This window comes from Benincasa hispida, chromosome 9, assembly GCF_027475165.1.
Source record: "Benincasa hispida cultivar pf3 chromosome 9, pf3_genome.v1.1, whole genome shotgun sequence".
NCBI lineage: Eukaryota > Viridiplantae > Streptophyta > Magnoliopsida > Cucurbitales > Cucurbitaceae > Benincasa > Benincasa hispida.
Window position 1 is genome coordinate 90272739 of NC_143486.1, and position 71849 is coordinate 90344587.

Here is a 71849-nt window from a genome sequence, read left to right on the forward strand (position 1 = left end):
AATTAATCGATTAAAAATATAATATTTTAAAATCCAGAAATCAAATAGAAATTAAATTAAAAATATAGAGATAAAATTATATTTTATAATAAAAAAAACATTTGACAATCTCAATACTAAAAAAAATAGTTTAAAAGGAAAAAATGAAATAGAGATAACAAAAAAAATGTAAATAGATAGAAAGATAAATAATAATAATAATAATAATAATAATAAAAATGGGGCGTCTAAAACAACACCATCTTCCTAATTTATTTCTAAACAACCCTCTTTCCCTTTTTTTTTTAAAAAAATTACCCCTCTCATCAAATTAACCTTATAATTACACATTTAAACTTTTAGTTATAAAAATTGAGTCTCTAAACTTCTACGAGTTATATGATTTTCTATCAATTGACATGAAATTAAAATTGGGTGTAACTTAGACTACATCTAACCTTATTTCTTTTTTTACCCACAAAGAAAAATTAAAAACAATTCATTTTTTTAAAAAATTCACATATGGCAAATTCTCATTCGACAATTGATAAGATAGGTCTAGACCATATATCCAAATTATTATATTTTTTAACTACAAAAATCTATAGTTGTCTCAACCTTGTCCAAAGTTCACTTGAATATAAGACATTGGACAAGACTAATAGGATTCTCTTACTAAATTGAGCAAATATTGATTTTTTTTCATAAATATTATTCCAAAAATTCAAAACATCTAAAACTCATTATACAAGGATGACTGCATTTTTTTTCATGCTTTTAAAAATAAAAACAAAGTATACACAATATCTATAGTTTAATTAGAAAAAGAAAAAGAATGATTCAAGATATTTAGATACATAACATCACACACATATATAATATCTTTAAGTTTAAGCAACATAAAATAGGAAAAATAGAAAAGAAAGCAATTAGAGATAGATAGGGTTTTTGACAATTTGAGCGGTGCAAATTAATAAACAATTCGATTAATTTTATTATTATTTATGTTTCTTTTTTTGAAAATCATATGATGAATAATCATAATCATACTTGATCTAGAAAAATCATCATTCATATTAAAAGCATTTTTTTTAACAAAAAAAATAAAAAGCATAAAATCTTTAAAAGGGTTCCTTCAGTTATAATGATAATAATAATAACATATGCTTAGTGTAACATTGGGTTTGCTTGTGAAGCGAGTTGCTTTTAGACTTTTTATTTATTTATTTTTACTTTGACTCAAATATTACTTTTACAAATGATTAAGACACACGATTGGGGAAGCAAAGGAATGCCATTGAAGAAATGCGGGTTAATTAATTAATAATCAATATATGGTTAACTTAGCAAATTAGTCATATTTAGCATTAATGCTAAACCAAACATTCCACCTTTTCATAAAAGCAATCAACCCGCTTCCCTTTGAGTTTTACAAACTCAATTAAAAATCTCCTCAAAAGTTTTAGGTTCCGGTCATAATTTCTTTGAAAATTAAACATATTCCCTCTTATTTTTTTTTATTATTTGTATATCTTTTTTATAAACATATTCCCTCTTCGTTTTTTATAATTCTTAACCAAATTCCAAAAATAAAAACAAACTTTTTGAAAACTACTTTTTTTAGTTTTTAAATTTTGGCTTAGTTTTTTAAATCATTGGTGAAACGGTAAGTAACAAACAAGAATGTGAAAAAAACCAAAAAAGAAAAAAAAATCCAAATTGATCCATTGGTTTGATTTGCTTTATAGTACAAAATTAGATATCTTAGTTTGTATTTGGAGAAAAACTAAAAAAATTTGGTTCAGATTGATTTTATATTGAAAAAATCAATAAAAAACTGAACCAAACCGATGGTATGTGTATATCTTTAAAAATAAACACTAACGTTAGATATCTTTTAGTATTTTAATTCTTATGGTGTTTATATATTTGTTGTTTAGGAAAAAGACCAGTTACCATGGAGAGAAAAGTGCCAAGAAAAAAACAAAAACGTACAATTTCAATCTATAGAAAAACAATAGACTTAACTTTAATTTAAAGGGAATTTTCAAAAATAGAAAAATAAGAGAAGTAATTTACACAAAATAACAAAATTTTAATCTTCTTTGATAGAGACCGATAGAAGTTGATAGAAGTCTATCAATATTTATCCGTGTTTTTTTTTTGCTATTTATGTAAATAGTTTGATACTTTTTCTATATGTGAAAATTTTCCAAAACTTAAAATTAACAAAAATGACCAATTCAAAACAAAAGTGGAAATAAAAATAAAAAATTAGAAGAAAAAAGAAAATGACAAAAATCGAAAACCAAATCGATTATAAATCGAACCAAATAAAAATTGATCCTTTGATTTTGTTCGTTATTGGATATTGGTTTGGATCATTTTTTTGTAAAACCGATTGGTTCAATTTGGTTCTTGATTGGCTCCAAAACCAATAAAATCAAACTAACTATCACCTCTAATAACAAAGGAAGAAATTTGGAAAGTGAATGAGTGTTTATAGACTTAATATTCAAAAAAAAAAAAAAAAATTCAAATGGTTAATGAACCTTAATATTCCATATGAATCATAATTTAAATTAACCCATTTGTTATATTTTCTCTCATAGTTCTACAACTTATTCTGAATTTCAAAATTTTGTCAAACAATTTCTCTAATACCTAACTCAAAAAATTTTGGACAAATGAATTGGAGATTGTGACAAAACTTTAAATAATAAAATGTATGTAGTATGCTTGTCACACTTGTAATAAATTAATCAAAGCCCTTATTGAATAATTAAATCATTGGTTGCAACATGTGATAAATTGATGAGGTATAAGATTTGATTAATTGTGTCTTACCTTCCTTGAATGGCTTCTTCTTGCAACATCCATAATCATGAAGGTTTGCTTAATTGTGAGAGAACTGTTGGTGGTTAATGTGATTATTAATGAGAAAATCCATTACTAACTAACTTATTAAAATGGAAGGGGAGAAGGGATTGTTTCAATATATCATGAAAGCTAAAGGTGTGAATGCTTAAAGCTAGGGAAACTTATAAGTTACAATTACTAAAGATGATGAAAGATTATGAATCTCAATGGATTGAATATGTGGTCTCTTTCAATTATTTATTTATTTATTATTATTTTTTTTTTTTAAAAAAAAGACTTTTGTTTCCTTTAGAAGATGTGAATTTCTTAGTGTAAATAAAATATAGAAAAAAAAAACCTTTTTAACCTTTAGATTTTGGATCTAGTTTCTATTTAGTCCTTACGTTTCAAAAGATTACACATTTAGTATTTAAGTTTTGAGTTTGGTTTCAATTTAGTCTCTAGGTTTCAAAATGTCATACTTTTATCATTAACATTTGAGTTTTGTTTCAATTTGATCCCTATATTTCAAGATTTTACATTCCTAACCTCGATTTTTTACTAAATACCTACTTTTTGTCTTTAGAGTTAGGCCATGTCAATAAATTGAAAATCATTAAAAGAATTTTAAATAATTAAGTTTCACTACTTTTATTACTTTTAAAATTAAATTTACAATTTCACTTCGTAATTATTTTTAATTAATTAATAGAAATTGACGTCAATGATTGAAAGTAAGTATTTAATGAAAAATTGGAGCTAAAAATATAAAATCTTGAAACTGAAGAACAAAATTGAAACAAAACTCAAATATCAAAAGTAAAATTGCAACATCTTAAAACCTAGACACTAAAATGAAACAAAATTCAAAACTTAAGAACTAAATGTGTAACATTTTAAAACCTGGAACTAAATAGAAACTAGAACCAAAACATAGGGACAAAAATATATTATTCCCTAAAATATATCATCGATATACCATATTCGTGATAAAGCATCAATAATATCATTAACATATCACTCATTGATGTATCATTTTTGCATCATTGGTAAAATATATATCACTAATATATGAATTAGAAAGTATATTACTAATACACAATTTTTGTCTCATTGATAAAAAGATATCGGTCATTATTTAAGATTATATATTATGATCGCAAAAAGCCTCTATTAATATATTCTTATGGGGAAAAAAGATCGTAAATTGAGGATGATGAACATGTGTGCATGTTTAAGCCAAGAAGGACCACTTTCAAAAGGTTTGAGCTTTCCTTCTTAGTTCTTACGACACTCAATTTCTAAAGCCCCGAAAAAAGGACAAGTTTCTTCCTTTTCTTTTCTTTGTAAAATTTATGCACTGCATACTACAAATTCCTTTTTCCCCATAATCCCATGTTCTTAGTCAATTTGAGTTACTATAAGATTTATAATTTTATGTAAATTGTTTAAAATAAGATCACAATTATTATCTTATAAACAAATGTTTATGACAGTTTAAATACCATACACCTCTAAAATTAAGCTAATCCATCGGCTATTATAAAGTAAAGTTTGACAAGTACAATACTATAGTCCAAATTTGACCACTGCAAAGCAACAATGGTTGAGTTGGGTCCCTTACTTCTTCGCTTTATTTAATTTCCATTTTATTTCACAATCATAATTTCTGACAAGACTACAATAAATATTAAATTTCAAAAATCATTATTTTTGAACTGGGACATTAGATTTTCATAAAAAACACCATCTAACTTTAGTCCATTGATTTTCAACGGTATTACCAGCGAAGAATAAAGTGGCATTTAAAACATTAGGGTGTGATTCATTTAATATGAAAAAGGGTTTATCTTTCTAGAAATGGTACTATGAACAGAATTAAGTACAAAACCCAGTTAAATAAAGGGAATAATGATTTGTTTAAATATGAAGGAGGAAGTTGGTTCCTTTCTTGATGACTTGATTAAATTATATAATCTCTAAAAGGTACTTAAAAATCATGTTCCAAGTACAGAAGCTTCATTAGTGTTTATTTGTAATGGTAGTTTAAATAGAAGCAGCCACCACATTCTCTGCATAAAGGTGGAGGGCCAACAGCAACAGCTCAGTTTGGTAATGGTGTGTTTTAAGCCAAAGTAGAAAAAGCATCCCTTTTTTTGTGATGCTGTCCCAAATTTCTTGCCTCTTCCTGCCCCTTCTTTCTTTCCCTTGCTTTCTTCTTTACACCTTTTTCTTTCTCTAAGACATGGGTCCTATTTTTTTCTATAATCACTCCAACTCAACTTGAGAGCACGTTTTGATGTTAATTTCTTAAATCATTGATTGATCTAAAAACATAAGTCCATAGACGAAGATAAGTTATTTCTCAATTGCTCAGTGATAAAGTAGTTGATTGTGAACAGATTGGTTGTAAGTTCAAATCCTACTATAGGAGATTTGATTCATTTTGAATTCTTTAATTTAGAATCAATATTCATACCACAATGTAGGTTGGGGATAATCTTTTGTTCCACAATTTGGGTCTATTTATAACTAGCCAATTAAGAATTATCATATGTATTGTATTAGCAGCAAGTGTGAAGCATATTAATGGCGATGACAAATTTTTGCTCATGAGCTTGAAATTTGTGGAAGACCGAATAAGTAGAAATCGATATTAATTGGAGAGGACATGACATTAAAGAGGTTTGAACACATGGCCTCTTACTGTGATACCATGTTAAATCATCAATTGATCAAAAAACTTAAGTTAATGAGTGGAGGTAAATCTAATATGACATCAATACTATAACATAATTACCTTAAGGTGTTTCTTCACTTGACTCTAATTAACTTCTATTAAAGTCCAACATAATTAATATCTTGAACATTTCATTTTTTTTTTTTTTTTTACAAAAAAGACTTCTTGATCTCCCTATTTTCACTAATATCAGTAGCTATTTACAATTTAGTCCTCATCTATGTTGTATATATATTATTATTATTCTCTCCCCCATACTTCAAGACAATTTCTTCCTCCTCCCTCTCTTTTCTTCTTCTGGTAGTGTGAGTTACAGACAGGAGACAGATGACGTGAGGTGATCAGACGACGGGGCGAGCACAAGACAACAAGAACGGTGATGACGGACTCGGAGTGGACGAACGAAAATTACAGATTTGAAGCAAATGAACGGCGACGACAGACTCGGAGTAAATGAACGACTATGGCTGACTCGGAGCAAACGAACAACGGACCTTATTCAACTTTTAATGTTATTTTTCTTATTTTTTTTATATATATTGTGATATATATATATACTTTTTTTTAGCTTATGTGGGAAATTTGATATATAGTATGATATATGTATGCGTTTATTTGATATAAACAAGAGTTTTTTTTTTCATTTAGACTTCATGTATTATGATATATATACTGTGATATAAATACAATTTATGAAGATTTATATACTATGGTATATTTCATATATTGGTTTATAGTGTAATCCATGTCAAACATTGAGTCAATCTCTAATTTATAAACGACAATATATTTCATATATTGGTTAGAATATTTTCAAATACCTAACAAAATGTTATAAGATATATTTAAAATAACCATGAATCCATAAAAAATGTTTTATAGTATATTCAAAATAACCATTGATTCGTAAAAAATAAAAATCAATAAGTTAATATGTGAAAGCCAACCTAAATAAAAAATATAAGAAAATTTATATTAGATGCATTTTCTTTTTCTATAATAAATGTATTTTCTCTTGCTTCGAAAATAGAAAATAATATATAAAAATAAGATGTAAATAAATGAAAAGGGTATAATTGTCCAAAATTAACCCTAAAAATCATCTTTAAAAAAATAACAAATTTTAAGACATGAAATTTTAATCATAATCAAAGAAGTTTTATAATTAGGCTCCACAGTCCTGACATAAACCCAATATTTTAAAATGTTTCTTTTATTTTTCTCCCTGAGTCTCAACAACCAAACAAGAGACATGCACCAAACATCCTTAGGAACAGAACAACAATGAATTGATTTACAGTCGAGGGGTCATTACCATAATCAACATGTTTCATTAGTTCAAACTTCAAACATTAATTACTAAATAAATGACACCGCCCAGGAGTTTGAAGACATCACTGTTTGAGAACCATCTCTCATCTTAATCATTAACCGCAAAATTTTGATTTAGGAAGCGTTTTCTGAACCTGGAAAAAAGAAAAAGCAGAAAAAGACCCTCCAGCCTTGGGATAAAAAATGACTGATTGTTTTGGTTTTGGAGGTCCCAATGCTTTATTGGCAATGAAAATGATATCCCCTTCCCACTAGGAAAAAGTAAAAGAGCAAAATAATTAAAAAGCTAGAATTGGCCTTTGCTCATTTCTGAGCTCAGCCTTCATAATGTTGTAGTGAAGGATGCAGGAAAAAGACTGAAGTGGAAGGAAAGCACACTGGTTTAGATGTTGATTGATGGGATCTTAATCCCCCAAAGTTGGTTAAAAGTTTAGCTTAAGGAAGAAGAAAATAATCCCTTTGATCTTCTGTCTATTTCAATGGAGTTGGTGTTCTTGGTTGATTACCACTGCCCTTCAGCCCTTTTGCTTTCTGTAGATATTTCAACAGAAGGGATTAAGACAAAAACACATAATATAATGCCTCAAATCCTTGAAGTAGAGGTCATATCATCAAATGCATTGGTTCTCTTAGTATATCATTCTAGCACATTGTCTTGTTTCTGTAAATAACAGAAGATATATTATTTAAAGGATGCATAATAGGAATGACAAAACACTAAAGACAACTAAATACACAAAATTGGATAAAGTAGTTGGTTTGGTTTCCAGGAGAAACAAACTTGGATTATTTAAGACAACTAGTAGAGAAGTTAAATGTCTGTACTATCTAAGCGTAATCGCCCGGCTGATGGGGAGGTGGAGAATTTGGCATATGAGGCAGGAGAGGAGCGCCATGCTCTATCGGCCCGGGTTTCACTGATGTTTTTGAACTTGGAACTGGATCAATGGGATGGTAGTCATCAAGATTTAGATCACCTGGGTGAACCTTCTTTCTCCCCAGGCTATAATGTTCATCAGTCTGGAACTGAGAACCAAAAAAGGAATTCAATTCCATTCAATATAGACAGTTGTAAGGTAACCAATCTCATTAATCGAGGACCAATTAATTTAGAAGAAACTATGCTCTCCTCTAAGTAAGAATGTACACAAGTGAAAATGACTTGTTGGATTTAAAAAGTCTTTGAAAAGCAAGTACCTTCAGCTTCCTGTTTAATGGTATGTCAGACAAGCATTTGTTTGGATTTACATGGTGGTTGTTCAGAGCCACATCTGCGGTTGCAGTCAAGAAAAATCACAGCAAAATCAACATGCAAAACTACAGTAGAATAACATATAAAGTTACAACTCAATCTCTATTTATATACTTGACACTATAACTTCAAATATCATTACACGAGTAGGAAAATGTTTAAATTGGACTTGAAAATGGCTGAGCCAGTGGTGCTTAAATATGTGATTCAACTTAGTATGAGCATACTACCATTGTTAAATAAAGATAGGAAAAGGGCAAGAAGAACATAGTGTTACAGAACAGAAGCATTAAAAGGACAACAGAATGGCTCTGAATTAGCTTCAGTAATCATGGAGAATGAAGGGTTTTAATTAATTTAGCATAAAAAACCAAAGAACCGAAGTAACTATAGTATGGGGTATAAAAAAACGTTACAAATAAGGAGACATTTATATAAATGCAGTAAGATTGAAGTCAAGTGACAAGGTAAACAGATGGGCCAAAGAACAGTTGATGGGATAAGCAAATAAAGAAGTAAGTATTGTGATAAAACAAACATTAACTTCCAAATTACCGGAGCTGGAGGAGGCATTTATATAGCTGGGAAAGAAAAGCATCAATAAAGTTGTTTGGAGGACGAAAAACAAAACCCAAAACCCAGAAAGCTTCATAATGAAATAATGACGAAATGCCTAAAAAAAAGTGGATCAAACCCAAAAAAAATCCAACAACTCCAAAATGAGAATGTACGAAGAAAAAGAAACAAAAAACACAGACCCTCTTCCACTTCCAAGGAGAAGCGCTTCAAAGTTGGCTGTCCATGGGGGCTTTAAAACAACAATGGAAATATGGAATAGCATTAAATTGGATCAGAAGAGGAACAATAAAAGAAATCAGGGGATCGTCAATGCTTCTTTATCATATCATCTGCATTGGGTACAGGCTGTGGAGGAGTAAATGTTTGCTTTGCGTTTGCAGAAACTTGTGTCGATTTTACAAATTTAAAATGGCAGAGACTTGGAATGCGAGCCGTCTGAAAACTGGAAAGAACAAACTAATATTTAAATAAATTTATTTAGATTAATTGGAACATCAACGGGGGTGTAGCTCATATGGTAGAGCGCTCGCTTCGCATGCGAGAGGCACGGGGTTCGATTCCCCGCACCTCCATGTTTTTTTCTTTTATTTCCCTTTTTCTTGTCGTTTTCTCTTTATTTTCTTCCCAGTTTATTTTCTGAGAAGGATGGGCAAAATTATATGCAAAATCAAATGACTATTTTCTTTTATTATTATTTGCATGAATTAGTTTTCTTTTAATATTATTATTTTTCAAAAGAAAACCAAATTAGTTTGTTATTGAAACTCCCAATTGGTTGGCATAATAAAGCTTGCACTATAAGATATCTAATACCAATGGATTTAAATATGGAAAATTTTTACAAATAAAAAAAAAAAAAAATCCCAATAAGTACGAATAAATTTCTATTAACATCTAATACATAGTATTAGTATTAGTGATAGACTACTATAAATTTCTATCCCTAATAGACTTCTATCGACTTTTATAAAAAATTATTAAATTTTACTATTTTGTGTAAATAATTTTTCTTATTTTTAATTTTTATTTTTGAGAATTCCCTTTTAAATATCTTTTCTTTTAGCAAAATGGATATGATGTATTGTGAGCATTGCACAAATCAATCCAAAATCAACATACAAGAGCTAAAACTCACAACCAAAACAAAGTAAAAACTCACATCTCAAACTAGAAGAAACCATCAAAATCACACCAAAAGAAACTAAAAGAAACTATCCCAAGTTCTTTGACATTTTGAACTTTTAATTATATTTAACATTTTTGAAGAAAAACGAATACAAACTAGCTTAATTAGCATAAATTTATATTATCGACCTCTAAATATGAGGTTCAAACTCCCACCCCAATATTGTCAAAAAGAAAAAAATAAAGGAAAATCAATTTTTATTTTATATTTTCAATTTCATCGAATTTAATCTCAAAATCGACACTCCAATTTTTATTTTGGGGCGAACCTCCACTTATGAATCGTTAAAAAGAAATATATGTTTAATAAATTATATAACATATATTTAATATAAAATTGATGGAACTTAACAAAAACAACCGATTCTTTTTATTTAAAAGAATAGATACAAATTTCATGACTAGGCCTAATGTTTTTGGAAATCAGTGACTTTAGTTGTGCGGCTGCAATACTTTATTCTAATTTGGACTAATTGGATTAAATTGAAATTTGAGGATGAAATTTGCAATAGTAAATTTTATGGATAATGGCAGATGCTGTCTAGACTGTATCTATATTCCATGTTTTTTTTTTCATAGTAAAAAAATAATAATTTATTTTTTAAAAAAAATTAATTGATATATGATAAAAAAAAGTGGGTCCCACACCTAAATATTTTTCTAATTTTATTATCGAGTTAAACAAGTGAGTAAATTTAATAAAACTTATACTGAAGGTTAAATTTAAAAGTTGCAACACTTCATTCTAAATCATTTCATGCCATTAAAAAGTTTGGGAGAAATTTGTTCAAAGTTCATGGACAAAATTTTGATTTTTTTTTTTTCCCTTCCCAACGTGTAAGAATAATCCATACAATGAATCAATTTGTTCCAAACATAGACAAGATAGAGAGGTATATTAAAACCACTGATACATTTTAAGATTACAGTTACAAAACTATAACTATGAAGAAATATCTCTTCCAACAAAAATGGCTCACCCATATAGATTTATAAAACAACTATTAAATACTTTGAACAAATCACTTATAGACTTCAACTAAACTATATGTGGTATAAGTAGACAAGATCTACAAATACATTCATTTCCTAATACATCATTCCATTACTTCATTTTAGTACGGTAGATAATACGAGGCGTGACTATTTACAGGACGATGACAGTAAACATAGCTGGTTTGACAATAAACACATTCAGTTTATTTATAACTTGTAGAGAGAAAGGTATCTGCTCTCTACACAAAACCACCAGGCTGTGGTTGATCAGGAGGGGAAGGATTTGGCATATGAGGTATAAGAGGAGAGCCATGCTCTATTGGTCCATGTTTTATGGATCTCTTAGAGGTTGGAACTGGATCGATGGGGCTGTAGTCATAAAGATTCATGTTACCGACACGAACATTCCACCTCGTTGGGTTACTATGCACGGTATCCTGCAGCTGAGAACCAAAAACAGATTTCAATCTCATTAGTAATGAAGCGGTCAATTAGGAAAAGAAACCATGTTCATCTCTAAGTAAAATATAGGTTGCTAGGATTTGAAGCCTTCACAAAGCAAGTACATACTTTCATCTTCCTGTTTGATGGTGTGGCAAACAAACATTTATTTGATTCTACATGGAGGTGGTTTGGAAACATTTCTGCAATTGTTAGTTGAGGAAGGCACATCACATATAATGAAAATGTATACAACACAAGTTCACTAATCAAACCGATAATTCAAACATGTAAATCGATCGGATTTCAATATACATGAGGAAGAAAAGGCTAAAAAGTTCTGAACATCAGGAAAAACTTAAAAAATGATAGTGAAGGACAAGGCTAATTCTGCTTAAATATATAATTGAACCTGCAGAATATTCTTAGTTTGAGGATAACAAAATGGTTATTGAAACATTATGGCTTGAACAGGCTACTGAAATGGCTACAAGAGCATATACTGTTTCAGATAAAGAACATGAAGAAGAAAAAGTAGTAAAGACAGAAGGACTTAACTTCTTGTTTGGTTGAAGGGTTGCATCTTTAATTCTCTTTGTAACCAACACAGATCATATCAAAGGACAATTAAAAGAGAAGAGGATAAACACCTATATAAATATTATATAGAGGTGGTACAGACGGAAGAAACTCATTGAAAGGATTTATCTTCATGTTTGATGACAGTCAATTAAACTGGAAGGCCTCACTAAAAAAGATTGGTGCATAGTCCACGAAAAAAGTAGAGTTCATAGCAACAACGGAGGCAGTCAAAGAAACTCTTTAACTAATAGGGCTGGCCAAGGAATGAGGCCTCAAGCAAGGTAAAGTAGAAAACTTTGTAAGTTATATGAAAAACCGAGCATAAAAACCTCAAAATCAAACAAAGATAAGTTCAGTTTCTACTTGGACCTCCTACTGGAGTAGGAAAATCATGGAGATTGGGGTTTCAACCACAAACCTCAAGAGAGATTGCATGTCAATTAGCAGCAAACAAAGATAAGTTCAGTTTCCGCTTAGACCTCCTCCTCCTGGAGTACAAAGATTGCGGAGATGGGGTTTGAACCTCAAACCTCGAGAGAGATTGCATGTCAATTACTAATAACTACTAAGCTAAATTAAAGTAACCTCAATATTATCCCTTAAATATGGTCAAGATGCTCAAAGCAGCAATTGTCCACATAATGTAAAGCTGAAACCATTACATTGGATATCACAACAAGCACAAAACACACTCCGCAATGTATCAGATTCATAGTGAATATAAGGTTGCTAATCTCATGGTTAGAAATATTTCAATTTTTTCTCTTCTTTTGTCTCTTCTCTTTAAGAAGTTGAGAATCCCACGTTGGAAAGATTAAGAGGCCTCACAAAAGATACCTATTTACTCTTCTCATTCCCATTTGGTTTTGAGATGGAACGTTATATTATCTAATATGGTATCAGATTCCATAAATCCTAAATGAGCATTGGGTGAATTAGAATCTGATTCAAGGATAGTGCTTTATGTGACCGATGAAACTTCATCTTATTTAATAGTCAATTCTACTTAAATATTCTGCTAGGTGTTTGTAGATTGGTCCCATCTGTTTTATTAGATCATTTCATCTGTTTAACAGAAGTAAAGAGGGAATTGTAAACCTGTTCAAAGTATTATTCATGAAGAATATTGAAGATTAATTTTTCTTTTAGAAGAAATAATTGTAATAATATTTTGAAACAACTTCTTTCAAATACAGACAAATTGAAGTCAACATGACAGCATCATCGGGTAGAAAATAGCAGAGAACAGGGAAATATAGACCCTTTACAGTAAAGTACAAGGCCAACAAACATTTATAAGAACAAACAAATAAGGAAGTGGACGAGATTAATGTTGAAACGGAAGAGAAAGAACCAAAATTACCGGAAGTTAAGGAGGCATTGTTAATGCTGGAAAACAAAAGCAGTGTGCAGAGCAGAAAAGGCATAACCGGAAACCTAAAAGACTTCATCATAACGTCCAAATGCCCACAAATACAGTTCTAAGAAAATCACTCCAAAATGAGATCAATACCCAAAATTGAAAAGAAGAAAACACCCTTTTCTTCCAAACACTCTTTTTGGGAGGAAGCTCTTCAAAACCGCTTGTCGATGAGGTTGTAGGGAGAACAATGGAGATTGTTTTGACATTTAATTCCTGTCGGGAAGTGAAGTGAATAAAAAGAAATAAATTAAGCAGGAGAATTAATTGTTTTTGCAATAAATAATAATGTTATGTGCCATGGACGGTCTGTAGAGTTAAATGCCACTGCGGTGTGGAACAAACAAATTTAAATGAACGACAAGAAGTTGGAATGCGAGCCGGTCGCCACGTTTTTTTGTTAATTAATTAAATGACTTAGTTTAATTTTTTGAATATTAATCAACAAAGGGGGTGTAGCTCATATGGTAGAGCGCTCGCTTCGCATGCGAGAGGCACGGGGTTCGATTCCCCGCACCTCCAATTTTTTCTTGGTCATTTTTATTCCCTTAAATTTTATGATTTAGAAATTAGAAACCGATTAATTAATGATTATTTTGTCATTAAAACCATATTTATTTATTCTATTTGTTTCTTGTTTCGTTCGACTCTTCGTGTTTCATTTTACATCTCATAAATTATTTATGCTGTTTTCGAGTTCAACACAATCATTGCACATCCCTCTTTCCGATTAAAATTTTATTTTATTTTATTTTTAAATTAGCCTAATTTGTAAATGTGGCAGCTTCTGTTGTCAAATTTATTATTTCTTCTTCTTTTCTATAAAAGAAATTAGGAAATTTGCATTGAATAATATAAAAGGGAAAAAAAAATGGGATTATATATACCACATTTTTAATATTTGCTATTATAGCAATCATTGACCGGTCAACCTTTTCTTTTTTTTTTCAAAATTCCAAATTTACCCTCTCTTTCCCATTCTTTTTCTTTTCAACCATTCGTCACCTGCCGTACTTTCCTTTTCTTTCACGTTCGTCATGGTGAAATATCCATGAAATCCCATTCGTGAAGCTCCATGATACTTTGATCAATTCCGATTCGTGAGTTCGTTTTTCTTTTTTTGATTTCTTTGATTGAGAGTTTTTTTTTTCTTTTAGCGTTCTTCTTGTTTTTTCGATTCTGTTTTTCAATTTTTCCTAAATAGTTTCTGGTCATTTAGTCTTTTCTTTCTCTTTTTCTCAAGAACCTAATGATTTTTTCAGCTCACTGTGAACATAATGGATTGTGAGCAGAGTTTGTGTGCTTTCATGAAATTTTGCTTTGTTCATTGCGTTGATATTTTTAGTTTTGATTGATTAAGTTAGGGCTTGCATTCTTCACTGTTTCATTTGATACTCTATATTCTTTCTATAAACATATCAGTGTATTTTGATGTTTATATTTTTAGGTTTGACATTATAGCTATATTGGCTTTGTGTTTGTCATTGATAATGTCTATCAGTGTATTGGAAGATATCAGTGGCTATCATTGATAATGTCTATCACTGATAGAATGTGTGATGGCTATCATTTTTTATTTGTTCATTAATTTTTATTGATATCCATTGAAAGACATGCCTAGTTTTAGATTGGTATCAATGGTATTGATAGATTTATATTTGCTTTTGATAGCTATTAGAGCCTATTGATATTGTTATTCAATAGTTTTTGTTTTACTTTTGCAGGAATTTTAAAACATGGTTATTCCAATAGTTGTTTTTCATAGTGGAATATGGAATGAAAAACACTGTTATGTGAATTACAAATCTACTTGAGTTTTAGTAGATGATATAATGGTTTTTGAAGATTTTATGGGTTTAATAGTTAAGGAGACTTGTTTGGATGTGTCTACTTCTTCTATGGAACTTTCAGTTTTATTAGATTTTGTTATGAATAAGGTTCAAAATGTAGTTCAAATTCGTGAAGATAAGGATATAGCTTGGTTTTTGGCTTTAGTTGAGGAACACAATACACGACATCCTTTGGTTGCTCATGCCAGTAGTTCATATTTAGAAGTGTCTTCTAATGTTGTTTCTAGTGGAGCTGAGAATTATTTGTCTACTATTCCTTCTTCTAAACCTATGATTGATGATGGTGATTTCCAAGTGATTATGGATATACATATTGCTTGTAATTTGAAAGAAAAAGATGTGTTTGCTAGTAAAGAGATTTTATCAAATTGTTTTTACTTGATAGCGGTTAAGAAGAATTTTGAATTTAAGACTATAACGTCAAATTCAAGAGCAATTGTGTTTCGATGTGTTCAAGATGGTTGTTAGTGGTATGTGAGGGCATCCCGTTACAAGCGGAGTGTTTTGTGGATGCTTAGGAAGTTTATTGATATTCATGATTGTTCTATAAAAAGTATTCAAACTTGTCATAGGCAAGCTTCTTCGTCCTTAATAACTGAATGTTTGAGAAATGATTTTAGATTTAGCTCTTCTCGTACCTCAACTTCTAGTGATATTGTGAATAAAGTCCGTAAGGAATTTGGAGTAACTATTAGCTATTATAAAGCATGGAGGGCAAAAGAGCAAATAATGAAGTCTTTGAAAGGCGATGCACGTGAATCATATGCTTTGATTCCAAAGTTTTTGATGAAGTTAGAAGAAAAGAATCCAGGTTTATTGTTTCTGACTTATTATATGATCTATCAATGATAGCTTCTATCACTGATTGGAGTCTATCACTGATAACATGAAAATAATGGAAGCTATTGGTGATGGACTGCAACCAGTGATAGACACTATTGATGGTAGACATCAATCAATTATATACTTTTTGTAATCTGGCTTAACTATTTATTTTCTTCTTTTAGGTACATTTACTGCCTATGAAGTTGATATAAATGAGCATTTTAAGTATTGTTATATGACTATTGGAGCATCAATTGAGGGTTGGAAACATTGTAGACCTAATATATCAGTTGATGGGACGTTCTTGAAATGTAAATATGCCGGGACTCTTTTGACGGCTTCAACAATTGACGGTAACAATCAGATTTTTCCTCTTGCTTTTAGTATTATTGACTCTGAAAATGATGCATCCTGGAGATGGTTTTTTGAGAATTTAAAGAAAAGTTTTGGTGAACGAGAAGGATTAGTCATTATTTCTGATCGGCATTTTAGCATTCTGAAAGGTGTTATGAATGTTTTTTTAAATGTTGAGTATTGTGTTTGTCTACGACACCTTTTGCAAAATATGAAGTTGATTTATAAGGATTCTTTAATTGATGAAATATATTATAGTTGTGCAAAAGCTTATACAATTGATAAGTTCGAGTTTTATATGAAATGGATGGAATCACTATATCCTACAATTCGGGAATATCTCAGTAAAATTGGTTTTGAGAAGTGGGCACATGCATATTCTAGGAGAAGAAGGTATAATATGATGACTACTAATATTTCAGAGTGTTTGAATAATATTTTGAAAGAGCCTAGGGAGTTCCCCGTTGCATCATTACTTGATTATATTAGAGAAATACTTTTAAATTGGTTTTATGAAAAATGTCAATCAGCATTATCCATAAAGATTGTTTTGACTAGTTGGGTAGAGTTTGAGTTGCGAGAGCAACACAATCAGTAAAAAAGCTTCAAGGTACAAATACCTTAACTATTAGAAAATATCATTAATAACATGTTATCAGTGATAGAAACTATCACTGACAGTTTTTATTTTCACTGATATTTTTTGTTTTCACTAATAGCTTGAAAATATTTAATAAGGTAGGGATAATATCACTTACTATTTCGTTTATATTTTAGTTTTCATTGACATTCCATTAGTTCACCTAGTTGATTACATTTCGTTGACTGTTTTATTTTTCAGGTTGATCCTATTAACAATGAAGAATATAAAGTAGTTGATGGGGACAATCACTTTTTGGTAAATTTGGCCTATAAATCATGCAGTTGTCGTGTTTGAGATTTGGTGGAGATTCCATGTGCTCATACTTGTGTTGTTATTCGTGGGCTAAATTTAGATATATATATTTTTGTGTCAGACTACTATTTTTGCAGTATATTGTTATCAACCTATAAAGAATCAGTTTATCCTATTGGAAATCATTCTGATTGGAGATCTATCGATGTTGGTGTGAATGTATTACCTCCAATAGTTAAACGTCTGACTGGACGACCACATAAACAAAGAATATTATCAATTGGTGAAAAGAAAAGAAGCTCGAAGTGCAGTTGATGTCATCGTCGTGGCCATAATTGTAGGACATGCAAATTTCCACCAGTTATTTAATAAAGAAGTTTGATTTGTAATTGATGTTTGTAATGAAGAAGCTTGTTTTGTAATTGATGTTTGTCATCAATTTATCAATGATAGTGAGATAGTCGATGTTTTTCAACAATTTGTCAATTAGATTGTAGTTGTTGCTTGTTGTCATCAATTTAACCATTAGATAGTGAAACAATTTGTTATTGATGTTTGTCATAAATATATTAGAGACCTTATTACTAATGTTTTGTTAATGGAACAGACTTTTTTGTTGATATATCCATTCTTTAGTCAATATGATGCTTTTATTTATGAAGCTTTCGTTTTCCTTTAGCCACAACAATTGAAAGAAATGATATCAAGCTATCTGTAATAGCTTATGTCAGTAACTAATACAATGAAGTGATAGATTCTATCACTGACAATAGATAAACATTTTTGTAGAAGATCCATCAATGATAGATTCTAGCACTGATAGAATCGCCAACCAAATGCTACACGATAGTATAGCATTACTAATACCATACTATCAGTGATAGAAGCTGTGCAGCTTGTGTTTAGAGGATTTTGTAAGGAGGATATCGCTCTTGGGGTAATTAGTGTCGCTCTAGAGGAGTAACTATTAGCTATTATAAAGCATGGAGGGCAAAAGAGCAAATAATGAAGTCTTTGAAAGGCGATACACGTGAATCATGTGCTTTGATTCCAAAGTTTTTTATGAAGTTAGAAGAAAGGAATCTAGGTTTCTTGTTTCTGACTTATTATATGATCTATCAATGATAGCTTATATCACTGATATCTTTCATCACTGATAACATGAAAATAATGGAACTATATCACTGATATCTTCCATCGCTGGTGTCGCTCTAGAGGGTATCACTGGTGTCACTCTAGAGTATCTTGCCGTAACAAAATATTATACGAAGTTGCAACTATATCAATCACATTTATGAATCAGTCACATTTATACTATACGATCGTCTTCTTTTCCCTCCAACCAAACAACCTTTAAAATAAATTGAAAATTACAACTATATCAATCACATTTATGAAGAATTCATATTGATTCAATATAACTATCATTGATCTTGTAAAATAACAATGTAATTTCCAAAATCATAACAATCACTGTATATTGTCAAAATAATTTCCAAACTATTGTCAAACAGAAGTCTATTATCAATAAACAAGTCTATCTATTGTCAATCAAAGTTGTGATATTTTGAGATTAAAGCTTGGAGCGTCGTCATTCCACCTTGGAGACTGCCTTGTAGCTTTGCTTGGAGACACCTTGGTAGACACATTTGGAGAGACCTTATTTTTGTCTTTCTTTTGTTTCTTTGTGTTTTCCAAAGTTTTCTTGGTTGGTTTTACTTATCTTTTTGGTCTCTTGTTGTCTTCTATATTTTCGATGACAACCTTTGGTCGACATTTTTTTGGACTCTTTTTAAGAGTCTTTTCAATCATCTAAAATCATGGAATCAAATATAACATGACATCAATGTGCTATCAGTATCAGTCAAGTAAATAAAGCTTCATATTATTTATACTATCACTGATAACAAACTATCAATGATAGCGTGTTATCACTGATAGTTGGTTATCAATGATTTCAGATATCACTGATAGCATTCTATCACTGATAACAAACTATCAATAATGCTATTAGTGATAGCGTGTTATCACTGATAGTTGGTTATCAACAAACTGATTTCAGTTATCACTGATAGCATACTAATGTTATATTTAAGACCATCAATCAATCAATACTTACATTCTTTTTCGTCATATCTTCTTTATCTTTTTCTTCTTGATCTTCCTCTTCATCTTCAGGATCATCATGCAATTGTTCTTGTTGGTCATTCTCTTGATCATATTGAACCTCCTTGTCCTTAACAGTGTCAACTTCAGCCTGCATGCATATATCATTTTTGTTATTGTACTTCTTTACATAAAAAGAAAATCACAAGTTTTACCTCTAAAACTTCCAAACTTGCATCTAAAAGCTCCAAACTAGATGATGGCGCTTTGTTCTTCTCAAAAGATTCTTGAGATTGCTTTTTCACCACCTTCATCTTTTTGTGGAAGTTTATCACTGATAGTTTCTTTTATTTAGCCCAATATATCAAGAATCTCTTTGTGCTTTTCATTAATGTCTTTCTAATATCTTCTTGTCCTCTTTTTAATTCTTCAATTGCCTCTTGTAATGATGCAATTCTTCTCCCGGTTGACATTTGTTTTTCTTCTTTTTCTTTTTCAATATCCATCTCCCTGGTTTCCACCTCTGCAAAATAGGCATAATAGTTAGATTGCAATTCTTGTTCAGTTGGAACAAATGAAGCAACAATAAACTGAAAGTTTAATAAAGATATTAGTGATACAACTAATTTATAGAAACAATCACTGATTTCAAGCTATCATTGATTGCTTCTATCTACAATAACATGCTATCAATGATAGAAGATATGACAATATTTCCAAATGACTGATAGAAGCTATCACTGATAGTGGTATCTTCTATGTCTTAAAAGTTGAAACATCAGTTATAGTTTCTATCATTTGATAGCATGCTAATAATATATATAAATAAAGGAAATAATAGTGATAAAAGACTTACACCAGTGGCTTTGAAAATATTGTTGTTGATGTGTTGCCAATCATTAGGTTCTTGAGACTCCCATTGAGTAAGTCTAAGTCCATCGCTTTTTATTCTTCGTGCAAATCCAATAGTGGGGTTGGATAATCTTGGTATAATTTCAAAAGCCCAATATACCAAAGCTAGTGGAAATCCTTGGAGGAAAATGGAAGATGCCTTATTGATGACAACCTTCTTAAAAAACTCTATAATTAATTCAAAGGAAACTCCGCCCCATGGATAAGATCTAAACCTTTCTTCGTCATCCAACATTTTTAGATGCTTCCAACTTACTTTGTTATGTTCTTGTGTAGGAATTAGGAAGCTTTCTAGAAAATACAAGTGTGCAAGTTTGACCTTTATATCAATGGGTATGTTGGCATCAAAACCTAACAAATTAAAACTAGGTTGGAGCTCTCTTCTTATAATTTTTTTATTTGTCTTGAAAAAGAAGTCCCTAATTATGTTGTCCATTGATTCCTGTTCATTATAGATACCATCTATAGGGTAATCATCACAATTTAAATCTGTTACTAAACAAAAATCCTTGAGGCCAAATTCTGAAATATGTCCTTCTAAATTAAAGGCCAATATATTTTGGTTGGTAGTTGTGCATTGCCTTCTAATAAGGTGTGATATGAGTTGGTTAGACATCCTTTTCATTTTCATATCTAAGAAGTGCCCAAAAGGACCTTCTCTAAATAGTTCGAGTGATGGCTCATCTAATTTTTCTATTTTAGACAAGACATCTAAATTTATGAAGGAGCTTGACTTTTAATGGATTTGTCCATTCACTTCCTGGAATAATTAATACATTTTCATGTATATATAACAATAATATAAATGTAAGAAAATGGAAACCATAAATCTATATAATTTTATAAAATATCATTAGATTGTGACCTTGATCTTCTTGTGTTTTTTCCCAGATGTTGATCCTTCCAAAGTTTTTCTATTTTCTTTCTCCATTTATCCTAAACATGTGGAACCATTACATTCATAACATTGATAGCAATAATAGTGATAGATAATTTTTCTATGAATAAATAATCATCAAATCACAGAACAGGGAACTAAATTAGCATCAATGATAGCATCCATCAGTGATAGTTTGTTGATAGACAAATCCATCAACAAACTATCAATAAACTGTCAACATATTCCCTAAAGCATCCTTGATAACTTTTATCCTAAAAACAAACATGTGGAACCATTACATTCATATCATTGATAGCAATAATAGTGATAGATACTTTTCCTATGAATAAACAATCATCAAATCACAGTACATGAAACTAAATTAGCATCAATGATAGCATCCATCAGTGATAGTTTGTTAATAGACAAATCCATCAACAAACTATCAATGAATTGTCAACATATTGCCTAACGAAAAAAATTCAGTTAAACAAAAATAAATAACTTCAGTTAAAGCATCAGTGATAACTTCAATAATAAATAACTTCAGTGATAACTTCAATTAAACAACAATAAATAACTAAATTAGCATAATATTCACTGAAACATCAGCAAATCACAACGAAACACAGTACTAATCTTCACATAATTAGCAATCAAACACAGTCAACAATAAACTATATACATATTCCTCGAAAAACTAGCAAATTACAATCAACATTACAAATAATCTTCACATAATCAACATTTTGATGACTATTAGTCTATGATGACTACACTGTGATGACTACGCTATGACCAAAATGCATAATAAAATGGAACACCTAAAACTGTCAATGGAGAATGTATGTAGCCCTAATTTGAAAAACTATTTATCTTCTTATATAAACTGTCAATGGAAGAAGAACGAAGCCCTACGTTTTCAAATTCTTGCTATCAGTGATGAAAAGATGAACAAAGGAAAAAGAAGAAACGAAGAAACGAAGAAGAACAATGTACCTTTTGAGGTTTGGAGCGAAATCGATGGGGAAGAAGACAGCACTGTCAGAGCGGTAGAAGATGGCATAGTCGAAATCGAAAGGTTGAAATCGGAAGGAGACGCACTGTCGGAGCTCGAAAGGGTTGGAAGTGTTTTGTTTTTCGGATGAAGTCAAGTCAAGCTATGCGGCCGGGTATTTAACAAGAGGAAATTATGGTTAAGTATGGCCCATAATGGATGTGGACGACTATAATGGAAGTTGAGTTGGCTATCGGGTGAGTAAAGTGTTGGTTGAGGCTGGTAAAAGGTGCAAGCGACCAGTTTCATATGATGTAAGTAAAGGCTAAATGCAGGCAGCATGTGAGCAGTCGAGTCGCCTAAACGAACGCTCCAAGTGATTTGAGGCAGAGTGCTAAGAGGGGCGCGGGATGAGGACTGGCTGAGAGGTTTAGAGGTTGGTAGGCAAGGTTGCCGTGAGTATTCACATAGATGATGCGATGAGGTATGTTATGAAGATTATTCAAGGAAAGATGGTTGGATAAGACTTGTAAAGGTGCCTAAGATAAAATGATATGATTAAAGGTTAGAATTAAGCAAAGATCAAGGAGGGGCTTAAGTGGTCGGAAGCCCTATGCGATGAAGTTAAGTGGAAGACTTCAGCTTAATCACATAGTAAGTGAGACAAGTGGCAGTATTAGAAATGTTAACTAGGGGTTATGGGTCAGCTGGAATTTTATTAAGATAAATTTACATGCGAACTCAAGTATAAATAGGCCTTGCGAAGAAGAAATCTGTTTAGCTAATTTGGACATGCTTAAGGAAGGGGATTACTGCCACTTGAAGTCCAGAAGGTGTTGAAGAGTTCTCAAGTAAGCACGAGAGATTAGAGAATTTCCAACCTATACGAAGGAATATGAAGCTTAAATTATAAGGTAAGAAAGTTAAGATGTTTATGATTAAGTTCTGAGAAGGAAATTTAGTTAAATAATGGCTGGATTTAAGTTATGAATTTAGAAGTTGAAATATGGAATAAAATTATGGATGAACAAGCAAACAACTGCATCCGAAGAATAAGCAAGCAGTTGATCCGACGAGGTTTGCAGTGATGCACGTACGCGATTAGTGAGGGCTTATGTGAGTGAAGGAAGTCGTTGGGTAAGATGTGCGCATAGAGTGAAACGTGGGGCTGCAGAAAAAGGGGTTTCAGTAATCGAGGCACGCTGAGGGAGACGCGCACCTTAGTAAGCACCGGTAAGCAAAGGTTGACATTGTTTAGCCAATTGTAAGGTAAATTGATTAAGTATTGATGATGTGATGCGATGAGATGGGTTGAGATGCGATGAGTTGAGTTAGGTGTTCAGACCCTCTTTGGTGTCGTTTAATTTCCAAAAGAGCCACGAATCAAAAGAAAATTTATACTTACAAACTACTCCTATTACTACAAAAACGTAGTAACAGTGGTAAATCTGGAGTTCATTTTGGTCATGGTACTAGGAAATGGAATCCTAGAATGGCATCGAAGCACAGGGAGTCACAAAATTGATTCTCTCTTAAGTTAAATTTGACTATGGAAAAACAGTAAAAATTGGTTTTGGGTTTTGATTAATTTGGAAACATGTAGGAAAATAAATTGCAATGGATAAATGTAAACAAGAATTGATTCATCTAGTTTTCAGATCAAGTTAGACATTCAATGTAATTTCGATCACCATTTTCTGTAATTGACTATGCATTCGAATTATCATGCATAACTACTCGCTCGATTCAATTTAACTAGCCTCTACAAAGGCAGACAACTAGCATGAATCTAAGTGAGAAAATGTCCTAATTATTAATTAAGGTCGGAAAGGTCATACCCTAATTAATCTACGTGCTTTTAAATTCTATTGGGTTTGATAGCATCCATATATAACCAAAAACACATGCATTATGATTTAGGATTCAATTATGTCGATTAACTGTCAGAAAATCCATATTCAATTAACCAATTTTGTCTTTGAACCTAACAATTAGACGTTCTAGGAATAGCCATCAAAAGCCTAATTTACTATTGCTACTTAAAACCTTAGCAAGACTAGGAATCAATTAGCATGCATGATAAAACGTGAAAGTCAACATCAATAATCATGCTTGAAAATTTAAATAGATTAAAAAAAACACAATTATGAATTGCAAGAATCAATTAAAAACAGAAAACTCATGAAAATGACATTGAATCCTTGATCCAAGAAACTAGATGAAGATTGACTCATAAATTCATAGACAAATTCAAGAGTTCAAGCTAATACATGTTTACAATCCAAACTAAAACTAAAATCTAACCTAATGATACTGAAAACATCAAAGGGAAAGAAGATAGAAAAGCCTTTCCTCAACCATCATAGCCTCCAAGTTCATATCCCTTCAGCCTCCAAGAATTTCCAGCATCTTTTGAACTAAAACCAAAGAGATGTATTTATAAAAAAAATAAACGCAGCATTACAACGCTAGAAAGAGTGTTGCAACAATCGAAAAATTATGCCATGAGCGTCAGGGAAGTTTTGCAACGGTGGCGTTGCATTAATATTTGAGCGTTGCAGCGCTGGCCTGCACATCAACATTTTGTCTTCTAGCACCTAACGAGCATTGGACCTGGGCAAGGGATGAGTGTTGTGACGCTGAAGCAGGGGCATTTTGGACATTTTTGCTTATTTGAAGCCTGAATGCTCAAATCGACTACAATTTGCTTCAAATTAACCCTGTTTAGCTCCAAATGCTCGGTTCTACCTCTTAATTGCTCGGTACCTACAAAATAGGGCATTAAACACATGAAATCCAATAATGAGCCCAAATTAAGCTAGAAATAATAGCTCTTTTTTAAAGCTATCATTAGGTTATGCGATGATAAGTTAAGAGGAATGTCTAATTTTGATGATAAGTTCTAATGCTAAAATTAAGCTCAGAATAGAGCTAGTCTTATTAACCAAAGGTATTTATGGATGTCGCAGGGCAAACACAAATAGAGAAAGCCTACAACCCTTTGAGGAAATAGCCCAAGACTGTGAATGACATGTTTTATGAATGGTTTTCTTATTAAATGATTTCAAAGCATGTTTTATGATGAATTTTTTACTTAAAAGTTTTCAAAGGTGATGTATGTTTAAGCTTGAAGGTTTTTAGATGTTTTTCTTAAAGAGGTTTTTAACACATTGGCTATCTTCCATGTGACGAGTTTTCACGAATTGAAGTATGAGTATAAAGCAAAGATGTGGACGTATAGTCATATCTCTTCAGAATTTTTTAAGGAAGTTTATGATGAGTTTAACGAAAAATCTTGAGTTTTATGCGATGAGTTTTGTTTGGATTGAGAACCGATGTCGTTAATTCGAGTCCAAATTGAAACGAAAGAAAATTTATAAATACCGAACTACTCCTATTACTACTAAAATATAGCAACAGTGGTAAGTCCGAGTCGATCCACAGAGAAGCACGATTGGTTTTGTTGAGTTAGTTTTCTAACTAGAATGATAAATGAGGAGGTTTTGTGTAGACAAGAGATAAATGTATGAAATTAAAATAAAAGGGGTAAATGTAATCTAGGATAGGGGTCTATCTAATTTCTAGAGCAAGAGAGAGTTCCTATGTAATTTCTTTCATTAGGCACCAATTAATTACATTGAATCTGTCAATCTCTCAACCTATTAGAAAATCTAATAGCCCAATTAGTCAATTTTGATAAAAATCTAAATTCAGCGACATTCAAGTTAAAATTGAAAAGCATTAAGAAATGGTTCAATTGTTGGGACATACTACAAGCCGGAAAACCATATCTTATAGCATGATTTATTTGGAAAAGATCATACTAGGGCATACATGAGTTTGGTCAGAAAAAATCTAGATCATAAACATGCGATCCTAATGCGCAACTTAATCAATCAACGATGCATAGACTAGAAAGATTTTGCAAAAGAATTTCAACAAATTAAATTATCAGAAGAATTTATCGAAACTCCATTAAGATTAAAACGAATCCAACCAAAGAATTCACAAGATTGTAGTTAAATTAATTAAAAAACCCTTCAAGAAATTAAATGCAGGGCTCTTGCTCAAAGAAACTAGATAGAATTTACCTCTCAATTCATAGACAAATCTGAGATACACAACCATTCCATCGATTACAACCCAAAACGAAAAGAAAAACAAACCTATAGATACAAAAAATTGAAGGGAATAGAAGAAGGGCCAAGTTTTACTTCGGCCTCCATCAATTTGGCCTCCCAAATTCAACATGTTTTGACCAAGGCCAAAGAGATTATTTATAGAAATTGAGGCATCATCGCAACGCTGAAAATAATGCTTCAACGCTCACTTGTGCACGTGCTCAACCAAATTTCTGTCAAAGTTCGCAGCGTCACGACGCTCTAAAGAAGCGTTGCAATGTTGCGCTTCTATCTTCCAGCGTCAGGGTCAAGCATCGCACGGTGTTGCAACAGTGGTAATGATGATCATTCAGAGCATTGTGACGCTTGAGGCTGCGTTGCAACGCTGGCGCAAGGCAAAACTATCTTTTTTCAACTCAACTCAATTCAGTACGTTTAGACTCCAGTTTTTCCACTCTTTTGCTTGATTCTTTGTCTTTTCCACGTGTTTACTCAATAGCGTTAATTATTCTACAAAATAAGACAATAAAATCTAAGAATTACCCAAATATAGGAAGTTAAGACCATAAATTTAGATCTTTTTGAGAGCTAACACACACTCACATATCTCCACATGAATGATTTTGGGATAACATCATCTGTATCAATATACAAAAATGGGTCGCATCCAATAGTGTCACCAGGATGAGGTACCAAATCTCATTCATATACTTATAGACCATTTTGGCTATATACTAAAACTTGATCCTCTTTTATGTCGCCACATAAAGTTAAAGTATTCATATTATAGTCGTGGATTTGTTTATTGGTTTTTTATAACATAATGCAATATCAATAACAATTTATTGAAAAAATATTCAATAATACTTTTATTGATAAATAGAATATATTAACAATATTTTCGAATTGCGAGTTTTAGGACATTCCCAATTGCAGAAATGTTATTTTGGAGATGAAGTAGAGTCGCACCAATGTTATTTTCGACCTTAGAGAGGTATTTCGACCTTAAAGAGGTCTTTGAATCATGTGCTAAACTTTGAGGCGTCTCTGAATCATGTGCTAACTTTAGAGGGGTCTATGAATCATATGCTGACGTTAGAAGGGTCTCTGAATCATATGCTAACATTTGAAGAATCTCTAAATCATGCATTGACCTTAGAAGAGTCTGAATCATGTGGTGGCCTTCTGCATCAGATTAGGCTTTACATGCTTTCATCATGACTTGAACATTGAACTTGACATCATGCCTTTAGCATCAGACTTGAAATTATGACTTGAGCAACTGACCTCATCGCGAAGCCTTCAATCATAAGTATGATGCAGTATTTGCGAATTGTTCATTTGACCTTGATGAATCTTTGACAAATCCTCTAAACTTGAGTTTGATGAAGCATCCAGAAAATCTTCGAACATAAGTTTGATGAAGCATTGATGAAGCCTTCAGACATGAGCTTAATGAAGCATCGATGAGCTCTTTGAATATAAGTTTGATAAAGCATTGACGCACTCTTCGAACATAAGTTTGATGAAGCATTGACGAATCCTTCGAACATAAGCTTGATGAAGCATCAACGAACTCTTCAAATATAAGTTTGATAAAGCATCGACAAATTCTTCATACATAAGTTTGATGAAGTATCAATGATCGGACATAAGCTTGATGAGCATCGATGAACTTTTCATATATAAGTTTGATAAAGCATCAGTGAATTTTCCATACTTGAGCTTGATGAAGCATCGGTGAATCCTCCACACTTGATTTTGAAGATGCGTCATTGAAGCCTCTACACTTGAGTAAGCAAAGCAAAACCAACCATGCCATACTTTGAAGATAAAGCAGAGCCACCTACACAAAACTTGAAAATGAAGTGAAGTGGCTTCCGATCTTGAACTTTGAAGATGAAATGTTGTTTCAAGTGAGCAAAGCCCCATAGTTGAAGATGAAGTGCCGAAATTTAGGCAACCAATGCCTTGAACTTGAAGCAAGTGACAGTCAACACTTGAATCTTCTTTATTTAAGATAGTGATGACAAGATTGATCTTTTTTTTAAAAAAAAAAAAAAATTAGTGAAGACCCTTTTTTATATGTATCTTATTTGTGTAGTCTCATGTAAAGCAGTGTATTTCTTCAACTTACTATATCCCTTCTTTCTAGGGATGGACATTTAGAATTTGTTGCTTTGCCCCCAATTTGTTGGGATGTCATCAATTTGTTAGGTTGTCCCATTTAAAGATGAAAAATCTTCAATTTAGAGTTTTATTTTTCATTGAGGATAAACAATATCAAATTTCTAATGTCATGGTTAGGTGGTTGTGGCACTCCTATTTTTTTGATTATATGTTATGGATTGAACTTAAATTTCACCTTTGGTGCGGAGTTCCATCTCTCTTTGCCTGAAGCTCTCTTCCTTGATAGTTTGGACTGGAATAGAAGCTGGAATTTACCAATGACACTAGTCCCGATGTCTTGTGGGAACACCTGCTACACTTCTCTATTACTATATCTGACCATATCTCGTACCAAGGCTGAAACAATACCGAGATGAACCAGAAGTAGGGGGTCCTTCTCAGCTCTTCATTGCCAGCTAGCGCAGACTAGCGGTTAGACGCTTCGTTTGATGGCCTTTCCCTGTTATTATATTTGTATGCTTTGATCATCTTCTTCGATTCATCAATATGATGAGTTTTTACTTCATCGTTAAGGAACCTTCTATACTTATGACAACAGACAACTTCCTCTTCGTGTATGAAAGGACAAAATTGTAAATTTTATTGTCATTGTTTGCTTCACGAAATGGCTTTGCCTTCAAGGTTCTCATCTTTATTTCACGTCGATCGCTTATCACTTTGAAACGATCAAAAGCAGATGGCAAATTTCGATCTTTTTTTTTTTTTAAGTGAAAACATTTATCCTTTTGAAAGCTGAAGTTCGAGTAGAAGCAGACATTAAACATTTATTTTTACCCAATCTTGGGAAGATTAAAGATCGAGTAGTTGAAGGCTTAATACAATCAAAGACAAAAGTTTTTTACTCGATTTCTTTTAAATCATTGGCTTCTTCGACATTGATATGATATGAACTTATAAAATTTATTTGATTGCAACTATTTGTTGTTACTGCGACATAATTTGATTGAGCTGTTTCGTCAACTTCTAGCTCAATTTTTCCCTTTTGAGCTAATCCTAAAATTGACTATTTTAGAACAAAGCATTTTTTCCTCGGGATGACTAACAACAACTCGATGATATTTAGTTTGGATCATCGGTTGAAATGGTTGGAATCTGACTTGAACGATGAGGGCTAAAGGTAGTTGGGCAACGACTGGGGGAGCGAACGGTGAGGGAGAGAGAGATTCGGCAGCGGCGGCCCTCAACTGGCCAAGAAGAAAAAAAAAAACGCGAAGAATAGGTTCTTTTGTAAAGGGAGTGAAGGATCTTTTTTCTTTTTTTACTTTCACGCTTACCGAGATAACCCTATATGTGATATATATATTTCTCTTTTTTTCCTCTCCAAATCAAATTCTCAAATTACCAAATCTCATTTAATTCCTTTTAAACAATTATCACTTTAATTAAATTCCAAGATCCATTTAAACCCCAAAATTCAAATCATCTCCAAAACAAAATCTAAAATAAAATCGAATCAATCAAAATCATTCAATTAAATAACTTCTTGCCTCAAAAATTTTTAAATTAAAGGAAATAAAAACTCAATAATTTTATAAACTTAATTCAAATTTAACTAGAACTCGAGATTTTACAACGATGAACCAGCGGACACAGTAGAAGGGAATGCGAAAACAGTAGTGGTTATATATAGTGATTCTGACTAGGGTCTTCTTCTTGGGCTGAGGGTTGAAGTTTACAATTTTTTTTTTGGTTGGGTGAATAACAAATCCCAACCCCATTAACTCTCTTTTGTATGATCATCCACTAATTTTGTGATTCTAAAAATGGAATATATATTTCTGTTTGCTATTTTTTATTTCTTTTATTCATCAATATCTAGTTTGTGAGGCTGATAAATCCATATGCATGGGACTTAATCGAAAAACCATGTTAAAATTTCCCTATCGATAGAACATCATAGTGGTAGATCAATAATCATAGCATGAATGTGGTTATAATAAATTTTAAAAAATTCAACGTTCTTGATGAAATAAAATAAAATCGATAAAAGCATCGGGAACCACTATCGACTTCACCATCATAATCAATAGATCAGTAAGACAAAGAAAATAGGGTTATAAAACTGTTAAAATGGTTGAAATAGCTACCGATACTTCCATATGCAAAATCAGTATCACCCACTACATATTCAAATGCAATTGATTGAAGATGGTATGGTGGACTCCACTTTTAATTATGATTTCGAAGGAATGCATATACAAAATCTAAAGTAATTCGATGGGCCTAGAAAACGAATTATGATTGATTTATATCATTTCCCTATGTAGACGTGGGCTTAATTCATAATATTTATAATAAAATAAAGGGAATAAATAGCGTTTTAGCAAAAGAATGTTGTTGAATTTAATTTATTTGACTAAAATTGTTGATGGAATATGCAAAAGAAACCTATTAGAGTAGTGTTTTCTTAACAATCGCAAGGAAAAAAAGTAAAAATTTCATTCCAACCCACACCTAGTTGAATTTTAAAATAGAATAATAATTAAAAGAGGATAAGACATTTTGAATTTAGTCGATCAGTTTATAATATATTTTATCCATTACACTAATCTTAGTAGTTAATACAACATAATATATTTTATCCATTATACTAATTTTAATAGTTAGAAAAACATATAACTTTATTTCTCAAATGAGCTCCAAATCAGTGGTAGAAACATGAAATACTTTCTAAAGATTTTTATCCATTTAGATTGATGTCACTCACATCTTTAATCGACTTATTCGTACTCTATTAAAAAAGAAGCCTAAATAAATTAATAGAGTTCCAAATAATGAAAGATATGTAAAAAACATGTCCAATTACACGATTTCCAAAAACATTATAAGTAGCTAAACCGGTGTGTATTTGAATATTTTTAATTCAATGATGTTTGCATATAAGTAGCTAAACATGTCCAATGATGTTTTTAAAACCTTGTATTAAGTATAGAAATAATAATAAGAAATTGACGGGAAACAAATTTTTGAGAAAGAGTAAATAATTGACATTAATAGAAACACTTTTAAGAAAATGTATTTAAATTATTTTTATCAAAATGTTTAAATTAAAAGGACCAAAGTGTGTTGTGTTCTCATAAAATTGAACGGTGTTAATGAATCACATTCCACAACATAGAAGATGTCAACGAATATGTGTGATGCGATCATGCCACACGACAAATATTGCAAACGTGCGATCGCCTCGCAATTCTGGATACCTCTTAGAAAAAGAGAAAGCCAGTGTTCACCTCTCAATCAGAAGCAACCTAACAATGGCATAGTGCTTCATATATTCCAATTACAACAAGTTTTGAATTAAGCTACATAAAATTTAATTTCTAGACAGTAACTAACATCACCTAATACAGAGTTCTCGGTGCATATTAATGTATAAACCCGATTCCTTAATTTCAGTTTCAATTCAATAAGTAATGCCAACCAATTTGTCATAGTCAACTCTAATCAGGAATCAGAAGTAGAGAAGAAAGTCGAGGGGAAGAAGAAATGGAAGGCAAAATTTATAAATTATTTTATAGATATAAAGATAAGAAAGCAAGGAGAGAAGAGGGGGTCATGATCAAGATTGGATTAAACTAGGTAATCAGTTGGTCATCTATGTAGTAGTGCTAGTTTTTCTAACAAACAAGTAACATCTTTAATTATCTGATATATGGGTAGATGCCTTTGTTTTTTCAATCTCTTTCATTACCTGGTTACCATATGACCCAAACTCATGGTGGTGATGCTTGGATTTGACCAAGCGTGGTGACTGATTGTTCAGAATCTGCCGCCAATGCAAGGAGCTGATCGAGCCCACCCAAATATATTCCACAACGATCTGCTTTTTCGGCGCCTTTCCGACAACCGAATTAGCTGATCTGTTTCGTTTCTCTTCAGCATCTCCCACATCACTTGCACGTCCTCGTATTCACATGCCTTCACATCTCGCCCAAGTTTCACTAGCCCTAATCCAATTACAAAATCCCCAATCATTCATTCAATATTCCATTTCTCAAGTTTTAGATCAACAACAATACAAACTATCCTTCAGAAATTGAGAATCGGATCAAGAAATTACGTACTGCGTCTGCGAAACCCAAGACGAGAGGCGACTCTGAAGGTAAAACTTCGCAAGGGAGAAGTTATCTTGCTCCACCATTCCATTTTGGAGTTCCCCGCTTCTACTCCAGCGAGAGAAGAGATTAAAGAGAGAAGAGAAGCTAAGATGTCAAATCTGAACAAACAGAAAATTCACCTGAAACACCAAACGAAAACCAAACAAAATTTGATTCAAAAACTTAGATCATCAACACTGAAACACAAAATCAAGAGAGATAGATAATCAACAAAATTAAAACAGATTATAGTAAAGATTCTGATGAAGAAAGTAGAAGGCAACTTGGCGAAACTCGCTCTCTCGTTTCCCTTCTCTAAAGAGTATTGTTAGCACAGTGGAACATAATTCGAAATATTAACCGCTTTCCGGCCAACCTCATTCTACAGATCCGCCTTTCACCGATTCCAACGCGACCGTTGCGTTCATCATGCGGGCTTTTTCATTCAGATTTTGCCTCCTCTCGCCACGTGGGAATTTTTCATTGGCTAATCAAATTTCTTTTGAAAACGCCGTGACCTTTTATCGCTTCGTGGACCACACGTACTCTTTGTATTCCGTTCCGTTACAAAATTTCGTGAATTTAGGTCTTTCCTATGAAAAGTGAAGGCGCGTCGTCATCACGGCCCCTCTAACCGTTCGAGTGATGCTCACGCTCATTGTAGCATACTGTGGGCCCTAGGTGATCCTCGTGTACTCAGGAGAGTGCTACTACGTGGCACTCATTCTGCAGCTTAGTGAAAAGATATTTTTGTTTTTAATTCCTTAAAATGAATTTACCCGAGTTATAATATTCATTTTAAAATAAATTTTTTTTTATATTCAGTAATTAAATATATCGACCTAATTTTAGTATCTACGAGTGGGACCCAATGTACTAATCACTCATACTCGATCTTATCAAATATGATACCAAGATCATTTAAATAACTGCTTTTAATCAGAGCCGTTGATGATGATTTGATTACACGGCAACTTGTAGCCATCTATAGCGTCCACAAATGTTTTTTTTTCAATTAAATTTAATTGAAAGAAATACAGGTGTGGAAATGATTGTAACATATTAACAAGATAAATACATGATTCTAACAAAAATAAAATAATTGCTACCTTATCAACAAAAATATAATGTTCAATTTGATGAGATTTTGAATTCTAAAACGTTTGACAACTTGAGCATAGCAGGAAGTTCAAATTTACACTACTACTTGTTCAGGTAAAGTAAAAGAAGACGAGATGGAAATGTTGGAGCTTTATCAATAGATATATATACTTTGACAACAAGACAAGCATATGTTATTACATTGAAAGGCGTGTAGCCTCTAGGAGCATTTGGGAAAGTTTTTAATATTGAAAAAGAGAGATGAGAAGGGAGGATAAAGCTAAAGTTGATTGATTGTGGGGTTATGAGTTTGGAATCATTTCTTAAGATGAGGAAAACAAGCATATACATCAGATTTTGGGTGCCTTGCTTCTGCATGTTCCCTGCACTTCACCTCTGTAGTTGTACATATAAATGTCTGCATGCATACCTTGCACTGCAACAATTCACAATAACCCACTTTCATGAACACTTTTAAGTTTCAATCAACAAGCTAAACAAGGAGTAATCATCACTATTAATTCAATATTTGTCCCTCTCAAGGAAACAAATTAGGTACATAAAATTTCAGAATTTTACCTGTATTGTCATGGCTTTCTTGTTTGTTTCCAGCTGACTTCCTGTGGAAATTATTACAGTCATAATCAACTCTGAACTTTATACACGGGAAATCATCAAAAACCCACAAAGAAGAAATAAAAAGAAAAAGGGTTACAGTAATAATCATTTTAGTTATCATACTTGACATCTAAATCAGCAAAGCAGCTAGATTTGGTTGATCTAGTAATGAAATTTATGTTTGTATATCGTATATTTTGCATTACTAATCTTCTAATTAAACTTTCCATTACTCAAGCTAAAGGCTAAGGGAGGACAGAAAGAGGAATCAAGAGCAATAACATGGTCTTTGCAAATCATTTTCTGAGAAGCCAAACTGAAAGAATTGAGTGGCAGGTTGAATTGATTACCTCTTGATGACTTTTGTTTCTCCAGGTTTCTCTCCCGGGCCATTTTAGACTTCTGGCCATTGCCTCCGCCCATTTCCCAACAGGAAGGGTTTCAAATTCAGAATCAACCACGTCGTCCCAGAGCAGAACTCTTTGCAAATATATGAGTTTCTTGGCCGTCGGATAAAATGGGAGCCAGTGATGATAGCACGAATAAAAGTGGAAAAACACTGTACAGCGATTATTCTATTAATGGTAAAGGATAGGGAAACGGCATCGTATGGTGGGTGCAATCAATTAATGGAGTAGTTGGGAAGTGTTCTGGTATTGAAAGCTAGCCACCTCGTTCACACATGGAAATTGGAAAAGGAAACACTCAAAATTGTCTCATCCTCTGCTTTTTGCCCTATGAAATGAGCACATGTGGCGAGTTACCGGTAGTGTTTTGTTCATGCCGTGACACCTCCCAACAACACATGGCGCGATGGGCAAAATAGAAAGCTTGGAAAAGTGGATTATTGTAATGTGACATTTTATCAAACACTTGACGTGCGAAGTAGAAATATGCAATGGCTGAGTCTGAAAGAGAGTCGGAAGAGAAAGGCACGGTTTGTTTAATGATGTGGATAAAGAATGGAATTAAATAGGTAAATACAAATACAGCTGCAAGGCACTATAGTTTGTAGTGGGCGTGGAAGCTGATGACAAATACAAATTAATGGATGGTGGAGCCACGCAAGATCAGCCAGTGTGCAGTGAATCGGCAACTATTGTTTCTTTAAAAGAGAAGATAATGTATCATATTCATCCCATACTCACTCCTAACTTCATGGTCCATGGAGTTCAATTTCAAACAACCACTCCGTATTCTTCATTTGCCCATTTAAGATTGGACAGTGAAATTTCTTACCAGACAAAGGATCATGTTAAGGCAATGAAATTCTTGTGGTGGAGTTAGAAATTGACTACTTAGTAATTGACAAGTCTTAGTTTAGAATTCGACAAGATAAGCTTTCTAAGAAAGTGTAAACAATCACATTAGATATCTTTTTAATATCGATGAAGTTTTTCTTTCAAAGGGGAAATTTGCATCGAGTAAATTTAAGACCTACAAAAAGGGGTAGCGTTCTTTTATCTATTGCATTAGTTATAAAAACATAAGAGGAACAAGTATCTTTATTTGTCTCAATTAAAAAACTTTTGTTAAACATCTTAGCAATGAATTAAGCTCGATATAGAGTCCTCGTTGCCCTAGTACGCGTTTACTTGTTGATCAAGGATTATTCATGTTGCCTCCATAACTACCACCACCACCCATGCCTCCCGACCCACTTACTCCACCGCCACTGCCACCCACGATACCACCTAAACTGCCTAGTCCACCGCCACCGCTGCCCACGATACTACCTGACCCACTTACCCCACCACCACTGCCACCCACGATGCCACCTGAACCACCTAGTCCGCCGCCACCGCTGCCCACGATACCACCTGACCCACTTACTCCACCACCACCTCCAATGCCACCTGAACCACCAAATCCGCCACCCACACCACCAAAGCCTGAACCTGAGCCATATCCAATTCCAGGTCCAAAGCCACCATCCGATCCATAACCAATGCCCGGACCGAATCCACCGCCTCCAGTCCCACCAGACCCAGAACCACCGTAACCTGAGCCAAAGCCTCCCTTAGCTCCGACGCCAGAGCCACCACCAGCTGATATTCCCCCATAACCTCCAACCGTGAGCTCGAAAAGGTGAATTTCCTTTTTAACATTTGTGTTGTCTGGAAGGACATTTCCCATTTCATGAGTAATCACGTCACTCCCAAGCATCAATTTTCTTGTACTTGCAGCGTCAAAAACATTATGGAAGAGGACAAGACAGAAAAGGACAAGCCCCCGTGAAACCAAATAGTTTCTTGTCATGTCTACTCGCCAACAAAATGCAACTGCACCACTGGAAGAGAGAATAACGCTTTGTATATATAAGAAAGCAATAGAATGAACACAGTACCCGCCGAGGATCACATGACAAGCTTTTGAAACCATGATTGAGTGCAAAGTAATTCTGGTGGAAAGCACGATCCGCATGAAGATTGGTGCAGAGATCGTGAGTGACCTTCTTACGGTTAAGAGACCCTTACGAGTTTTATAGACTTTACTGATTTTTTGAAAAATTAGTCCACAAAAGAGAAGTATTTTTTATACAATCGGATATAGTGAGTTAAGTCTAAGATTAGATGTTATCTCAATTCCATCCAAAAAGAGTTCAAAAGATTTAAAAGAACTTAAAAAGTGTTGAAGGTTTAAACTAGGCAATAATAAGGGAGAGATTAAGCTCAGACTTTTTTGGAATTTGTGGATAAATCTTTTGGGTCCTTGATATCATAATTCTGACTTTGGTCCTTGTCAAATTCCATTCCCTGAAATATCATCCTCGAGGACCGATACTTACTCCCGTAAGCCGTGCCAAATCCCCATCCAAGTCCCAATCCAACACCACACCCACCACCTACAGAAAAGGATTGCAAAATAAATAACTAATTGCAATCAGATGAATGTGTATAAGGAAATAATTTGTATGTAGAGTATTCTAGTTGGTTACCCGCACCAAGGCCGAAGAAGTTCAAAGGCATTCCTGTAAAATAAACATCTTATTCAGGTGAGGCACGTAATGGCAGAAAAACTATATTCCATGTTAAAGAATGCTGGAAAATTTAAAGGGAAATAATGGAATATACAACTGGATCTAAAAGTTATATACACGACCATAACTTCCATGGTTCCTATGCAGAAATTAAAATCCAGTTCTAATGCAGAAAAAAAGTCTGTAACACAAAACTGATCATCTGAACATGGAAACGTGGTCTTCCATTGCAATTTTCGAACTATAGGAGAGACAAACTAAATCCATACGAACTTAAAGTTCCAGACTCTTCTAATATCCTGAACAGCGAAAATGAGAGTTGTAACAGAAGCACGGAACTTAGTTTCTAGCCCGTCAAGATTCTTGTCTATAGGTGTCCAAGGCAGCTTACACCCTTTCAATTAACCTGTGAAACAACTGTTTGATTCCTTCCACCTTCTGATGTTAAAAAACTCATAAGATGAATCATCATGGGTTGGGTTAGTTGTCAATAAGGACTGTGGGTTGAACTCAAAACTATTAATCCTTCACTAGCCAAGACAAGATACTCCACAACTTCTGATGTAAAATCTCCCATCGAACAAGACTATTATCCAACATGTATATTTACTTCTTTTAGTGTAATGTAACTAGTAGATTTCAACACAAATACACGCATTGATACATACATAATACATGGGCATTCAAGAACTACTCGCTGTTGGGAAGGTGGCACTGAAATTCCAAATGGTGTTAGTGGCTAGATGTAGACATCTTAAGATCAATGATGTCGATAGATCAGCACTAACCAATTCATGAAACATATGAGTGAACAAGTACAGTTTATAACTTCCAGCCTTACATTTCATTGTTCTGCCTCTAGCAATCACAAAGCAACTCCACCATCTTCATCCTACTTGCCAAAAGAAAAGGCTCTATTTATTCCAAATAAATAACCTGTTAAATTGGTATATCTCGGGCCTGCCAGTGATTACATTGTCGAGCACCAACTATAGCTTCAAAGAACAAGACAAATTATTTTCAAAGGATAAACTAATCATCCAACCCCTTTTCTGATCTGTGTTGCTTACACAAATCTTTTTCAATCCACAATTCAAAGCTTCAGGGCTCTGTAGCATTCATTTCATAATATTCCCGAAATTTTTTTCAGCCCACTTTTCAGTACTTCACCCAGCTAATATATTAAACCCAACCTAATTAGGGAACAACGCAGATAAACAAAATGCCTGAAATCATGAACAAGCTCCCAAAGTACCATTGGTGCATGAAAAACCAAGCCAGAGAGAAAAACGATCTTTAGTAACTGGGGTCAGATGTCACATACCTCCGAAACCCCATCCTACGCCGAACCCACAACCGATACCAAAACCTCCAAATAAAGAAAATAACAGCAAGAATCAGTTAAAACGATAGAAAAGAGATAAAAAAAATACTCAAGATTATTGAATCTATCGTACCAAATCCAACGCCAGCTCCATTGAAGTTGGTGAGTACCATTGCTCGCAGATGAGGCGCCACGAACGGAGAAGCTGATAACGAGTGGAATCAAGAATGAAGTGGATAAAGGGTGCGAAAATTCATAGCAAAAACAACAATTAGCTCGAGCGAAAAAAGATGTCAAGACCGAACGATTTTGTTGTATACTTCACCTTCTTCCTATTTGGTCGCTAATCGAGCGCAGTCTACAACTCTACTAAACTCAGCGGTAAGGGGAAATTTGTGGGTCAAATTTTGAGGGCACTCGAAATTTGGCCCATCTTTAAAAAAATATATTCGAATTTTAGCCTTCTGATGACGTTAGTCGTCTGTGAAATATTTGTTAAGTCCTAAAATGCTCGATGTCGTATATGCATTGCAGTTTCTCACTCGTTCATCTCATTTTGGACTTATTTCTCTCGTTGGAATGCCCATAGCACACATTCGACCCGGATTCTTGTGCATTCCTCTCGTTTTAGACTTCTTCCTCTCGTATCTTCCCCTCATCCTCAGACAGAAATCGAACATTTTCCATTTTTAGTCTGACTCTCTCATTCCTCTCACTTCATCTTCTTTCCTCTCATTTCTACATTTCATTCTTTACTAGATATCGATTTCCACCAATTTCCATGTAATTAATAGTCGTTATACAAATTTTACAATACTTCAAAAAACCATAATTCTTTCAAATCAATTTAATGAAAAGTGTTGTGCACGTTAAGTTCCACTAAGATAACAAAACGTAAAATTGGTAAATTGAGTATCATCTGTTCTCTCTAAAAGAACTCATAATATGTTCTCTCCCAAACAACTCATAACATTCAACGGCAAAGTTTTCCAAAATTACGAATTTGTAACCTTCTAATCATTGTTGAATCAACAAGTACAAGCAATTTTACACTCTAAGTATAACCATGCACTGTGTTGTTTCTAATTTACTTAAGTCGTACGAGTCGTGATAAGAACAGTTTGTTTGTGAGTTGGTATTATGCTACTATAGATAGGCGAGAGGAAGAAACAAGAGTGAGGCCAATCTAATGTGAGGAAGAAAATACCGTGTCAAATATATAAACGAAAAAAATGAACGAGGGCGATAGTTAACAAGAGAAAAAAACGAGAGTTTAATAGAATCTAAAATTTTAATTTTACTCGTTTGTGTATTATTGTAAGATGGACGAGAAGTAGTTGTTTGTTCGATATGGAGGGTCATGGGATGAGAAGGAACAATGCTATAATGGAGGATGTTTGAAGGGTATCCTAGTACCAATGACATTGAAGTATAGTGAATTGAGAAATCGATTATTTGACCTTATGGAAATTAATTTTTCAGAGTTCAACTTGATAATAAAGGTAAAATATAAATTGAATTGTGAATATCCTCTTGTATTTTTATGAACGATAATGATGTTAAATTTCTGCTTTTGGAGTTAGATTGTAACAGACTGCCAATATTCATAAGTGTTGAGAAAATCCATCAAGTAGTAGACTTCGATGACATAGAGGCAGATTGCGAACCAAGGCATGTGGGTGATATTAATAATCAACCAGATACTTTTCCATCGGTGTTGTCGATGAAAGACGACAACATGAATCCATGGGAGTTGTATACTCATGGCCAGAAGAGGGGCTGTAATAAGAATTTTGTGAACGAGACTTATTGGACCATGGAATACATTAGAAATGACACCAGTTGCAACAATGTTGTAAATGACATTGACAATATCAGATCCTCCTCTTAAAACTCGAAATACACTGGGGGCTCGTCAACTCGAGTGTCCCTAAATTTCCTTTCTGCATTAGACATTGTTAACGGGGTGATCACCAACTACATGACAAACATATTGTAAACAATGTTAAATGACATAATACTAAAACAATGTGAAGTGGTGTGTAATGACCCGACCCCCTAGGACTTAAGTTAGGCCGTTACTAAATACATGCATGCATGAAACTCAAAACGACACTCGGTTATAGCGAAATAAATGCTAATTGAATAAGGTAAGTTCAAAAGTCTTTCATTTAATTCAAATACTAAAACAATAGTAGGGTACCCATAAATCATAAAGGACAATAAATAAGTCTGAAAAACAATTCTTAAAAGTAAGTTTTAAGCATCAAAACTAAAAGTTAAGAGGAACATGAAAAGAACTTTAAATCTTATGAGCAGAAGCGTAAAAACTAGTCCCAGTGGCTCGATCACGAATTCCGCTTGTCCATCGCCGGTGCATCTCTACCCTTACTTGAAACAACAACATGAGAAAGAATGAGTATAAAATACTCAGTAAGTAACCCTACTACTGGGGTCAAGCTGGGCATCTATGTTCTCTAGATACCCACCTCTGGTGAAACATATAAATTGCTCTAGTCCTTATGAGACATATACATACATGAAAAACTGAGTTCTATTCTACTGTAGTTAAGTATGCCCACTATCTCTAGTAAGTTCCATAGGACTCACAACCTCTGGTGAATCCCGAAGGAAACATAATCTCTTACATACGCATGGTTATGTATACACCTCTTTCGTATACACATAACCCACTTAATGTGTACCTCTTTCGTACACCTGGTTAAGTATACACCTAACCTACTGAGTATGTACCTCATTCATACATCTAGTTATGTATACACTTTTTTCGTATACACATAACTCACTAAGTATGTACCTCTTTCGTATGCCTAGTTAAGTATACACATAACCTACTGAGTATATACCTCTTTCGTACATCTAGTTATGTATACACCTCTTTCGTATACACATAACTCACTGAGTATGTACCTCTTTCGTACACCCCAGATCCTCTCTATAAATGTAGGGATGCGTACCTCTTTCGTATTATACTATTAAATTCCTTTCTGTTTCAAAAGAAAATTAATTCTTGCCATTAATTTTCAATTTGAATTTCAAATTGAATAATTTCAAGCCAATAATTAAATTCCCACACTTACACTTGAAGTCCAAAATTTCAAAAATGTCCTCCAACTAATAACAATTACTGAAATTCCAAATAATAAAGTTATTGAAATTACATTATTACTAAAAAAATGTACGCGGTATTACATGGTACTTGTTACTTATCGTAGGGGAGTTGAAAACACCTTTCTGCAATAGCTTGTTGGACAATGAATGAGAGCATGACCACCATAGAAATTGAGGCACACATTATCGTTAAGTCAAACAGTAGCTCTCCTAACAATAGTGGATATAATCTCATATGCCCAAACTTATAAAACCATTTTAGTTTTTAAGAAAATAATGAAAATTTGTTAGACATTTTATGATAAAGAAAATGTAATAATTGATACCTGGAACGCGTGAGGGAATCTGGATAGATTGTTTTTCAGCACGTAACTTTTATTTGTTTTCAACTTCTCCTTGTACGAAGTGAACTTGTCCTTTAATGCTTTCTTCAGACCATTGAAGCTTCTCTCCCATAAAATATGTTCCCAATTCAAGTTGTTGAAGTATTCGAGGTCCTCCACGTCATCCAACAACAGTATATCAATGCTACTTTTTGTCTTTTTTTTCCTATCAACCCCAACTCATAATAATACACAAGACTAACTTTCACTGCGTCTATATAATTTTTGAAATCTAATCCCTTATAAAATTCTTCGAACTTGGTGGGATGCACTTCATCACCATTAAATTCTTGAAATACTTCAATCGTAGCGATTTCGTCACTTCAACATTACAAACCAGTTTAGTAGGTTACCGCCACAATACCGTCACTAATAGGAAATCCTCCTTCGAAAATTCAACAATCGTCCCATCCAAGTCAAAGGTTATGGAATCAGGCCTACTACTTTCCACCTCCCTCAATAAAATATGGTGGACTAGTGAGCTGTTGAAGACTATATTCATATCCACAAAATTTTCAAATACAGTCCTCCTAAACATTTGAAGTTACCTCTTTGTAAGTTTCCCTTTGATTATCTTACTTGTGATCCCAATGTAAAATGAATGGCTTGTAATCTGTTTAGGAAAGCGATCCTTTATAGCAATTTTGAGATTGGTCATTACAAATGCAAGTAAAAGAAAAATAGAATTAAAAGAAAAAAGGAACAAAAATCACATTATCGAGCATTCTATAAAAATCTCATTCCAAAATCTCACTCCTTCCTCTCATTCCTCTTGTTTATTCATCTCGTTCTTTTTCTAGTGCATTCCTCTCGTTCTTCCCCTTGTTCTTTCTCTCATTCTTTTTTTCGTTCTTTCTCTCGTTACAGAAATCAAATTTCTACATTTATAAATTTAACCAAAGTTTCTTGCCGTTCGACGGTACAGAAATCGAATCGCATGCAAGAAATGAAAAATGTAAACCACAATTTGTACCAATGTTACCTTACCTTTTGGAGGTGTAGAAAGGAGTGAACGAGACAATTCACACAGCAAGTCACTAATGGAAGAAGATAGTTGACAATTTCTTGATGTTTGAAGGTACAAAAATTGAATCGCATGTAAGTTGTGGCGTTTGATTTTGATAGTACTGAGAGAAAGAAAAATGTTGTATTGAGGAAGAGGAAAGAAGTTGAAGTGAGAGGAATGAGGGAGTCGGACTGAAATTTAAAATTTAAAACGTTAGATTTCTATCCAATGAAAAACGAAAGGAATGAACGAGAGGAATGATTCCAAACGAGATGAATGAGCGAGAATTTGCGATGTTAAGTGAGAATTTGCGGCATCAAGCATTTTGGGGACTAAACAGATATACCACATGCGGCTAACATCATCTAAAGGCCAATATTCGGTTTTTTTAAAAAAATGGGCCAAATTTCGAGTGGGCCTCAAAATTTGACCCAATCGTACAAATTTCCTAGCAGTAAGGACTATTTGTTTAAGATGGCCTACCAAAGTAAAACGATCAAAACGAAGGTCTTTGGCCCACTTGTATATTGGAATCAATCAGTTTATAAGTTCATGGGGTAATTGAAGGAATGTATCAATAGCAGAGAAGTACAAGGATCATCTAAGTATTCAAATTCACTAATTTTGACAAAATATATAGAATGCTTTTGCAGAAAAAAGTGAATTTCAAGATATACCTCTTGTAGAACTTCTTCAAAGCTCCTTCACCAGCTGCTATCTTCTCAAAATCTTGTTGTAGACCACCTCGAGATCTTCCCCATTATTCTCTTGGTGCTTTAGATTGAGTTGGGGGACTCAAAACAAGCTTGAATCAAGGGTAGAAGGAGAAAAGCTCATTGTAGAAAATCAGCTAAAGAACTTTTTCTTCAAACCGATTTTTCTCTCAAAATCTTTATAGATTGCATGCCCGATTTTCACTCAAATCTTTTCATTATATTGCAGATCAACATGCAAAGAAAAGAGTTGCATGAGTTGCAGCTTATGCTTGGAGAAGACAAAACAAAGATATTACTTCTTGTGTGAGCTACTTCAAAAGATGGATAATGGAAAATCTTCATTTTCAATTTAAGTATTTTGTTTTGTTTTCCTTTTTCAATTTTATCTCAAAGAAGTCAAAATTTGATTTTAAAATGAAAAATTTAATTAATTTCATAAATTATTTATTAAATAGAACTTAATTAATTTAATATCAAATATTAAATTAATTTAACACATATCCATCTTTATATATTTAAATCATATTTAGATATATAAATTCTTCCATTTCGTTTAATTCTAAAATTAAACATATAATTATATCTCATATAATTACTATTTCCCTTAATTCTAATTTGTACACTTCAAATTAACTTATCACGCTATTCTAGAGCTAGTCCGTTTCGAGCTAGTAGGGGAACCTCGCGGACCTACAGATTATGGGCTTCAACGATCCGAGATTAATTGACTAAATTCATTAGATCAAATTAATCCCCATTCGTTAACTAATAGGTCACTCCACTAAAGCCCATAGTTGCACTCCCCTCACTGTAGATACATTATGTCCACTTGATTTAACCATAATCGGCAAGTCGACCCTTCACAGGTTGTTCGTAATAACGGCTAGGTCAAATATCTGTTTTACCCCCGAGATTACGTCTTATTCCTCAAGTCCCTATCGATCCTTTAATGAACAACTGATTTGTGATCCAATCACTAAACTAAAATTTATCAGCCCAATAAGAGGGTAGGGCCCCTTGTTCAAGACCTGGATTCAGTACTTGAGAGAACAACCTTTTTCCTATCCCTAAATCGGGTAGGTGTGAACTCCATCTTGCACCATATATCCCCAGCTATCTATCCGGTCTTACCCCTAAATGTGAGTCTTATTGAGCCGGCGCTGTTGATCCAACCCTCAACTATGCAAATCTAAAGGCAATCCCGAATAAACAGGAGTTCCTAGTTAGCTCAAGATTAAGATCGAATTACCTAGGTTATCTAGGTGAAATAGTCAGTCTTAAATAGTAAACAATGTTATAAAGTAAGAGTGACTTATTTCTTAGTCCTAATCTTATGCAAACTCATTGCATAGGACGCTCCTACTCCTCATTTTATAACATGTACGAATTAGGATCACATCATATGTAGCACTTTACAACTCTTTGTAACAACTACAGAGTAGACCGCATCCAATGGTGTTAGCAGAATAAGGTACCCAATCTCATTCATGTACCATAGATCATTTTGACTATTTACTCGAACTCGATCCATTCTTATATCTCCACATAAAGTTCAAGTACTCATACTATAGTCATGGGTCTTAGATTATTAGATTTAGACTTTCATACAATTTATGAGATCAATAACGAGTATATTGATAATAAAAAAATGTTTATTATTTTACAAATTGTGAGTTTTTAGGACATAAAACCCAACAATATGTCCACTTAGACTAAACTCCAGTGGATCAATATATACAAATATATACAATGTTGAGTTTACATGGAGAGAATAAAAAAATTACAAATACAATAAACTAGGGCACTACAATACCCACAAATTCTCCCACTTGCCCTAGTGATACAAAACTCATAGACCTAGTCCTACTAGGTAACCTTCGAACATTTTAGCCGAGAGAGCCTTCATAAATGGATCAACTATACTTCTTTTGCTGATTCACTTGCAGCTACATACCCAGCTTCCATTGTGGAGTCCGCAATACAACTCTGCTTGATGCTCGTCCACACAATTGCTCCTCTATTAAGAGTGAATACTGACCCCGAAGTTGATTTCCTCGAATCAATATCGGTCTGAAAGTCAGAATCAATGTATCCAGTAAGGATCAGATCCTTAGGACCATACACAAGCATATAATCTCTCGTTCTCTGAAGAAACATGAGAATGTTTTTAACAGCAGTCCAATGGTCATGATCAGGATTGGACTGAAATCTGTTGAGAATTCCTACGGCATAGCATATATCGGGACGAGTACACAACATTGCATACATCAAACTCCCAACAACAGATGCATATGGAATTCGATTCATCTTCTCAACTTCTTGAGGTGTCTTAGGACTCTGTTCCTTAGACAGGTGAATTCCATGCCTGAAAGGTAAAGATCCCTTCTTTGAATTTTGCATTTTATACCTAGACAACATCTTGTTTATATAAGATGCTTGAGATAATGCCAATGTTCTATTCTTGCGATTTCGAACAATTCGGATTCCAAGAACATATTGTGCTTCTCCCAAATCTTTCATTTGGAATTGTGAAGCCATCCATCTCTTAACGTTAGCTAGATATTCTACCCCATTCCTATTGAGTAGAATATCATCAACATACAACACCAGAAAAGCGACAGTTCTGTTGACAATTTTCTTGTATATACAAGGTTCATCAAATTGTTCATTTGGAATAGTGAAGTGACCCATTTGTTACCTTTCAGACATGAAGTTCATTTGTCTAAGAATCAATGTCCTAAGACACCTCAAGATGTTGAGGTTATAAAACGAATTCCCTAAGCATCAACAGTTGAAAGTTTGATGTATGTCATGTTGTGTGCATGCCCAGACATATGATATGTAGTTGGAATAGTCAGCAAATATCAGTATAATTCTGGATATGATCATTGGACCGCTGTTAAGAACATCCTCAAGTATCTTTGGAGAACGAGGGACTATATGTTCATATATGGTGCTAAGGATCTGATCCTTATAGGATATACTGATTTTGATTTATAGATCGATGTAGATTCTAGGAAATCAACTTCGGGATTAGTATCCACTCTAAATGGAGGAGTTATAGTATGGAGAAATATAAAGCAAAGTTGTATTATTGACTCCACCATGGAAGCAGAGTATGTAGTTGCATATGAAACAACTAAAGAAACAGTATGGCTAAAAAAGCTCTTGACTGATTTGGAAGTGGTTCCAAATATTCATCTGCCAATCACCCACTATTGTGGTAACAGTGGAGCAGTTACAAATTCCAAATAATCAATAAGCCATAAGCGCAGAAAGCACATCAAGCACAAGTACCATCTCATCATGGAGATAGTACATTGAAGAAACATGATCGTCACACAGATAGCCTCAAAAGACAATTTAGCTTATCCATTTACAAAGACCCTCATGACTAAAGTATTCAAGGGTCACATAGTCGAACTAGGATTACGAGATAAATAAATCTAGGGCAAGTGGGAAAATTAATGGGTATATGATGCCCTAGTTTATTGTATTTATATTTATTCTCTCATACTCAACATTGTATATATTTGTATATATGTAAACTCACTAGATTTTTACTCCAAGTGGGAGTTTGTTGGGTTGTAAAGCCTAAATCCAATAAACTAAACAAACCCCTAGCTATAGCATAAATACTTAAACTTTATATGGAGACATAAAAGAGGATCAAGTCTAAGTATATAGCCAAAAAAGTCTATAAGTATAAGGATGGGGCTAGGTACCTTATCCTGAGGATACTATGGATGCGGCCAATGTGATCCCGGAATTGTTCATATAGAGACATACAAGTAGAGGCATCCTATGTAAAAGATGTTTGTATAAGACCAGGCCACGAAATAGTCAATTTTCTTTATAACGTCTGTTTACTGTAAAAATTGACTATTTCAATTCGATGATCTAAGGTAACTCTATCTCAATTCTAAGCTAACTATGATCTCCTGTTTATTCGGGATTATCCTTTAATCTGCATGAGTGAAAGTGGCTCAACAGTGCTGCTTAATAAGCCTTTTATTTTAGGGGTAAAACCAAGTAGATAGTTCGGAACATAGCCCTACAAGATGGAATTCACTCCTATCCGTTTAGGGTTAGCAGATAGGTTGTTCCCTTAAGTACTGACTCATAGTCTTGAACAAAAGGGCCGCCCTCTCTATGACCGAGAGGGACTTGGTTTATCAGTGGATTCATGGAGATTTAAAGAGAAAGATGTATTATAGGAGTAAAATGGTTTTTGACCCACCTAATAATACGAACAACCTATGTAGGATCGACTTATTGATCATGTTTAAATCAAGTGAATACAAATATATCTACAGTGAGGAGAGTGCAGCTACTGGGCTTTAGTGGAGTGACCTGATAGTTAACGAATATTAATTAATTTGGTTAAAAAATTTAGGCAATTAATCTCGAATCATTGGAGCTCATTATCTGCAGGTCCATTAGGTCTCCTTACTAGCTCAAAAAGGGACTAAACCATAAAATAGTGTGATGAGGGAATTTGAAACATTCAAATTCGAATTACGGGAATTATTAATTATATAAGTTATAATTATACGTTTAATTATCAAATTAAACGAAATTAGAATATTGAAAGATATTTAAATATGATTTAAATATCATAGATGAATAGAGATTCATGTTTTGGAATTGGTATTATTTAATATTTGATGTTAAATTAATTAATTATCTAAAATTAATTTGAAGATTGATGAATTTTATTTAATATTGATTTTAAAATTAGAAATTCATTTTGAAATTATTCAAGAAATTGAATTATTTAATTAAAAATGAATTTAAGTTAAGTTGAGTGGATTTTTCCTACTTTCTCCACTCAACTTAACACTCACAATTCCACTCATATGTGGTTGATTTCGTGTCAAGCCTTGATGCAAAGGAGTGACATGTTGAATTTGTTCAAAATCAAATTCTTTTTTGGTTGAGATAGATGAAGCATGTGTGAATTTAGGAGAAAATGAGTTCTCTCTAGTCATTGACAAAAGGTTGAAAAATTCTACTATGTCCTTTCATGATTCAACCTCATTTTGGGCTCTACCACCCAATCTAAGGTTCTTGAGAATAGTAGGGAAAATCAAGTGGTAGTCTTGAAGCATTGGAATGAAGATTTCAGCTGGATTTAGAGGTTGAAAGAGGATTCTATGAAGGTAATTTCAGAAACCCTATTATTTTGTATGAAAATACATGCTTGATTTCTAAAATCAATGGAATTAGATTGCTTAAGATCCTAATTGCTTCTGCTTGTTGATTGTCAACACCAACAGTAAGAGTATTTGCAAAGTTTAGAGTTTGAGTATGTCAGCTGCCAAAGCAATTTTGGAAGGTTTATTCATGATCGAGCAGGTATGGTCTTGGTCCAATATGCCATTAGAGGTGGACTCAATTTGTTGAATAGAAAGGAGGGCTCCTTAGTTGAAATTGGGTTTCTCATTGAGGACATTATTTTTGTTACTAACTGTAGAACCCAGATTTCCATTATCTCTACTTAAGCAGGTGTTAAAAGGAATTAACTAAGTGAAAGTTAAAAGGAATTAACTAAGTTAAATCCTATGTTGAAGAAAAGGAAATTTCTAAGTGTTGAATAGAATTTCCTTGAGTAGTTTTAAGTTAAGCTTTAATTGGTGAAATTTGACTAAGTATTTGACAATGTGTTAGTATGTGCCATGCGTTGGCCACTAGACTTTGAGAGGTTATTTGGGAGGTTAGTAGTGCATGTAGTAGCCAAGGTTTGGAAGAGGTTAGAACAACGCATGCGGCAGCCTCAAGTTGCGCATCCAAGGGGGCTGAACGTTGGATGCATTGGATGCGATGGATGTGTTGGACGCGATGGATAGAGGCATGCAGCGATAGAGGCAGGCGCGATGGATGCGTTGGACGCGAGAGTATGCGGCCGATGGTTTGTGGCCGAAGGGATGTGCTGGTAGCATGCGGCGATGGATGGCATGCGGTGATGGAGGTATGCGTCGATAGTATGCGGCAGCAACTATGCGTTGGCATCATGCGGCGGTGCTATGCGTTGTGCGGCCAAAGGTATATGGCAAGCACTATGCATTGGTGTCCCACGGTGATGTGATGCATCGATGCTATGCAGCCGAAGGAATACGTTGGTAGATTGCAGGGATGCATTGATACGGTGCAAGGCATGCGGCGATGGACGTGGCAGTGCTATGCGATGGATGCGATAGACGCGATGGACGCGACAGTGCTATATGATGGTAAGCAGCGATGGATGCAATGGATGCGACAATTCAATACTATGCATTGGTAATGTGCTATGCGTTGATGATGCACTACGCGTTGGTGATGCACTATGCGTTGGTGATGTGCTATGCGTTGGTGATATGCTATGCGTTGGTGATGTGCTATGCATTGGTGATGTACTTTGCATTGGAATCCAAGGGCATATGGGGACATAGGACAAGGCTAGTAGTATGCGTTGAAGAAGTGTTGGTCATTATCCTAGTTGAACGCATATGAAGTTGGATGAACGCATATGAAGGATGGATGCATTCGAGGACGTCATCCGAACATGTGGCTTGTTAGGAAGAAACTTAGGCCTTAAGCAAATGAAGTGGATGTATAAGAAGACATGCAAAGTTGAGGGCTATATGTTGGTAAATGGAGAAAAGGACACCTTGGGTTGCGCTGATGCAAGATTGCGTTGATAGTGTGGGGAAGAGACACTTGGACATACGGGCAAGTAGAAGGTGTCAGCCTTAAAAAGAGTTTGGACGCCTATAAATAAAGCCAAGGACATCAGATGAGAACTCAAATTCTCTTCAAAGGACATAAAGAAGAGTGTATTGGGAGGAAACTATGCATTGGTATCAAAACCATGCGTTGGTCAAGAGGTTCTAAGAGGGGAGATGCTATCGGACAGAAAGGACAGGAAGTAGCATCAAATTAGGATGAGGAGTTCTCCCAGAATAATCGTGCGTTTGAAGTGATTCCAAAGCCATCAGAAATTTAGAAGAGTCTAGTTTTCAGGGTAGGGCTGCTAGAGAAGAAGCTCCAAGTAATCGGGCTGGAGAATGAGGACAAGCCAGAGGGGTTGAGCTGTTGGGTAAGCTGGGCCAGTCTTGATATTTTGATATTTCCGACCAAACCATGAGAATTGAGCTAAGATTTTGAGGTAAACTTTCTGAGACATTTTAGAACATGTTTACAGAAGGAAGTATCTTAAAATAAGGTCTGGAACTCTGAGTAATCTAAGCTGATAATTGAATCTGGAATTTAGGGTTCAAAAAGGAACCAAGGAAACCTAAGGAACTTCGGAAAGGAAAGTTCCTAACCAACCAAGGTGAGTGGTTATTGTGTTGTTGTATTGTTGATTAAATTTCTATATATAGGTAAATATATATAGGGGATAATGTTAAATTGGCATGATCAGGGATATATGTTTATCTTGTTACTATGCTTGTTAAGATATTATTTGTATGTTTGTTTTGGAAACTGAAATTGTACCCGGGATATATAGTTAGCATGCTTGAAAAGGTACTTGGCAGGAAAATATAGTCAGCTTCGATCGATGGGAAATGATAGTCGATGACGACCGGTGGGAAATATAGTCAAGTTACCTAAGCATAGCTAGCGGGAAAATAGTCGATATGCACATTGGCAGGATAATAGAGTACAGGGAAAGTTTCCATAGGAATTGTTGATACATTACTTTAGTATATGTGTGAAAGTGCTGGGGAAAAAGATATGATCATGCCAGGGATAACCAGTGGTAAAGCTAGGGATGTTCATATTATGTAATAACCAGCAGTCAAGCTGAGGTTGATTGTTTTAACCAGTAGTTGAGCTGGGGATAATCCAGCAGTCTGACTGGAGAAATAATTGTGAACTTGTGGTAATGTTCTTGTTGACTATACATTGATTTCCAAAAATTATATTTCTGTAGTCAAAGTTATTTGTTTATCTAAGGGCACCACTAACTGGGCTTTATAGCTCATGCTTTCCAAATGTTTTTCTTCCCCCCCGGTAGCGAAAGGTGAGGAGTTCCAAGATGCTGCTAAAGTCAAGGTCTCCCACAAGCCACAATTACACTTCCAGAGGGTTTTACAATTGTTGTTATAAACCTTGTAAATAAGTCTTGGAGTTGTATAAACATTATATGGTTGTAATAAAATGGGCCTACTTAATCCGTTGTTGTTTGCCTCCTTGACTTAATTAGTTGATTGTTGAATTTGTTCATTGGTATCAGAGTTATTTTCGCAAGAGTTATTAGGCAGTAAGTGTCAACAAAAGGGTTGATAACTGCTGCAGTGATGCCCTTTCCTAGGCTCAGAAGGTAGTTTGGGACGGGGTGTGAAACTAACTCTATTAATGTCTCTATTTTTTGTCACGTCCCTTGAAAGGTAAACAAAAATGTTCTTACTATTGCAGTTTTGACATCCTTTCAAGGTTGTTCTCTATTATGAAAAGATGTCTTCTTTTGTTGTATTTTCTCTCTCATCCGTGATGAGAAAGTGAGGAAATAATTTGGTTTAGTTTTATCTAAAATTTTTTGCTAATGGTAGACTCAATTTGATTGGCACACGATTCAATTTGTCTTATATATGATAAACATGTTTCTTTTTTATTTTTTATCATATTTTTTATTATTTGGTCGTTGTGTCGATTAGTTTGTTTAATAATTACCCTATTTGTTTTGCAATTATATTAGGCAGTTGGTAAATAGGGCTAATACAATAATATAATGTAACGACCCGACCCTCTAAGACTCAAGTTAGGCCGTTACTAAACACATGCATGCATGGAACTTAAAACGACACCTTTTTCTAGTGAAATAAATGCTAAATAAATAAGGTAAATTCAAAAGACCTTCATTAAATTCAAATATTAAAACAAACAATAGGGTACCCATAAATCATAAATGATAATAAACAAGTCTAAAAAACAAATCTTAATAGTAAGTTTTAAACATCAAAACTGAAAGTTGAAAAACATGAAAAGAAATCTAAATATCATAAGCAAAAGCATAGAACTGGTATAACGACCTGATCTTTTGAATACTCTGATAATGGTCGATACTCATAATTACACATTTATATTCAAAACATTTTGACCATTGAGGAAAATAAATTTCATTAAAATAATAAAGTCAGTTTTTCAAAATAAATAACAAATAAGTAAAACCTTTATTTAGGACCCCTAAAATAATGAAGAAAAAATAACTCAAACAAATAAAATTTTGACCAACATCGAGTTTCAAATCAAAACTTTTAAATAGCTTGAAAACGTAAACTAAGCGGAAATGATTTCATGTCCCATATGGTATGATCACAGGTTCCTCTCGTCACCTGCCGGTCCGTTCCTATCCTTACCTGAAAAACATAAATTAAGAAAGCTCGAGTATAAAAATACTCAGTAAGTGATCCCATTACTGGGATCAGGCTATGCATCCACGAGCAGAGAATGATGGGACATGATGATGAAAAGAAACCAAAGGACGTACTGTCTTGCCTTGACACGCATGTCTAGCGACCCGTAGGCACACCGTCAAACATGAAAAATAACATGAACGTGAACCTATCGATTCACGCATGTCTAGCGGCCCATAGGCACACCTCAAACACGAAAAAAAATAATATGAACGTGAACCTATCGACTCACGCATGTCTAGCGGCCTATAGGCACATCGTCAAACATGAAAATAATATGAACATGAACCTGTTAACTCACGCATGTCTAGTGGCCCGTAGGCACACTGTCAAACATGAAAATAACATGAACGTGAACCTGTTGGCTCACGCATGTTTAGCGGCCCGTAGGCACACTGTTAAACATGAAAAATAATATGAACGTGAACCTGTTGGCTCACGCATGTCTAGCGGCCTGTAGGCACACCGTCAAACATGAAAAATAACATGAACGTGAACCTATCAACTCACACATGTCTAGCGGCCCGTAGGCACACCGTCAAACATGAAAAATAATATGAACGTGAACCTGTCGGTTCACGCATGTCTAACGGCCCGTAGGCACACCGTCAAATATAAAACTAGACCCGTCGGTCCTCTGAAATAAAACATGCGTCATGGCGAGACGATAAACTACCTATTGGTCTACTCATGCATCAATACATAATTTCAGTACTGATTAGAAACTCGAACATGCTCATAATACTCATAACCGCCATGCAACAAGTAAACCATAATGACAAAATCATGCTTCAAGAGTCCATTAGTTAACTTTATAATTCTAGACTAGGTCGCCTGGTACAAAGGCACCGATAATAGTACCACTTACCTCAACTTGGTAAAAAACGTAAAACAAAATCTTCTTAGAACTTCTTTAGCACACTTGAATCAACCTAAAGTTGTAGCTTGGTCCAAGATAAATTCCAATACTCGATTTAATTAGCCAATCTAATCATGAATTAAATCCAAAATCAATAACTTAATTTTCCTACTATTACTCTCAATCCAAAATAATAACCATCCAACAACTTACAAAATTTATCTATCTTCACCAATTTTTTGCAAAACAAAATGGTTTCTAGCTTGATGGTCAATGCCTCAAAACTTCCAAACTTTGAATTTTAGTTTCAAACCAAAGAGAGGTTACTAATTTAACCCAAAATCAAAGGGGTGAACTTCACCTCCCAAATTAGAAGAAAAAATAAGTCTTATCCAAGGTTTTCCTTAAAATTTTGGGAAAGATTAGGGTAATGGCGGCCGACGATGCGTCGAATTGTGGCTGCCATAGATAGGCAGCGGGTGTTGCTATCGGACGTCATAAATTGTTAAGGCTAGTGGCTGGTAGTGAGGGTCTTGCATGAGGAGGGTTTGCGAGAGTAAGAGAGAAGGGAATTTCTAGTTTTACAAATTTTATTCAGCAGAAATTACGAACAAACTAGAGCTTCAACACAACGATCCAACCGTTCAAAATGAAACTCTATATATCTCGAACAGACTGACCAAATTTGAGCATGATCCAACGGTTTAAACTTCAGCAATCAACAATTTTGTGAAAGCTATTGCTGAAAAACTGAGTTGCTTTCTCCTAATTTTTTATCTCTTTTCACTCTCATTTAATTTCGAAAAAAATCTCAATTCTTTTATTTTTTTCAAATTTTGAAAAGATAAATAAAATATTTTATCACAATATCTCCAAAATCTCTAAAGATTCTATTAAATTTATAAATCAATTAACTTTTCAAATTATCTTAATTTAGGCTTCAAAAACCAAAATTAAAAGGCATAAGATCCATCAATTTGATACAAATTAAATCCTTCCATATATTTAAATCAATTTAAAACCACATGAAATTAATTATCTCTTTTAATTTTTTTTTTAAGTTGGCCCTAAAATCCAAAATCAAAGGGAAGCAAAATTCAATATTTTCAAGATAATCAGTTCGAATATCTAATCAATTAAATTCAATTTAACCAATAAAAGTTTTTCAATTATTTCAATTTAATCCCAATTTTTCAAATTAAAGGGAAATTTAAACTCAATAATTTTAGATAATTAACTTAAATTTTCCTGAAATTGGGGATGTTACAACCGGTCCTAGTGGCTCGATCACGAATTCATTTGTCAATTGCTGATGCATCTCTACTCTTATCTAAAACAACAACATGAAAAAGGATGAGTATAAAATACTCAGTAAGTAACCCCACTACTAGGGTCAGGCTAGACATATATGTCCTCTAAATGCATACCTCTGGTGGAACATATAAATTTCTCTAGTCCTCATGGGACACATACATACATGAAAAACTGATATTTTATCCTACTATAGTTAAGTGTGCCCACTATCTCTAGTAAGTCTCATAGGAACCCACAACCTTTGATGAATCTTGAAGGAAACACAACCCCTGGTGAATCCTGAAGGAAACACTACCCCTGGTGAATCCCGAAGGAAACACAATCTCTGGTGAATCTCGAAGTAAACACAACATCTAGTGGGCATCTAACTAATCAATTATCACAGTCTCAACATCACAAGTATCACAACATGGTTCTATAACATACATATACACCTCAACACCATGGCTCTACGACATACATATATCCCTTAATATCCTCATATCAAATACAACCTCATAGAATCAAGTATCATCTCATGCTAGCATGCAAGTATCTACGTGCACAAATAAATCTTTTAGATCCTCATACAAGAACATACATCGGTCATACTATATTATCCGTCTATCATATTATCGTTCTGTCATAATATTCATCTATCATGCTAGCATATATCTAGTGTCTAGCTCGTGGACAGTTCTAGTAGTAAGATTACTTACCTCGATACTAGATTTAGATATCGATCCAAGCGACAGTATTCAATAATAAATCTTTGAATTCAATTTCCCAATGAAGCCTCAGCAACAACCATCCTCAAGATTCCAATCTCCAAAATTTCTTTCAGACTCTGCTTCCAACTTTTAATCCATTTCTCCCTTAAAATTTATTCTTGACATTAATTTCAAATTAAATTTGTGTGACATAACCCCCTTCCAAAATGAAATTAATTCTTGATATTAATTTAAAACTAAATTTGTGTAATATAACCCTTTCAAAACGAAATTAATTATTGACATTAATTTCAAATTAAATTTGTGTGACATAAAAAATCCAATTTCCATAACTTCCCTCCAATTAAACCATTAAATTGAAACACTCATTCCTTCCTAAATGAAATTAATTCTTGACATTAATTTCAAATTTAATTTGTTTGACATTAAAAGTCAAATTTTCATAACTTCCATCAAATTAAACCATTAAATTGAAACACCCCTTTCTTAGCAATTAAATCACAATAATTACATTTTGAATTTCCAAAATTCAAAAAATGCCCTCTAATGCTAGAAAATATTGAAATTACATTAAAAACAAAATTTGGGGTGTTACATATAATTATTAGCATCTAAAAGCATGATTTGTTTTTGCTAAAAAAAAATGACTTTACCTAATAAAATACAAGAATCTAATCATGATAATAGGGGTGAGTATGATTGATCAAAAAATCGAACCGATCAACCGAACCGAAATCGATCAGTTGGAGAAGGAGAAAGGTTGGTTCGACGGTTGAATTTAGTTTGAACATTTACTAAATCTACCATAGTTGATTCTATGACAGTTTGGTCGAAAAATTGATTTTGACTTATCGATGCTCACCCTACATGATAAACTAATATTGTTTCATCGAATAAGATTTAGAGTTATAAAATAGAAATCGAGTCTCCACGAAGTATTTGATCCTTTTTAGCTAAGAGAATCATCGTGCTCATAAATATTTTATTTTTTCTTTTCACTTCTAGCATTATCGTGACGAGTTTGGTTTACTACTTTTCGTACTACAAAGTCGGGAAGACTAATCCAATCTTAATTATATTTTTATATATTTTAAAAAGTTCTATTTCGATTTTTATCTTTATGGTAAAAATTCATCCAACATCTTTGGCATTTGCGAGAGATAATGGAAATCCAACTTAACACCTATTCACAGATGCTGCGACACTGGGACTGTTTTACCAAGAAAGTAAATAAAGCAACACTTTCTATGATCAAGCTTATTGCAAATAACTCGATCACTTTAAAGCAATCTCATTTGAATATTATAAAGCACTATTACTTTCTAGAATGCTATTGATAATACTCGTTGAATTTTCCATTATTTTTATAGACTCCAATCACAAATAACTCAATCACTTTAAAGATACCAAGAAAGTAAATAAAGCAACACTTTCTATGATCAAGCTTATTGCAAAACCATGAAAAAGGATCAGACTAGCAGGATAAAAAATCCAAACGAACAGTTCCAAGGCCAATCAAGGCACAATTTTGAAAGCCTTAATCTTGTCAATCCACGAAATGAAGGAGTTCTTAGAGTTCCTGAAGCCCAAAAACCCATGTTCTTTGCTCTTGTTCATACTATCTATGTTACCTGAGAGGCTGAAAATTACATCTGTAAACCACCAATTAGTAATCTCCTCCAATTTGGTTGGTTGCAATTGATTCTCCTTCACAATCTCATCCCACACTTCACTTTTGTCCTTCATCAACTCCACCAACGTCAAACTCTCCCCATCTTCGAATCCATAATCTTCTATGTTAAACTGCTCTGCCAACACCTTCCAGAAGTGCTTCCACTTGAAAACATCGCCATTGTTGCAGTTAAACGCCTCGTTCTTCGCGTACGGATCAACCGCCGTCCATATGTGCTGCTCCGCTATCAGATCTGCGTCGGACCCCACCTGGAAATCCTCCCAAGCCGATTTGGAGCCGGGGAATTTCAACGTACGTCCCTCGTGCTTGCATATGGCGGCGTAGACGCATAGGGTTCCGACGATGTTTATCAAACTAAAAGGGGAAAACCCGAAAATTACATTGGGTCTGATCACCGCCCATGTCAGATCCTTCTTCTGAGACTGTTCAATCTCTTCGAATAACAAATCTTCTTGTGAGTAATAGAAATTTGGGCCTTCCAATCGAGGCAAGTCCTCCGTGAAAGGCGGATCGTGCGGCTGCACCGATTTATCGACAATGCTCTGGAGCGATCCGAGGTAGTGCTTCGTACCGGTTTGAAGGCAGATATGGCGGAGATTCGGTGCGTTGGGGATCACTGATCGCAAAACGTTGCGAAGCATTTTAACGTTTGCCTCGCAATTCTCGATCTCGGTGGGTCGATTGGTCCATGTGACATAGAAGAGATGAGTCACATCAGTGAGCTGCGAGAGTTTGGCTTCGGCATCTTCTGGATCGGAGATATCGCATTGAATGTATTCGATGGGATGGTCGGCATTCCAGGTTGGCCTCGGCCTCCGAGCGATGCCGTAGACCTTCCATGGACCGCCGGGGGTATCGGAAAGAGGGAGAATCTCGGCGAGGCTGTTGCCGACGATACCAGTAACGCCGATCACCAGGGCTACGCTCTCAAAGCTCCTCGGAGGTTCATCTTCTTCAAACTTCTTCTGCAAGATTGGGAACAGAGAAGTGGATTAAAGAAACGTGGATACATCTCAGAGTAGAAAGGGGGGGGGGGGGGGGGGGAACGGATAGAGAGATATGGGGTTATAGAGTTTACCTTAGCAGCGCCGATTGCTCCGGCCCACCACCAGCTCATTTTCTGTAGCGAAATCGGAGCTAGGTAAAGGAATTAGGGAAAAGGGAGAAGACAAGAAACAGAGAATGAATTGGAAATGGATGCGGTGGTTGAAAGGGTTATAAGCGTAAGATTGTCTGATCACAAGGTAAACGCGAACCGTGACGCGAGCTGTGAACGGATAATCATTGGACTCGAACCGCCCAAATGCCAGCGGGATTTTTTTCTTTTTCTTTAACACTTTATTTTCCATAATATTGTGAATTATCAAAAAAAGAATTAAAGATCTGACTTATTGGTTGATAATATAAACATGACATTAACTATGTACCCTCGATAATTAGAAGTACAACTTTTCTTTTTTTAAATTAAAGATTTAAGGGGAACTTGCAGATTTTTTAATTATAATAAAATGGAATATTGCAAGCATAGCTATGACTTTTCTCTTTTGTAAATATTGCAAAAATACTTAACTTGAGCCCAAACACAAGTTTAAAAAGTCTAAAATGTCTTTAATCCCCCAAACCGTGAATGAAAGTGAAGCTGCTTTTCAAAGTATATTTGATATACTTCATAGGATAATAAAGTATATTAGCTTATTGATATATTGACGATATACTTAGAATGTTGATCAATGTTAGATATACTACTGATACACTCATGTTGTCACACCCCCTCCCGAACCTACCTCTTTCACCCAGAAGGAGACGTGAGGACAACAGATACCACCCTTTTGTGATACCTACTGTCAACTTTATTCTGTTTTGCTTAGTAATCCTATAACCAAGTACGTATAACAACTCTTTGGCTTAACTTATTTTATTACAACCCAATATAATGTTTATACAACATCTAATCTAACTTAGATAACTTTAACTCCTATGTTACAAAACTCATAAAGAGTAGACTTTAATCCAGAAGTGTGGCTATATTGTGGCAAACCTTGACCTTTGTGTAAAAGTGTATCAACATGCAACATAAACAAAAAGGATCAATAGGCATTTTAATTCATTAATTTTGGCAGAAACTAAAGTATGCTCATCTTAATATAAGAGGGTTTGTAGTCATACCTTTGTAGAACTCTTCAAGATTTTGTTCTTTAGCAATTGTTTTCTCCAAAACTCACCGTGAACCACCTCAAAATCTTTGCCACTATCCTCTTGGAGCTTTAGAATGAGTTGCGGGACTCAAGAATAGCTTGAAGCAACGGAAAACAAGGGGGAAGCTCACTGCACAATCTTTTTGAAGAACTTTTTCTTCAACATGAAATTTTCTCTAAAATCTCTTTTAATGCATGCCTCAATTCCACTTCAATCTTCTTTACTTATTGCAGGTGAACATGCAAAGAAGATCACTGCATGAGATGCAGCTCATGTTTGGAATAATTGAAGCCAAGGTGAGTGATGTTTGTATGAGCAAGTTGAAGATGGCTAATGGAAAAACCGATTTTTCCATTTTGTGTTGTTTTTGTAATTTTTAAAATGATTTCAATAAATTAAATTTGATTTCAAAAGTGAAAAAATTATTAATTTTGTAAAATTAATTTTCTAATAATTATTTAAATAATTATAATTAATTTAATATCAAATATTAAATTAATTTTTACACAAATCCACATATATTTAAATCATATTTATAAAATTCTCCTATTCCGTTTAATTCGAATTTGAACGTTTCAAATTAACTTATTGAGCTACTCTCAAGCTTATCCATTTGCGAGCTAGTAGGGGGACCTCGCAGACCTACAGATCATGAGCTCCAATGATCCGAGATTAATTGGCTAAACTCAGTAGACCGAATTAACCCCCATTCGTTAACTAATGCGTCACTCCACTATAGCCTATAGTTGAACTCTCATCACTGTAGATACATTATGTCCACTTGATATAACCATAATCAGTAAGTCGATCCTTCACAGGTTGTTCGTAATCATAGTTGGGTCAAGATTACTGTTTTACCCTTGTGAATACATCTTGTTCCTTAAGTTCCTACTGACCCTCTAATGAACAATTTTGATTCATAATATCTATGAATTAAATCCTTTCTCTATCATGAGAAGGCGGGGTCCCGATTTTTCAAGACCTAGAATCAGTATTTAAGAGAACAACCTATCTGCTAACCCTAAATCGAGTAGGAGTGAATTCCATCTTGCAGGGCTATGTCCCCAACTATTCATCCGGTCTTACCACCAAAATGGAAGATTTGTTGAGCAGTGTTGTTGAACTACTTTCACAGTTTGCAAATCAAAGGATAATCCTGAACAAACATGAGTTCATAGCTAGCTCAGGATTAAGATCGAATTAACCTAGATTACTTAGTAAATGAAATAGTCAGTTTTAACAGTAAACGGTCGTTATAAAGAAAAGCGACTATTTTCGTGGTCCAGTCTATATACAAACTTATTGCATAAGATGCCCCCACTCACATGTCTTAACATGAATAATCTGTAGATCACATCGTTTGTAGCATTTTACAACTCATTGTAACATCTATAGAGTGGGACGCATCCAATAGTGTTACCAGGATGAGATACCCAATTTCATCCATATACTTATTAGACCATTTAAGCTATATACTGTTAACTTGATCCTGTTTATATCACCACGTAAAGTTAAAGTATTCAGACTTATAGTCATTGATATGTTTATTGGATTTTCATAATAGAATGCAAAATCAACAATTTATTATTATTCATAAATAGAATGTTTAACACGAACTGCGAGTTCTAGGACATTTCCAACACTCTGCAGCACCTTGGAACTCCTCTCTTTCACTACTTGGGAAGAAAAACATAAGAGAAAAGAGTGAGCTAAAAGGCCAGTGAATGGTAAACAAACTATAGGGCCTCTTTCAACCTTTGAGAGCAAATGACTCAATAATATCATATCAACATAACAAGGTTACTATTCAAACCTCAGGCTTAAACGTGTCCATTTCTTGCTATCCTTACATACATAGTGTAAATTAAGCATATTTTCCTATGTGCACATAGCTTTACCCTATGTAGACTAAAAAACTAGACTCGTTGGTCCTCTAACCATCCCATGTGAGGCTCTTTCCACAGGCTCAAGAACTAGGCCCTTTAACCCCCCCCCTAACCATCCCATGTGGTGTATTCTTTATCACCATACAATTACATATATGGAAATTCACAACAACAACTAAAGACAGTACCACTCATAGTTTACTAGTAAAGTTTTCCCCTTCTTCCAAGTCTTCTAGTTTCCTGGTTACTCCTCAGATCTCGAGCCAACTTCAACATACGTGAAACTAGGCCTTGGAAAAACCTAGGACAACAATGGCTGCTAGGTAGTCTTCCTCAACACCAGTTGGATGCATGGTCACCTTCCCAGACTAGTTGGATGCATAGTCCACCCTCATGGATGTATGGGCTACCTTCTCAGCTCATCTCAAACTTAGTTGACTGCCTAGACCTCTTCGTAGATGTATGGTTATCCACTTTAATGCGTGGCCTACCCTCAGAGCCCTAATTCTCTTCAACACTCCTCTCTTTTAGTATTTTTTTAATAACTTTGAGTTATGAGGTGAAATGAAGCTTCTTCGGGGTATTTATAGGCAACTTAGACCATCATTGTCACTAACTTCAAGTCCCCAATGCATGACATCTCATTTTGCATGAAAATCCTAAGTGTCAACACTATGCAAATGTTAGGTTTTATGCCCTAAAACTCGTAGATAGTAAATGTTAAGAAATTTTCGTCATCAATAAAGAGTTATCGATGTTAATTCAATAAACGTTATCAATTGTGTTGTATTCTATTTTGTCTTAATAACTTTAAATCCAAGAAACTAACACCTAAGGCTACCTTATGAGTCTTGAACTATATGTGAAGACATATAGGGATCGATGTTCAAGATACAACCTAAAGGGTCTATAGTATAGGGATAAGGTTGGGTACAGTCTTTGTGACACTATAGATACAACCCATTTTGTATTTAATACAAACACAATGATCCAACGCGTTCCTATAGGTGACACACGAGTGGGGGTATCTTATGCAATGAGTTTGCATAAGACCAGACCACGAAATAGTAACCATTAGATGTAACGTCGTTAACTAATTAGGTTCCTATTTAAATTGGATGACCTAGACAGCTTAGTTTTAATCCTTAGTGCATTATGAACCCTTGTTCACAAGGCAATGTTCTTTGATTTGTATGGGTGAGAGTGGACAGCTTGTCGACTCAATAAACCTACCATTTTGGGGACAAGATTGATTGGGGAACTGAGAGCATAATAGTACAAGATAGAATTTACTCATTTTCGACTTCAGGGTAAGCAGATGAGTGTTCCCTTAAGTGGTGACTCTGCGACTTGAACAAAGAGTCTTACCCTTTCATTGGCCCGAGAGGAGTTTTTGTTTATTGGTTGGACCATAAACAGGTTGTTAATTAGAGAAGCACTGGTACTTAAAGAGTCAGAGGTAACCCAAGGGTAAAACAGTAATTTGACTTAGTTGAACGTTACGAACACTCGTGAAGAACTAACTTCTTGTTATTGGTTTATATCCATGGACACAAAAGTATATCTACAATGAAAAGAATGCAGTTGTGGGTCTTTAGTGGAGTGTACCCATAATTAACGAATATTGATTAATTTGGTTAATGAGTTTAGCCAATTAATCTCATACTATTGGAGCTTTTGATCTGCAGGTCCACCAGGTCCCTTTGTTAGCTCATTAAAGGATATCAAAGAGGAATAATTTGAATTGTTCAAATCAAATTGAGAAAATTGTATATTAATATGATTAATATGTAATTGATTATGAATGTGATCTATAATTTAAATTAAGCTGAAGAGAAATATTTGAATGAGATTCAAATATTTAATTCAAGTGAATTAAATTCATAAAGAATTTATCAATTAAATTAATAGAGAGGTTGTGCACATAAACATATGATGTTTATTTATGTTAATTAAATATATACGATAAATTGAATTTAATGTATAGATGATTATTTAATTACTGTTCTAATTAATTAAATAAACATTATTTAATTAAATGAACACAAGAGTAAATTGAGAAAAACTTGGTGAAAGGGTTAACCCTTCTCCATATAAATTCTTCCTTATGGCTCTTTTAGGGCATGAATTCATTTGGTGAATTTTAACCTAGCCATTAAAAGAAAATCCTCTCTACTCTCTCCAAAGAAATCTCTCTACCTCTTTCTCTTCTAATAGTTGATACCACCTATCCTTCTATTGGAATCCTAGAGAATAACAAGGTTATTCTTGTGGTAGTGTTCAAGATCAATTGAGGAGATGTTTTTGTTTAAGATCGATTGAGGAGACATTCGTTGGAAAACCGAGAGGATCTTTCTAGAAGCTTGGAATCTTCAAAGATAAAAAATAGTTCTCCCTCTTAGTTTCCCTTTATTAAAGCATGCTTTTAACATGTTTATCCTTCATGAATTCTATTTTAGAACACCATTTTTGTTTATTCAAAAATCAATTTTCGAGATGCAAGGTGTTGACATGCTTTCGCTCGAGATTCGACCCCTTCAATTATTTGTTTGTTTTAGCATAAATTCCTCAATTATTTATTTTCTTAAAAATGATCAATTAACCAAAGAGAACTATGGGATTTGGAAATCTAACCTGAATACAATTTTAGTTCTTGATGATATGCGGTTCATCTTGACAAAGAAATGTCCTCCAATCCCCACTCATAATGTATCCCAAGCATTGAAGGATGCTTATGACCGCTAGACAAAGGCTAATGACAAGGCCCGATTCTACATCTTGGCAAGTCTGTCTGACGTTCTTACCAAGAAACATGAGGCCATGATGTCTACATGTCAGATCATAGAGCCTCTTTAGGAGATGTTTGGACAACCGTCCATTCAGATTCGACACGAGGCCCTCAAGTAGATTTATAATGCATTCATGAAGGAAGGCCAGTCAGTGAGAGAACATGTTCTCAACCTAATGGTCCAGTTCAATGTCGTTGAAATGAACGGAGCGGCCGTCGACGAGAAAAGTCTGTTGTCCTTTATTTTAGAATCTCTTTCGAAGAGTTTTCTTCAATTTTACAGCAATGCGGTTATGAATAAAATACAATAAACCATAACTACTCTCCTGAATAAGTTACAGACTTATCAGTCCCTTATGAAAGTTAAGGGACCAGTAGAAGGAGAGAAAAATTTTGCTCATTCTAAGAAGTTCCATAAGGGTTCATCCTCAAGAACAAAGTCTACTCACTCATTTTCTGGTTCTAAGAAGATCCATAAAAAGAAAGAAGGGAAGGGGATTAGTGGCTTTCGAATCAAGTATCCAGGCATTACGGTTATTTTTTACTAAACAGGTTTCTAAAACTAGTAAATCATATTTACCTTCCTTCTTTTTCTTCTTCCCAGAAAGGTACTTGGGGCAATTGCATTTCCAATGACCATCCATATTACAGTGGAAGCACTTTGTAAAAGCCTGACCTAGATTAAACCCTGAGCCAAGTGGCCATGTGAGTTAAGAAGTTAAAAAGAAGAGAAGGTTGGGCTAAGGAAGCTAAAATTTACTAAGTATTTGAGTTATTCTTAAAATGAGATTAAATTTCTATGAAGAAAAAAAAAAAAACTCTCAGTGTTGGGACCTCGTGGTTGAAACCCAACAAGGTGAAGTCAGAATTTTGGCTAAGTATCCAACTATGCAGTGGAAGTTGGGAGATAGAACCATGGCATAGTGAAGAATTGAGAGATTGGACTAAGTGTTTAAGGTGTGCTTTGGGCTTGGAAATGCTTTAGGGCACGAGTTAGCCAAAAAGAAGTAAAATTGGACTAAGTGTTGGAAACTACCTAAGTGGGATACATACTAGGACCCTCTTAGACGCATGATGAGTGATTCTTGGGTACCTAAGGTTAAGGAAACGCATGAAAGGAGAAAGGGTTATTTGGGACAAACCATGTGTTGAGATTGGAAAAACCAAGAAAAGGGAATAGGTGTAGACGCATGGTATGTTCAGAGTAGAAATTTGGTTAAGTGTTTGTAGGAAAAGTGGACGCATAATCCATATAGTGAGTAGAAAGCTAACCAAGTGCTAAGTATGTAAGAAGTAAGAACTTAGGCCTGGGTATGCTAACCTAAGTTGAAGGCATAGTTGGAGTTGTGGAAGTTTCAAACGCATACCAAGGGCAAGTGAACACATAGGACTAGTAAGGGTAGTGGATTTTGGCTAAGTACGAGAAAAGAGAGCTCAACTCGTAGCTCAATTGAGAAAACCTTAATCCTACCCTACCATGTGAATGCATGCCATGAGAATTTTGGCATAGGTAAACGCATGGGGGAGAATTAGGGGTGTTATAACCTAAGTAAGGAGGCAAATTAGTAGCATCAAAGAGAAGCCATGCGTCCAAGCCAAGGATTATGAGTTGGTAACAAGTTTCTTGGAAAACTAGTTTAAGTTGATAGCAAAGTATAGTACGTGGCTCAACTTAATAGAATTTTGTCCAAGTCTGAATAGGAGATGGACGACTGAGGACCAAGCTAGGGCATGATTTTGACACCAAAATCGACCCATGCGTTAAACAAGTAAGGAAAGGACACCTAATATCAACATGCAAGTAGGAGGTGGTCGACATGTAGAGCTAGGAGAAGGTCTACAAACTCTGAGGTTGACACCTTCAAAAAGCCATGCATTGGCCACCCTAGATTAAGGCTAAATGGACCCTCCATGCAAGTTAAGTGTCAAGCTGTAGAGGAGTTAGAGTGCCTATAAATACTTTGAAGGGGGAACTGCATTTATCATCATAAGTTCCTTCTTTCACTAAAGGGGTAAGAGTGAGATGAGAGTAGAACCGAAAGAAGAAAGGGAAGGCTAGGCATCCAAAAGACCCAACCAGGCATTGGACTCCTCAGAGTTAGGCGTTGGGGCCCTGCCTAGGCGTTGGCAAGATGGGCCAAGTGTTCAATCCTTGTCAGTAGAAAGGGAACCTTGCATCCAAAACAGAATTGGTTAATTAGGAAGCTTAGCTCTCACCTATTAAGGTTGGTATGATGAAGTTTTAATCAAAAAGGTATTGTAAGGTTAATTTAGCCTTAACTTGAATATTTAAGTTAAGTATAAAACCTTACATGCCTGGGAATTTCAGATGAAGGAAGAGTAGTTGCTGATTGAGAGTGAGTGACTATTTTTTTTTTAAAAGAAAGTCTTGATTTAGAAATGTTCTAAAGATTTTGCTTTTATGTTTTGAGTTGAATTGAACTCTAGTTCGAATGCTTAAAGTATGATTTCCAAAGAAGTTTCGTAACTATGAAACCTAGTACCAAGATGAGAGCTCCATGCGCATATATGACGAGTGTTATGCGTTGAGTTGGTTCCACATTAGCACAAAGACTGAGTGTGTTGAGTTGGTTCCACCTTAGTGAACAATGGTGTGAGTATGGTTCCACCTTGTTAATCGGGAGTATGGAGTTGATCTACCCCGGTAGAGTCAGAGTACAAGTTTGAAGTATAATTATCTCATGTTTAGTAACATGCTTACATAATGATTGAATTATAAGTTTCTTTAAGAAAGTCACTCACTAAACTTGTCAGCTTATATTTTCAAAATGTTTTCCCTCCCTAGGTAGACACAAAAGAAGTTCCAGATATCGGCCCTGAATCGCCATAAGAGGCTAAGATCTGCCACATACCAAAGACCTAACGTTGCTAAGTCATGTGCTCTAGGGCTGAATATCATGAGTAAACTATAGTCTGTAAGAGCAAAAGACCGATTGTATGGGAATTCATTTTGTAACCGTATCTAAAAATGGATAAATTGGACAACAGATATCATAAAAGAGTGGTATCTGTTGTCTTCATGCCTCCTTCCAGGTTCGAGAGGTGAGCTCGAGAGGGACTCGATTTATTGTTATGACCATAAACAAATTGTTCATTAGTGGATCAGTGGAGATTTAAGGAGCAAGATGTATTATAGTGGTAAAATGATAATTTTGACCCAACTGTAATTATGAACATGTTGGGATTGATACCCTAAATCTCGTAGGATCCTATAGTTTGTAAACACGTGTATGAACAAACATTTGTGATGTAATAATATTAGATATTTTCTTCACTATTGTCTATGAAATATGGGATATTTTAGTTGCATTAACCATAAACCAATAAACTAAGATCCCTGGTTATCGTTGTAACTTAAGCATGTATATGGAGACATACAAGTGGATCATGCCTTAAGTGATAACCTAAATGGTCTGTAGTATATGGATAAAGGATGGAAACCTTATCTTGGTGACACTACGAATATGACCAGCTTTGTAGATGTTACAAGTGTTGTAAAGTGATACAGATGGTCTGATCCTGGTAATTCATGTGGAGACATGCGAGCGGGGGTATCTTATACAAAAGAGTTTGTATAAGACCAGACCCATAAATGTTTAGTCTCATTGTATAACGTTGTTCATGACAGAGACTTTGATTTCACTAGGATGACCATAGGTAACATGACCTTAATCCTGAGTGAGTTGGGAACTCCTTGATAACTTGTAGAAATACAAGTTATTTATACTGTTTTATTTAGATATTGCAACCAAAAGAAAGGAAAGTTGCGTAAATTGTATAGAAATTAACTAAGAAATGCGGGAGTTAAAATTTTCGTCAATACACCCAATGATACCATTGCGATGGTAGAAAACAATATTTCAAGTCTATTTTGCAGGAAATCAAGTCACCGCATGCATTCATGACTCAACATAAAAAGAACAACACATCTACGTCGCATTGCACCCATAATTCAGGAATGAATAGACGATCAACGCAATGACAACGCATGTGATAATCGATCAGGAGCTTTGCAATCAACGCAATCTCGACCGCATGCAGTAATAAAAAACAACACAGCATGCAGGCAAATGATCGAAGATGCAAAAAAGCAACGCAATTGCAAAGGATCCAGACACGTGTACAGCTAAAACATTGTGCATTTCTGACGGGATTGATCGTGTAACAGAAGGAATATTCACTCCACCATTTCCAGAATTTCCTTAATAATAAAGGGGGGTCCACACTGCAGAGAGTCAAAGCTGAGCCTATAAATAGTCTTTGAAATTCCATTGCAAGATATACTTGATACGGGAATATTTTGAAATTTGTATATTGAGAGAGAGATTGGTCTGAAGAGCCAGATCGAAGAAGATCCGAGAAGATTTAAGAGACAAGACTGAGAGGTGAGTCTCAAGGTAAATCCTTCCAATCCCTGCCGTTGAAGCTCTGTACCAATGTCACTTCTACCAGACGAGCAAGTCTGAGAGGGAAGCTCTTCTCTACATTCATTCCATTCGCCGGCAAGCAAATCCACCATCCAAATCTGCGTCAAGATGTTGGCACTCTTCTGTATTTGTTTTTATCTCTTATCATCAATTATATTCATCTTCTTAATCTCTATCATTCACACCATGTATCAGACGCTAAATCTTAGTATTAAATGTCATGATTATTTCCATCTCCATTTATCTGTCTATTTTTGTTCCTCCATGAGCCGCTTTCTCCATGATATTTTCTTAATCCTCTAATAATTGCATGAATCTTACAAGTAAATTAATCTGTGCTCAAGAAATAAATATGTTTAGCTAAAGCATGTTAGACGACATCTTCACCTGTGAGAGCAGAAGTGAAGATGTCATTCCTTCTATCGAGAGAAGGTTGGAAGAATGCGTTAACTAAAGCGAGAAGTACTTCTAGAGATGGAAGCAACCTTGCGTTCATTATGTCATCCCTGCTTCACCACAAAGATGTGGGAACACGACCGATCACCGAGAGGTGTACGTTAAGGGAAAGTGGAACCTTAGTTATGTCTTTAACACAATTAATGAACTTACGATGTTTATATTAATTACTCCTTCTATTTCTGTTTCATACATAAACACTTGCCACCGCATAACACGACCCTTTGAATAATCTTCACAGTCAGTCTCAAACTCAGTATCATGTATCAATATCCTGTATCTTGTATCATAATAGCTTAGGTTTACTTTTATCGCATTTTATTTTATTATCGTAACTTTACTTTACCGAACGATTTTACTTTACCGCAACTTTAATTTCTTGTATAAACAAAACTTTTATTAATTGAAAAACCCCCGATCGCATGTATCACGAACGTAACGCATTAACTAAGCAATCCCTGTGTTCGACCTCGGATCACACAGAGAAACTTGCGTTGGAATTATACTTGGTTTCAAAGTAAGGAAACTTGTGACAACACATAGCATACTACAAGCATTTCATTATTAACACATACATCTAGAAGTAGTATCGCATAAAGTGTGCATGAGCAACAACACAACATAAGATTACATTTTGCGTTACAAGTTTATGGCAACATGAGCTTGTAGCACATCATCAAGCATGCACATTACATTCATCAAATCTCAAGTCAACATTCTTGCCTATGAGGGCGGTCCTTTGATTTGCATGGGTATGAGTGGGTTGATTGCCGACTCAAACCTACGACTTTGGGGATTCATCTGATTGGAGAGCTGAGAACTCAACTACACAAGATGGAATTCACTCCTTCCCCGAAGTAGGGGTAAGCAAATAGATTGCTCCCTTAAGGGTTTATTCCGGGGCTTGAACAATGTGGCGCCACACACTTTCTCATGGCCCGAGAAGTTTTCACTCATAGTAGGACTATGATGTATTATTCATTAGAGGAATCAGTGATACTCAAAAAGTTAGATGTAACTACAGTGGCAAAACGGTAAATTGGCCCAGCAATACTTACAAGCAATCTGTGAAGGGTTATCATACTATTGATTGGTTATATCCAATAAACTCAGAAAAATATTTGTAGTGTGAAGAGTGCAGTTGTCGGTTTTTAGTGGAGTGTTCGACAGTTAACAAAATGGTGGATATCGTGATTAAATAGTTTAGTTAGTTATTCATATGCCGTTGGAGCTTTAAGCTACAGGTCCATAAGATCCCTTTGGTAGCTAAATGGATTCAAGTTGAGAATCAGTTTTTGGGTTAGTTTGAAGTGTTCAAATTAACAAGAGGGAATTTGATTATATATGATATAATTAAATTGGTTCAATTATATGTGATGTACTTGATTTAATGTATTAGATACATTAATTGGATGAATTGATATAAATATGATTTATATTAAATAAAGGAGAAAAGAACTATGGTTTAAATATTACATATGATATGATATTAAAACTATAGGCTATAAATATAATATAATAAAATTAGTTATTATATTTATTTATAATAAAAACAATTATGAGATAATTGGTTTAGTTGGTTATTTCTTTCTCCATTAACCGTGCAAGTGGAAGGTTAATTTCAATTTCTAATAACTGAAGAATAAATAGTGTTACCAATATCAATCGTGAGCATCCAAAAGCGTTACCAGGATGAGATACCCAATTCCATTGCATAGGTTTGCAGGTGTTGTAAACTACTACAGATGGTAAATCCTGACCATTCGTGTAGAGATGTGGACCGGGGGTGTCCTATACAAAGAGTTTGTATAAAACTTGAACCATGAGATGATTAGACTCTATATATAACGTCGTTGATACTAGAGACTTACAACTCACCTAAACGACCATAGGTGACACGACCACAATCCTGAATGTTTTGTGAACTCTTGCCTTTGAGGGCGGTCCTTTGATTAATATGGGTGAGAGTGGCCAGATTGTCAACCCAACGTGCCTACCTTTTTGGGGACTTGTCTGATCTGGGAGCTGGGAACTCAATCCACAAGATGGAATTCACTCTTTTCGCAAAGCAGGGATAAGTAGAGAGATTGCTCCCTTAAGGGCTGATTTCGGGGCTTGAACATAGTGGCCACAGCTTCTCTTTGGAAGAGAAGACTCAGTCATAGTAGGACTATGCTTTATGTTCATTAGAGGGATCAGTGGTACTTAAGGAGACAGATGTAACTACAGGGCATAACGGTTATTGG

The 71849-nt window shown here is 34.3% G+C and overlaps 5 protein-coding genes, 2 non-coding genes and 1 pseudogene across 11 annotated transcripts; 3 read left to right on the forward strand and 5 right to left on the reverse strand.

The window, feature by feature from the left end:
- Positions 1 to 6889: 6889 nt before the first annotated feature.
- On the reverse strand, positions 6890 to 9088 carry LOC120086661 (uncharacterized). Of its 3 annotated transcripts, none has more exons than XM_039043403.2 (4): positions 8718 to 8829; positions 8108 to 8181; positions 7736 to 7936; positions 6890 to 7441 (listed from the first exon to the last, which is right to left on the reverse strand). In XM_039043403.2, the coding sequence occupies exons 1-3, from the start codon at positions 8812 to 8814 to the stop codon at positions 7739 to 7741; spliced, it is 369 nt and encodes a 122-aa protein (XP_038899331.1). In that variant the 5' UTR covers positions 8815 to 8829; the 3' UTR covers positions 6890 to 7441; positions 7736 to 7738. The 3 variants fall into 3 exon arrangements, 2 of the variants coding, with proteins under 2 accessions (XP_038899331.1, XP_038899332.1); XM_039043404.2 differs by lacking the exon at positions 6890 to 7441 and adding an exon at positions 7484 to 7571; XR_005484284.2 differs by lacking the exons at positions 6890 to 7441; positions 8718 to 8829 and adding an exon at positions 8921 to 9088 and having other exon boundaries at positions 7872 to 7936.
- Positions 9089 to 9240: 152 nt separating this feature from the next.
- On the forward strand, positions 9241 to 9313 carry TRNAA-CGC (transfer RNA alanine (anticodon CGC)). The gene has a single exon. It is a non-coding gene; the product is annotated as a tRNA-Ala (tRNA).
- Positions 9314 to 10930: 1617 nt separating this feature from the next.
- Positions 10931 to 13671, reverse strand: LOC120085331 (uncharacterized). The gene is made up of 4 exons (XM_090317473.1): positions 13459 to 13671; positions 13309 to 13334; positions 11493 to 11566; positions 10931 to 11365 (listed from the first exon to the last, which is right to left on the reverse strand). The coding sequence occupies exons 1-4, from the start codon at positions 13572 to 13574 to the stop codon at positions 11162 to 11164; spliced, it is 420 nt and encodes a 139-aa protein (XP_090173599.1). The 5' UTR covers positions 13575 to 13671; the 3' UTR covers positions 10931 to 11161.
- Positions 13672 to 13814: 143 nt separating this feature from the next.
- TRNAA-CGC (transfer RNA alanine (anticodon CGC)) lies at positions 13815 to 13887 on the forward strand. Its single transcript has one exon. It is a non-coding gene; the product is annotated as a tRNA-Ala (tRNA).
- A 1310-nt stretch (positions 13888 to 15197) lies between these two features.
- Positions 15198 to 17658, forward strand: LOC150034184 (uncharacterized; annotated as a pseudogene).
- Positions 17659 to 33825: 16167 nt separating this feature from the next.
- On the reverse strand, positions 33826 to 35256 carry LOC120085626 (uncharacterized protein At2g23090-like). The gene is made up of 3 exons (XM_039041721.2): positions 34662 to 35256; positions 34273 to 34313; positions 33826 to 34129 (listed from the first exon to the last, which is right to left on the reverse strand). Exons 1-3 carry the CDS (start codon positions 34732 to 34734, stop codon positions 34010 to 34012), a joined length of 234 nt encoding a protein of 77 aa, XP_038897649.1. The 5' UTR covers positions 34735 to 35256; the 3' UTR covers positions 33826 to 34009.
- Positions 35257 to 36767: 1511 nt separating this feature from the next.
- Positions 36768 to 39035, reverse strand: LOC120085625 (protein TRIGALACTOSYLDIACYLGLYCEROL 5, chloroplastic). 3 transcript variants are annotated; one of them, XM_039041720.2, is made up of 5 exons: positions 38941 to 39029; positions 38749 to 38820; positions 38616 to 38660; positions 37250 to 37282; positions 36768 to 37156 (listed from the first exon to the last, which is right to left on the reverse strand). In XM_039041720.2, the coding sequence occupies exons 2-5, from the start codon at positions 38786 to 38788 to the stop codon at positions 36984 to 36986; spliced, it is 291 nt and encodes a 96-aa protein (XP_038897648.1). In that variant the 5' UTR covers positions 38789 to 38820; positions 38941 to 39029; the 3' UTR covers positions 36768 to 36983. The 3 variants fall into 3 exon arrangements, with proteins under 3 accessions (XP_038897648.1, XP_090173689.1, XP_090173688.1); XM_090317563.1 differs by lacking the exon at positions 38616 to 38660 and having other exon boundaries at positions 38941 to 39035; XM_090317562.1 differs by lacking the exon at positions 38616 to 38660 and having other exon boundaries at positions 38749 to 38992.
- Positions 39036 to 57455: 18420 nt separating this feature from the next.
- On the reverse strand, positions 57456 to 59184 carry VEP1 (NAD(P)-binding Rossmann-fold superfamily protein). Its single transcript, XM_039043998.2, has 2 exons — positions 58908 to 59184; positions 57456 to 58794 (listed from the first exon to the last, which is right to left on the reverse strand). The coding sequence occupies exons 1-2, from the start codon at positions 58944 to 58946 to the stop codon at positions 57652 to 57654; spliced, it is 1182 nt and encodes a 393-aa protein (XP_038899926.2). The 5' UTR covers positions 58947 to 59184; the 3' UTR covers positions 57456 to 57651.
- Between the last annotated feature and the right edge of the window lie 12665 nt (positions 59185 to 71849).

Coding starts and splice junctions, on each gene's coding strand:
- LOC120086661 (XM_039043403.2), bottom strand. CDS start 8,814: ATGAAGCTTTCTGGGTTTTGGGTTTTGTTTTTCGTCCTCCAAACAACT. Junction 8,182..8,717: donor AAATGCCTCCTCCAGCTCCG/GTAATTTGGAAG, acceptor CTGCAACCGCAG/ATGTGGCTCTGAACAACCAC. Junction 7,937..8,107: donor CATTAAACAGGAAGCTGAAG/GTACTTGCTTTT, acceptor TTTGGTTCTCAG/TTCCAGACTGATGAACATTA.
- LOC120085331 (XM_090317473.1), bottom strand. CDS start 13,574: ATGTCAAAACAATCTCCATTGTTCTCCCTACAACCTCATCGACAAGCG. Junction 11,567..13,308: donor CAATGCCTCCTTAACTTCCG/GTAATTTTGGTT, acceptor TAACAATTGCAG/AAATGTTTCCAAACCACCTC. Junction 11,366..11,492: donor CATCAAACAGGAAGATGAAA/GTATGTACTTGC, acceptor TTTGGTTCTCAG/CTGCAGGATACCGTGCATAG.
- LOC120085626 (XM_039041721.2), bottom strand. CDS start 34,734: ATGGGCGGAGGCAATGGCCAGAAGTCTAAAATGGCCCGGGAGAGAAAC. Junction 34,314..34,661: donor GAAACAAAAGTCATCAAGAG/GTAATCAATTCA, acceptor TAATTTCCACAG/GAAGTCAGCTGGAAACAAAC. Junction 34,130..34,272: donor AGAAAGCCATGACAATACAG/GTAAAATTCTGA, acceptor GAATTGTTGCAG/TGCAAGGTATGCATGCAGAC.
- LOC120085625 (XM_039041720.2), bottom strand. CDS start 38,788: ATGGTACTCACCAACTTCAATGGAGCTGGCGTTGGATTTG. Junction 38,661..38,748: donor TGGAGCTGGCGTTGGATTTG/GTACGATAGATT, acceptor CTTTATTTGGAG/GTTTTGGTATCGGTTGTGGG. Junction 37,283..38,615: donor CGTAGGATGGGGTTTCGGAG/GTATGTGACATC, acceptor TTTATTTTACAG/GAATGCCTTTGAACTTCTTC.
- VEP1 (XM_039043998.2), bottom strand. CDS start 58,946: ATGAGCTGGTGGTGGGCCGGAGCAATCGGCGCTGCTAAG. Junction 58,795..58,907: donor GAGCAATCGGCGCTGCTAAG/GTAAACTCTATA, acceptor CCAATCTTGCAG/AAGAAGTTTGAAGAAGATGA.